General features: G+C 45.5%; 1 protein-coding gene across 1 annotated transcript; it reads right to left on the reverse strand.

The window, feature by feature from the left end:
• Positions 1-19613: 19613 nt before the first annotated feature.
• On the reverse strand, positions 19614-33960 carry LOC146802465 (glutamine amidotransferase-like class 1 domain-containing protein 3, mitochondrial). Its single transcript, XM_085622049.1, has 4 exons — positions 33807-33960; positions 23136-23307; positions 21852-22056; positions 19614-19848 (listed from the first exon to the last, which is right to left on the reverse strand). Exons 1-4 carry the CDS (start codon positions 33918-33920, stop codon positions 19656-19658), a joined length of 684 nt encoding a protein of 227 aa, XP_085478175.1. The 5' UTR covers positions 33921-33960; the 3' UTR covers positions 19614-19655.
• Between the last annotated feature and the right edge of the window lie 38129 nt (positions 33961-72089).

Here is a 72089-nt window from a genome sequence, read left to right on the forward strand (position 1 = left end):
GATCTGGGAAGGGAATGTAAACCATGTGACAGAAATACCGCAACCCATCTTTTTTTACATGGTTCCTAGACTGTCAACCATTCTCTAGATCGGGGGTCTTCAATCTGTGTGGCAACCCCCCCAGGGCGGCCATGGGGTCATGGAAAGGATGTCACACATTCCTCAGCTGCACTTCTGCCTGGAACTGGAACCCAAAACGTGTGTTCTTCATTCTGGATTCCAAATAGTAGCATCTCTGGGGGCTCTCTGATTGAAGGAAATCGTAAAAGAATCCAACATCATCGATGACTGTCATCCAATCAGAGGCAGCAGGATGAATATCATGAAATGCCGGGAACTGGGGCCATAAATATGCCCCTGTGGAATGCTCCAGAGTGCTTCAACATTCAGTTTTGCACCGCTGCCTTGCACTTCGTCCTGTTGCCTTTCTCGGTCTTTGTCGGTGCTGCTGCGTTTTTTCACCTGGTGTCCTTTTCATGTCCTCATGGCTACCTCTATACTGGGATCTTCTCGCAGTTTCCTGGTTTCCAAGGCAATTAAAGCTTCGCAGAATTAGTAAGTAGGCTGCCACTTCCCCCCTCCTGCCTCATCCACCATTCCCTGTTTTTTCACCTCGCAAACATACACACACACAAATTCCTATCTGTAGGAATTTTCCTAAAGATATTGCCACAATACTTTCTTCCTCCTTAAAGATTTTGCTCATGTAAAAAAAATCAGCTTTCTACTGCTGATAAAACTGGTTATGTTATAATAGAAAAAAGTTCCACTAGCTGGCAAAAGTCAGCTGCATACATTTCTCACACCCTTGACATTTGTGTAACCAGGTCAGAGATTTTCATCCGTCATAAACACATTTTATTAAAAGGGTTGTGTGTGAGAGAAGATGAGTTGCAGACCTCCGCACCAGAAGGCCTTTTTGAACCTTAACTTCACATTTACAAGTTGTTTGATCGTGAGCAAATCACTTTATGTGCTAAATAAGAAAATTAAGGATTGCATATTTTGACTTTCTTTGTGACCTTTGAACTTCTTGTTATGGCGCTCAAAGTATACACAAACGGGGAGAATGTGTTGTTTCATCTCATGTTGAAGTTAAATGCATTGTATTTCGTTGAAACTTATTTTCTATGTACAATGTTTTAATTTTTTGCCATGAGCATAGTTTTATTTTTCTGAGTTTTGTTTCACTCATCCTTTCACCCACTCATTCCACCACATACTCATTCACCCACCCACTCATTCATCTACACTTTCTTCTTTTCTTTTCCCGCCCCAGGTCCTTTTGACGTCATAGCCACACCCCTTGGAAGGCAGGCTACTTATTGATGGCCGCTGCACGAACGCACTGTAGTGCTCGCTGGTAGGAGCATTCTATCTACCTACTTTCGAATTGTTTCAGTTTTCTTGTGCATTTATGTGCTATAAGCTTTTATTTCCTTATATGCGCAAGGAGTTGCCTGGCTCCGGTAGAGGGCTTGGTGGAATCTTTGTGAAAGCACCTTGACTCCTTTTAACTTCTTTCCCCTCACATTTATTATTTAACATGTTATTGTTTTAACTATTTTAATTTCACCAGTATTCATCTACCTGGAAGGGAAGCCTCCCAGATAGGTGTGGGGCTGCTGGGCTCTGGTTTCTTTTCTTTGCCCCTCCCAGGTCCTTCTGACATTATAGCCATGCCCCTTGGAAGGCAGGCTACTTATTCATGGCCGGTACACGGACACATGCATCGTCACGCCGCTGGCGCACCAAAGGCAAGCCCATTGCACCCATCTGAACCTGGACGGCGCCAGGATCCCTGCCTGCCTAGCCACCCCCCCCCCCCCCCCAATCACACTGTTTTCAGCCACAGAACTCTTTAGATTGATGCCCATCGTTACCGTGGATTCTCCCAATTCCCTGGATGTCTCTCTAATAACTAATGAGGAAACCATGAGGTGAAAATGGTGCAGTTTCAACTTATAAGGTTTGCCCTTTGCAACGCCCATAGACAAAATCACAGTCCGCCTACATCAGATGGCGCGCTGCTTGTCAATAAACTGCCGATCCTTACCCAAGCATAAAAATTTGATCTTTGAGTTCCTAACCGACAATCAGTCAGATGTACTCTTTCTGTCAGAGGCCTGGCTTGATGAGTTCTCTGCTCCTGAGATTTTTAGCTCAATACCTACAGGCTACCAAATAGTCAGGCAGGACCTCATGTTGCAAAGAAGGCGGGGGGATTCCAATCACTCTTTAGCAATCCGTTAGTTGTACCATAAATGATGCTGGAATTAGACTGCAAGCCATCTTCTTTACCCTCAATATTTCGAGCAACACTACACTAGCTGGCTTTCTAATCTATTGTCCACCTGGACCTGCTTTGAACTTCATTTAATTTTTAGCAAACATTCTGTCCTTCTATGCAGTGCACTACTCTAACCCGATAGACACGTGATTTGAACTTACATTTTGATGACCCAACTTGTCGGCCAGCTTCTGTCTTCATCAAGGATTTATCAATCCTTCAGCTGATCCTACTTGCGACTGCCCCTACTCACATTCATGGTCATTTGCTGGATCCAAATTTCTCCAACTCCACTTCACTTGTGGCTGAAGATCCAATTCCGGTCATTTGATAGGACCACTGTATTATCCCGTTCACCTTTCCCCTGGCTAGCCCCAATGTAATCAGTAAGGAGGGAGTTAAGTATAAATCCAGAAAATGGGCAACGGCCACTCCGAAGGCCCTCACCACTGCACTGCTGACTGAAGACCCTCAGCCTATCAATAATATTGATTCGGTCAACCAACACGTTGCAAACTGGATTACTGGGGCCTTGATAGGATTGCTCCTTTAAGGGAACATTGGTCCACTGGCTCCAACCCATCCACAGAATGGTTTAATGAGGAGCTTATGTTAAGGCAAAAAATCTTGTAAATGCCTTGAACGTATGTGGAGTAAGGAGTACAGTACCAATAGTAAAGCCACTTATTCCGTGGCCTTGAAGGAATACCATAAGCAATTACAATTTCAAAAGCTTTATTCGACAGCATGTCATAAAAGCAAGTACATCCTAACAGTTTCATAAATACTAGGCTAAAAAGTAATAAAAATACATTAAATCATAATGCTGGCGAATAACATCAGATAAAACGACATCAATGGATAAAAAATCTTAAAAAGATCGAATACTGAATAAAAAGTTAATTAGACATTTCTTGGTGATGAAACATTCATTGATCAATTTCAAGGGATTTCAGGGCACGAAGACGTAATATCCATGCCCACCCCAGAAATTTTGCAACAGCAATAGCCAAGCCAACCATAAGCTTATCCACCCCACGCTCAGCAGTTTTCATGCACATAAGATTGAATCCTCATCCAATTCCCCAAAAGAACTCTTCCAAATTGTGAAATCCCTATCCTCTTTGAAAGCGTATCTGCTCACACAGTTCCATCCTTACAGAGCTGCCAGCTGATTGCTCGTTTCTTAATCAACAAAGTCACAAAAATGATGACTACTTCCCTGAGACTAGAACAGAATTGCAGAATGGATTAACATGAGCTGCCTAAAGCTGGATGCAAATAAAACGGAAGTACTCCTTGTCAGGAAACAACCTTCAGTCTGGTCCTCAGCTTGGTGGCCAATGGAACTTGGCCCAACTCCAGACCCTAAGCTCAAAGTAAAAAAAAACGTAGGCTTTCTGTTAGACTCCAATCTTACTTTTGAGAGCCAAGTATTCTGTGTAGCTGGGAAGTGTTTTAGCACTTTCAAAACTCTGGCCCAAATCATGGCTAGTCTTCCTATGTTAACCAGAAAACTTGTTGATGCTCTACAGCAACATACTTCATTTTGGTGCCACTCAGAGAAGATTAGATAAATATCAGCGTGTGCAAAATGCAGCAGCACGTCTCCTGCTGATACTCCTGAGGCGGGCCCTGCCCTGGATAATCTTCACCAGTTGCCTTTGAGGACAAGATTTTCCTTTAAAGCCATGTGCTTCTGCCATAGGATCCTTAATGGCAAAGACCCATGCTATCGTTTCCCACTTTTTAAATCCTACCAACACAGTAGACCACTCAGATCACCAGATGCCGAACTAGCAACAGTGCCCATCATAAAAATATCATCTGGGTGATTCTTCCTTTGGCTTTCGGGCATCAAACCTGTGGAACTCTCTACCTCTCCATCTGAGGCAAGAACCCATTTAGAAAACCTTTAAGAAGAAACTTAAAACATGGCTGTTGAAGCTTGCCTCATCGTCTGACTTTACCCGTTTTATTTTGTATTAACCTTACCTTTCTGGTCAGGCACTGGCTCTCACCTTCTCATTTTATCACTCCTATATCTGGTTAGGGCAATCCTAGTGTGGGGACTCTCAATTGGGAGCAACCAGTGCGGATTAAAAATTAACATCCTTTCTTTCTATATTCCTTTTTTTGTGTGTCAACAATATGGCTGACAACTTGATGTGCAAAAAGAAATAATACGCTTGAAGAAAATTCCATTCCTATCCATTTAACTTATTGAACCATGTCAGAGGGGTTGAGACAGTGGCTCCAGACAGAGTGCTTTGGTATAGTTTGAAGATATTAGGATTATGGTAACAATTTTGCTTTCTAGTTAAAGACCAGAATGTATGAGGCTAAACCCCTGATTATCAGTTAGTGAGATGAGCTGGAAGTTGTACACTTTGTGACTTACAGCTGGCAAGTTCTTAATATCCACTTGTTAATGAGAAAATACATGCACTAATAATTTGCTTTGAAAATCCTTTACATTTTAATGAAGCTAAAGAATAAGTCAGTTCATGAGGAAGCATCCACCAGTTGTCTTTACTTTAATTACACGTTCCCATGAGAAAGTGGGGAGTAAAGTCTGCAGCTGTAAATTCTTTTGCTGTACAATAGGCTATAAAACTCCATTCCTCTGTTGTTGCTGTGGGTGAAGGAGTATGTGGGTGGATGAAAAGATGAGTGAATGGATGGACAGGTGAAAGAATGGCAAACAAAGGGTATTGGTGGATGAATTAATGTGTTTTGGGCATGTAAAATGATGGCAGAGTAAAGGAATGAACGAGTGAATTGATATGTGGATTACTGAGTGAAAGGATGGCAGAGTAAAGGGATGAGTGGATAGACAGGCAAAAGGATGGCAGAGTTAAGGGATGGATGGGTAGTTGGATAGACAGGTGAGAGGGTGGCAGAGTAAAGAGATGGGCGAGTGAAAAGGTGAGTGAGTGGATGTCCAAGTGGATGGATGGATAGCAGAGTGTGGTCAAATATATGTTTTGTTTGGGTAAAATAAAGTACCATTGCACATTTTTGGGCAATTCTTTTTGGAGACTTTGAACTGTGTAGTAAGCCTCTGACTATAAACCACAATCACCCACAAACCTCTGGTTTTCTAAACACTATTTCATAAATCCCCACCGTAAAAATGATTTGCTGTGGAAAATGGGGGGTGTTTATGGTTGTCGATAATGAGGAGTACCAAGTTCTAGACATTTTTCAGGAGGAGGGTCCTTTCAACTGAAAATTTTGATGGTGGGGGGTGTATCGGCATCCAAAAGTTTTGAAGACCTCTGCTCTACATTGTACGGTTTCTAGATCATGCAAAATGTTTAGTCATTGGAGCAATTCCCTGGTCATGGCTGCTTAGTGGTGCAGCCTGTTCTTTAATGAGGGGAGGGTCACTTCATGGGCTTTCTTCTGGAAATCTAGAGGACCGGGAGAATGCATCCGCCTTACAATTTTGGGTTCCTGGCCAATAAGAGACTGTAAAATCAAATTCGCAGAAGCACCAGTGTAGCTGGGGTGGAGTAAGAACTTAGGCAGATTTCACGAATAGATTCCTATGGTCAAGTCAAGTCAAATTCCACTTTATTCGATTAATTAAAATCATAAAAGCATTCTACAGCAAATATCAAAAGTTCATCTATTAATACAGTATTAAACAGTTGATAAATTTAAAAAGCAGGTTAAAAGGGCGATAATTGCATAAAATACATTAAAAAAAAAAAAAAAAAGCACTCAAATGAGCAATATAGATGGATCCAAATTTCTATTGCTCTTCCAATCTTAGCCTTACTCTCTTGCATCTCACAGATGCGGCTAAAAAACTAGCAGTGCAGTACATAATTAGAGGAGAGAGCAACATCTGTAAGTATAACAATGCAGGCTTATACTGGATAAAGCCCAAGTCCTTCAAAATAGATTTTAAATATCTAGTGCGAGGTTCATGATAGAAGGAACAAAAAAACAAAAAATGGGCATTATCCTGAATAGAGAAACCATCACATTTGCATGGGGCCGATTCCTCCAGCTTGCACCAGTCTCTCATCCCACAGCACCGTATACATTTGGTTAAACCGAAATTTGGATAAAAGCCATCTATGAAAAGGGTTGGTTACCGTTATTAAATAAGGAGCCAGCACACAGGATGGAGATATCAGAACATGAGCCCTCACAGAGGGTTTACATAAATCGTGGGCTTCGCGCTCGGCCATGCGAATTCTCAGAAAATTTGTTTTCACCCACGGCAGGTCAGCTCTACACAGGGCTTCAGGTCTACTAAAAATTTCAGGGCGTCCCAAAAGTGCTGTCATAGTTTCAATGTAAGACAGCCACTGAATGTCCCTTCTGTGATCAAGTTGGAGACAATCTTTGATGATCCGATGATTAAGGCTAAGGTTTGGGTTAAGCCAAAGCTTTATCCACATCAATAGTGGAGCTAGATTTATTATGTCTAGGATGTAACCCATTCCCAACTCTAGGTGTACTGAGTAGGTAGCAGTTGACTGGGGTAAACCCAGCAATGAGCGAAAAAATTTGTTTTCCTCAGTCTGGATATCTTTAGAATTAACGTAACCCCAGACTGCTGCACCATATCTAGCAATTGCAATTGTCTTGGCTTTATAAATGGCCATAATAGCCTCCATAGGTTTCCCCCCCAATCTCTTAGCAAAACCCAGAATTGCAGCATATGAGCTTCTAACCGCATTCATTTTAGATGTTAGCTGCGGTGTCCAGGTTCCCCTCTGATCAAAAATCACACCCAAGTAGGTAAAGACCTTGACACTAGTAATCACCTCTCCGTCACAGAAAAAAGATTTTTCTTTACGCATACCACATCCTACTGACATGGTATGTGATTTACTTTTGTTGATCACCAGGTCGAGACTAGTCATAAAGTTACAAAAGGCATCAAGTAACTTTTGTAGGGCAACTGGGGTCCTAGCTATGAGTACCGCGTCATCGGCATAGAGGAGCACCGGAATTGGTGCACCCCCCATGCTCGGGAAATCTTTTGTGGCAGACGTTAGGTAACCCTCCAAAGAGTTCACATAGAGCGTGAACAACATTGGCGCCAGGATGCATCCCTGGCGGACCCCTCTAGTGGATCTAAAACTCTCGGTACACTTTCCGTCGGTGGTCATTCTAATACGGGCCCTCAGATCTTTGTGGAGCTCCGCCAGAAAGTGTACCAAGGAACTGTCGAGGCCCATCTCCAGCAACATTGCCCACAGCTTAGATCTATTAACAAGATCAAAAGCTGTGGACAGGTCCATAAAACCAAGGAATAAGCTGCCCCCTTTTGCTCTGGTGTATTTGGACAGTGTGAGGTGGAGGTTGAGGCATTGGTCCTCAGTACTCCTCCCTGACCTAAAGCCAAATTGTGCCTCGGATAGAATGTTATTTCCCTTGGCCCACGCAGAGATCCTCGCCAGGACAACCTTGCCTAAAATTTTTACCGAGGAGTCCAGAAGCGATATAGGTCGATAGCATTTTGGATCTCCTCTCTGCCCTTTTTTAAATATTGGGACGATTGTAGCTAGAGACCAGGACTCAGGGAAACCCACTATTGTGGCAGCGTTAAAAACTCTGGTTAAAATGTTTGCCCAAAACAGTGGATTTGCCCTGTACATGTCCGCTGGCACTCCATCGGGGCCAGGGGCCTTGCGCCCTGCTGTCTCCTCTATGGCTCTAAGTACCTCACAGGTTTCAAAACTCACAGACTCCATGGGGCTACCATTTACGGGGATTATAAAAGGGTCCGGCTCCCTGTGACTGTCATAAATTTTTTCAAAATGGGATAGCCAATCGGCCTCTGAGATATTTAATTCCTGTGCTGAGTTTTGAGCGCCTGTAAGAAATGGAGAATTTATTATTGTCCAAAACTCAGCACTATTTTTTAGAGTAGCTTTATCCCTTAAGTCCTCCCAAGCTTTGCTTTTTAATTCATTTTTACGCAGAGTGGTGGCCGTGTTATAATCCTTTCTTAATCGCGCCACAATCTCCTTATCCCTTGGGCGGGTGTTGAGGGCTTTTTTAAGGCGGTTATGAGCTTTACTGCAATTTTTATCAAACCAGCCTTTCGCCGGGTATTGTTTAGCCCCCTGCCCTTTGGCTAAAAGACTGCTAGACACAAACCGGCAAATATCTTCAAAGGAAGATATGATATCATTGTGCCCAGCTGATGGGGTGGCACACACCATTAACTCTTCCGCGACTGAATTGGATAAAGTTATAAAAAAAAATTCCGGTACAACCGACTCCCATTTAAGTCTTCTCCCCTGATCCTTTTCCTTTACAGGCAATATAGTCCGCTGGAGAACAACAGATTTTGACAAGAATGCACTATTTGTTAACACCAAACCAACCGGATTATGATCACTCATGGGCATAGCAATTGCATTATATGTAATCACATAATTAAGAAAATATCTCGAGATAAAAATTAAGTCAATTATCGAATCGCTAGCCCTTCCCGTGTAGGTGGCAACCCGTGTAGTATTATCATAAAATTCAGGTTCAAATAACTCATTTTCCTGCAGTACGTGTTCAAGTGCTCGACCCTTCTGTGTGTGTTCTAAATGAGGGGGTGACACGCTGCCTGGCCCCTCCAATTCCACCATAACACATTTTGAACACAAATGAACATTAAAATCACCCATTAAAATGAATCGATACAGAGTGGATTGCTTGTCTCCGTAGAGAATTAAAAAATCTAATAACCAATTAAAATGCAAGGATTCTGGATTACTATTGGGAGCATTGTAACAGTTAACCAACAATAATTTACCACCATCCTCTAAGGTTAACTCCAGAATGATAAAGTTATTGGAAGGGCAGTCTAACATAATCAATTTGCCTTTTAAATTCACCGAAACCAGCATCATGAGGCCGCCTTTGTTCCGTCCAGCTGGGGGAGGCAAGGCAGGGACAAAGAAGGATGTGAAGCCATCTATCCAGTAGTCACACTCCAAGTCCCAAGTCTCTTGCAGGGCAATAACGTCATAACTCTTTACAAAGTTTTCCCAATTGGGGTCTCCCTTCTTAGCCCGCAACCCAGCAATGTTCCAAGATAACAGCCTAACCGTGTCCCCATTGTCACTAGTAGTAATCTCTGGTGAGCTGTTCTTGACCGCCTCAGAAGAAGGTACGTGGACCACTGATGTTGGGGCCACTACAGCGGCGTCCTCTGTACCCTCTCCCTCACCCCGTCAATCACAGAGGTCGAGGCCTGAGAGCACATTAAACCTGTTATACGTTGTAATAGGGGGACCAAATGAACTAGAGTTATCACGGCCCTGCAAAGAACATTGCTGAGCCCGACTGGGCCCCACCGGGGTAAATGGATAAGGTCTTGGTCTGGACAAGGAGGGAAAATTGGCCTTGTTGTAGAAATACCCAAGTGGACGAACTCGGATACTATTACTGTCCTCCAACAGGGATGCTGCCCGTAGGAGGACAGTGGCCACATGTTGTGGGTATTTAAAATTCACAACCACGCAATCCCCTCTACAAGATTTCCTTGATGGGCCAATCCAATTCACTCTCCTCGTCGTAATAATATCTCCAGCATGTTTGGAAGGGAAACCGCATTTAGCGCCTAACCAGGCCACCACTTTGTTTTCAAGAGAATCATGCGCTTCCACTTCCTATGGTCAGTTTACCTAGTCCCCATGCGACAGAGGGACACCACCTCAAACGCTCACTTGTTAGCCAGTAACTGCTCATCAGAAATAATGTAATTCATTTTCCAAGGTGTACATTTTTGTGATCAGTACGCCACAGGATGAAGCAGGCCTGTTTCCGGGTGTCTGAGATAAGACTACACCCAAGGCTAAACTGGAAGCATTCACTTACAGAATAAATGCAAAGTAATGTCTAAATGACATAATATTTGGGGTTTTATAAACTGAGGAGCAGATTTACAAGCCCCCTGCACCACCAGTACGTCACTTTTTGTGATGTACTGGTGGCCTATCTTACTGCTCCATATTTACAAGGCCAGCAAAAGCCACCCTGCACTTTCCGTGAAAGGGGCATTCCATGGGTGTTGCTGTGGGTCATTTCCAGATTTACAAGGAATTGTAAATCTGGAAATGCATGTGAATGCTACACCTCCCCAGAGGTTTTAATTTCTCCTCGTTTTTCCTCTTTCAATGTGTGCTGCGTTGAAAGAGGAAAATGCCTGTAGTGATTGGTTTTGTTGCAGGAAGAGGCACCTTCCTGCACAAAAACAATCTCCCCTCAACGCAGGCATCCTTGCACCATGGTGCAAGGGTGCCTGCACCAGCACATGGCTGCAGTTTGTGCCCAACGCAGGAGGAAGCACAGAGATGCGATATATTATTGTAAATATGTTGCATCCCTGTGCTTTGAAAGTGACTCAGTGCGGCACAGCCAAATGGCTTGCGGAATGCACGGAGTCACTTTCATTTTAAATCTGCCCATGAGTTTTTTAGTCAGTAAAGGCCTGGGCACTTTCAGAGAGCAATTGGAAGGGTACTCACTTGTGAAGCAATTTGGTTAGCAGATGGACCACCGAAGAAAAATTATTGATAATCTACTTACAGAAATTTCTGTAACCCCAAAAAGCTTTGCAAGCTTTTAACATTTCCAGGTGCTGGCCACTGCAGAACTGCCTTGACCTTGCGTTCATCCATTTGGATTCCCTCTGGACAGATCACAACATAGAAAGTCAATCTTGGTAGCGTGAAATAAACACCTCGAGTTTAGCAAACAATTGATATTGTTGCAAACAAGCTAAAACTGCTTTCACAAGCTCAATGTGGTCTTGGAGAGTGTTTGAATAGGAGATTATAGTCTATGTAGACTATACAGAAGGCAGCGAGATAACTCCTTAACACATCACCCAAGTACTGAAAGCCTGCTGGGACGTTGCAGAGACCAAAGGGCATGACCTGGCACTTAAAAAGTCCTCACCTGGTCTTAAACACAGTCTTCCATTCATCACCCTGCCAGTCTTTGACTAGATGGTACATGCCCCAGAGATCGAATTTGGTGGAGATTACCGCCTTCTCCATTTGATCTTGGAGAACCAGAGTTAACAGTAAAGGATACCAAATGTATACCATGGTTTTGTTTATGGCTCAGTGGTCAATACATGGCTGTAGCTCCTGCCCTTTCTTAGGAGTGAAGAAAAGTGGAGAAGCAGCCGGAGATTGAAAGGGTGGAGGGAGGAGAAATGAGTAAACCCAGATGCCAAATGTTCCACTATATAACTTTAATGTTTTTTTTTTTTTACTGGTTCCCTCAACATGTATATCGGTCTACAAGGGATTGATTCCCCGGGCAGCAAATCTATGTGGCAGTTGTAGTCTCTATACAACGCAAGTTGGGAAGCCTTCTTTTTGTCAAACCCAGTCTTATAAGCAGTGTAATGTTCGGGTAATGTGTTGTTAAGCAACAAACCTGGGGATTTACACATCTGTGCAAAAGAAGTTCGGCAGGACCATTCTCAATGGGTAATGAACCGGGCTTAGTCAGGCAGCAGTATTAGAGACAGTAACTAGAGATTAATTCAATGGAACACGTGGTCCAATGTACCAGCAGATCGTGGAGGGTGAACCACAGCATTCCAAGTAATAAAATGAACTTAGGACCATCTATGAGATCGAATTGAACTGTTTCGACGTAAGTTGCACCAAGCTGCATGGTTAACTCCTTGGTCTGATAACCTATTGGACCTGAAGTTAGAGCTGACCCATCCACATTTGTTTTTTATTTTTTTTATTGATATTTGAATAGCAAACACATTAATAAGACAGGCTACATTACAGTCATATGTGTGCACAATTAGTGTCTGTTACATGTTGTCATATGTGACAGTACAATCAATTCTGGACTAACAGTTACAATTGTAGCATTTTCAAACCCCTATGCCAGCTTGTCACCCCCAAACATTGCTTGACATCTCTTCCTTTATGATAGGTTATACAGTTCAATTCTGTTCCATAGATATAATTTGTCCCTCTGGCTCTCCAGTTTCTTTACCCACTAGGTATTGTTGGTACAGACCCCAAAAGTTCTTAGGGCAGCTCGGTGAGGGAAGTAATTTGTTGTATGTATCAGATCGACTGTTGCAATATAGCATATCTGTACTCCATTCTTTAAGGATAAGGAGCGGTCCTTTAGCCTAGCGCATAGCAACTTGACGCTTGGCAAGTAATAATCCTATTGCTATTAGTTTCCTGACACTTTTGTCTTTCTTAGCTACAAAGCCCAGCAAGGCAGTGAGTGGATCTGGTGTGATAAGGATCCCTGTGCGTGACCCCCCCCCAAATTGCATGAAAGAGCTTTTTCCAAAACTCAAGTAGGTCCCGCTGCATGCAGAAATCCAGCGTTCTGTTCAGTACAGCCATTAAACTTTGCTTTATTACAGAGTCCGTATCGGAGTCTCTCAGGAGTAAAGTTTACCCTATTAATGAATTTCAAATGGATTAAACTGGGTCTACTGTTCAAAAAGACCAGTCTAGTCATTTCACAGCATGCCTGCCAACATTTATCATCTAGCGCTGGTCAGAGGTCACGATGCCACTCCAGCCTGGCTTTTATCAGTTGGGGTCTTCAGGATTCTTGTGTAGCCCTATACCTTCTAGCAACCAACTTATCTGGCACAGTGTTACAAATTATATAGGTGAGCTCAGGTAAGTCCTGGGGTTCCTGCAAATCTTCTCCACCCCCCCACCCCCCAAAACAAAAGAGCCCATAACTCATGTCTAGCCCTATAATAGTGAAATTGGCTTACTGTGGAGATCTCAGGGTACTCAACTGATAATTCATTCCAGTCCTGCACCCTGCCTTCATGGAAAAAGTCACCCATTTGGTTAATGCCTATTTTTTGTAATGATCACATGACATCCCTGTTATTCCCCGCACTGAACCAAGTGCACCACTCTAGTGGAGCATGTGGAGAGTACAGCAATGCTCCCGATTGTTTCTCTAGAAATGTTTTCCACGAATGCGTTGTGGAGTTTAGTGAGTCAAGATTAGTGTCTCCGGCTGGGATTCCTGAATAGCACCAGAGGTAGAGTCCCAGGTCTAGCCGCATCTCTCTCCATATAGAGGTGTGGTAACTCTTCCGGGCCGTGAAACCAATAAGGAGCATGCACTCTCTGTGCAGCTCTGTAGTAAAGCTCTAGGTCAGGTGCACCAAGTCCTCCCATACTGTAGGGAAGTGTCAGAGTATCCCACTTTACTCTTGGTAGTTTCACTGCCCAGGCCAAGTGGATCATATGAGAGCACAACTCGGCAAATATGGCTCTCAGTAGAACCATTGTGATGTGAAGAAAGAGGAATACAAATCCGGAAGTACCACCTTTTTCCTGATGGAAATACAACCTGCCAGAGAAATGGGCAGTCTAATCCAGCACGAAATATCTTCATCTGGTTTGTGAATTACCTTACCATAGTTTTCCATTATTATTTTGTCTGGGTCTGTATGTAGTCTAATACCTATAGCGGAAAGCATCGGTGGTCCATTGCAATGAGTAATCCAATTTCACTGGGAGCATGGTTGGCGTAAGGGGGAATATGATGGATTTCTCCCAATTTATTCTTAGTCTAGACAGGTCACCATAATTAATTACCTCATTCACTACTGGGGATGGATTTACGTTCGAATTATGGATATAAAGCAATGTATCCTCAGCATACTTTTCAACAATGAGGCGGTATCCTGGGAAGCGTATTCCTTAGGGCACATGCCAGAGGTTCCGCCACTAAGGCATAAAGAAGTGGGGAATGTGGACAACCCGGTCTGGTCCCTCTGGAAACCCTAATGGGGGAGGTGACTATTACCAATTTGAATCCTGGCTGTGGGGGTATTATGCAATACCAAGAGAATGAAGATCTCACCTGCTCCCACCGGTCTGAGAACTGCCCTCATGAATGCCAACTCAGCCGAAAGCCTTTTCGGCAACCAGGAAAACAGCAGCTGCCCTGACTTCCGTCTCTATCCTGTGCAGGACCCCAAAAGCAGTCCTCAGGTTGTAGGATATATAGCGATCCGGAACAAATCCTGCCTGTTCAGGGCAGACCAAAAAAGGTATCAAGGGAGAAAGTTGATTAGCCAACACCTTGGCAAAAAAGCTTAGAGTCCACATCTAACAGGGACAGCAACCTAAAGGCAACACACCAGTCAGATGGTTTACCAGGTTTCAAGACAGCGGCAATCAGCACTTCTCGCATTTAGAGGAGGGGGGGGCATTTCTTCTGCCTCCACCATTTTTTCAAATAGTGTAGTCAGATAGGGTACCAACTCTTGATACACCTTGTAGAAGGCAATCATGAGCCCATGCAGACTTGGAGCACTCCCCACTCATGGTCTTGAGGGCTGCAATAATCTCTCTGGGTTCCAAAGGTGCTATCAGATGCTCTGTACTCATTAGTGAGCCATGTCATTTTGATGTGTTCTAGATATTCCGATAGGTTCCTCGTCTGGGGAATAGCTTGATTTATATAGTTGCGCATAGTATGTATTTAACCGATCCGCAATGAGGTCTGAATTATTCAATGGGATCTAATTTTTATCCTGGATCTGTTCTATAATTCCATTGTCCATCCTAGGCTAGAGTTGCTCCTTGGCACTCCCTCTCCCCAGATGCTCTAGCAATAGGAAACTTGCCAAGGTGCTTTACTTCACTATCCGCCATGTCATTGTATTCATCAAGAGCCTTTTTAATGGCTATTACAGTAGGATTTTGGTGTCTGCTTTCTAAGTGAGCGATTTCCTTTTCTAGTTCTGTCTATCCCTCAGTGATCTAAGTACGCCTACGTGTTTGGAGACAACCACACCTCTGATGTAAACTTTAAATGTTTCCCACATGGTTAAACAATAAAAGCTGCTGATGGAGCCTAGATTATTTGTACAAAAAAATCCTTCTATTGCCATTGCCAATCCAGCCTTAAAGACCAGGCCCAAGAGTATTGGGGGGGACCTCTATAGACGTGGCTGGGGTTTTCAGGAGAGTAATTCCATTTTGAAAAGAATTGGGGAGGGATCTGAATATGTCCTAGGGAGCGGGTCAGAATCCAACACCCCTGGTGCTAAGTTTGTGGCTATTAACCAGTAGTCTATTCAGGTGTGGATATCATGGGCAGCAGAATAATGCATGATGCCCAAAAGGCCAGGGTAGCAATGTCTCCAGACGTCAAGGAGATTTAACTGATCTGCCATTTTAATAATTTCACTTGCTGCTGTGGAGGGGCAGTGTGTAGTGCCTTTTGAGCAGTCAAGCTCTAGATTCAGGACACAATTAAAGTCCGCTCCCCTAACTTGTGACAAGTCCACGTATCGATCTAGGCAGTCACACAGCTGAGAGTAGAATTGTGGATCACGATTAGGGCCGAAGACATGATCAGTAGCACCTCCAGTCCCTGGTTTTGGCATCTAGTAATCACATATCCACCATTCTTATCCATATCCATATCTATCCCCTGTGGTGGGATACCTGATTTAGGGTTAACCCAAGTTTTTACCCAACATACGTGTGTGGTGAAGCCCGTTACGTAAGACTGTCCTTGTAATGCTTTTGGTGTCAGTATATTGCTTGTGGGTGGTAAATGTGTTTTGTATTATTGCAAAATTATCTTTTGCCTATTAAGGAATGTTACAACCTTACAGACGTTGGTGATAGTTTAAGCCTCGCACATTCAACGTCCTAAACCTCTTCGGATTGCAGCTAGTCATCCATGCAGTCTACAGTGTAGCAATGTGGATCCGTGCACAACTAACCTAACAATCCCTTCTTTAGGATAACGTTTGTTAAGGTATACTTTCCCCACTAGTCCTTACCCTCCCAACTAGAGCATAGTCAAAATATTACCCTCCCAAGTCCCACCCAACAAACCGTGACAAAAAGAAAATCAGCAAATTACCAATCCACCATTTCTGTAGTGCACACATGGGGGTGGATGTTACACCCTCTGATAGCCAGTCGTTTGAGGTCCAACATTATACTTATCAGTAGATTAGTGGGGCTGCCAGACTTGGTGGTATAGTCCATGTCCGCAACAGAAAGGCAGCTTTTCCATGTCCGCAACAGAAGGGCAGCTTTTCCTCTCTTTTCTCCTTATGGGAGAACCTTGCAACTTCTAAAGTGAGCCCCAGCTCTTTTTGTAACGCTTGGCTCTCCAACCTAGATGCTTGAAGTGCCCCCCCTGAAGAACTGAGATAGTATCCAAAATAGTTCCAAAGACCTTACCAATATCAATCCATCAGGCAGAACAATGTGGGCTTGGCAATCTCAAGTCTACAAACTAAATTCTAATCTAATGTTTTTACACTAACCTTAATCTGTTATACACACAAGGAGCAGTGTTTGGCTGAGTAGAGCCACCAATGGTGAACTGCACTGACCCTGGCGAACATTCCAAAAGCTCACCAGTAGGCAGCAGAGGGGAAAAGAAAAAAAATGAAAGGGGAAGAGAATCTGCTCCGATGGTCCATTTCATGTTCCCCCCCACGAGGATGTTCGCTAGTACACCATACCTGAACCCCTGGATGTGCGGCATGCACCCTGTATTCAGCTGCAATCCTAGGAACATTAATCCCATTACAAACTGTTTTGTACCCATGTGGATTATGCCAATGTTGATTGGGCGTGGTGTTATGTAGAAACTAGATATCTGGTTTGTGATTTCTTATGCCCTAGATTGGGATTTGGAGGCTAAACTTTAGACTGAACTTCTTTCGTGGCCCTTGGTTGATTTAGGGCAACAAGAAATGCTGTAAACTCAAGCTCAGATATATGTGGCTGGAAACGCGATGCAACTAATTTGGTTTACTACTCTTGCACACGATCACTTTCTCACACTATGGGTATGTTAACAAAAAAACTCAGCCACTCAGTATGCTGGCTAATTCTCACCCAATATTGTTTGGCTTAGGTGCGGGTTTGTTAAGTCCACTCTCTCCAATGGGCACTGAGGGAAGAGGCACTCCAACACACCTGGTGTTGAATGGAAACTATCTCCCACTAGTATTGCGATAAATCAAATCTTCACAGTCATTATCAACTGACACTGGATTAGTCAGTGTCTTGGTAGCCTTACTTTATTGTCCATCTAAATTGCATGAGTGCAAGCCTAAACACTCACATACTTTGTGAAGTGTACTTAGCTTGGTTTCTTTCTTTTCTATATTAACAGGTTGCAGAAGACAGGGCAATACTGGAGGTCTGGGAACTGCTGGTAGTGCTGTAACAGACAGTCGTGGAAAATGTCATATCTGGAAACCAGGGCAAAGTTCACGTAAGGATGCCAACTGGTCTCATGAAAGCCGGACAGCCAAGCAAGGACACGACACCGGGTGTGGCCATTCATAGTGCAGGCCCCCCAACATGGCTGCTGAGACTTCAAACTCATGTGACCTCAGGGAGCCAGTCAGGTGAGTCAGAAGTTGAGCCAGCCAGACAGTCATCCCAACATGCGTCTTCCCCTAGCATGAGGCAGTTGTAAGGCCCCCCCCCTCAGCATGTGAGGTGTTGGTAGTGTGGGTGTGCATGTTTTTACGTCTGACGCCTAGCCCTCAATGCTTGCGTCCAAAGGCACCCCCTCTGAATGATGCTTATGGTGGAGGTGAAGTGAGGCCCGACAACATGATCGCTATCTGCTAAACTTTATTTTCAAAAGCCTTATCCCAAAGCAGGATTTTTCTGAAAGTGAAAAAATGTCCCTCGTCATGGGAGCCATTTCCCACGGCGAGAGGGGGTAGTGAACACCATGTAATGCCCAGTTGAGTGAGTAAGGGACCAATGGAGTATGGGATGGTGGGGGGGGCGGGTGGAAGAACAGCACTGTTGGGGGTTGAGTCCTACGAGTATAGAGTGATGGCATGTGTATCTATTACCTTGACTATCTGCCTTCTACCTACACTATGTCCTTGTGAAAGCACGCCTAGCCCATGCTTTTTCTACCTGTTCATGTCGGTCTCCTTCAAAGACCCGACTTATCAGTGAATTTGCCAAGTGCGCCTATAATGCCTTCAATTGAACGCTACCTGAAGCTCAAGAAAACATGATCTCAAAGTTAGGGCGGACTGCTAAGTGCCAAACTACCAAGGGGATGAGCACAGGTTAATTTGGAGTTTGCTTGTGCCTTAAACAGGCAAGGATTGCAGTTGCTGCTTCGCCAGGGTTTACATCCCAGTCAGTCAACACCACAAATTTGTTTTCAAATCTGATGCCGCTAGAAATCTGGTTCACACCCCTCTTCTGTATATCTGGGTGTAAAAAACTGCACAACTTGCATGTGGTGCAGCCCTCACTGTTGCTTTACCCATGATACCACACTTTACTTACACCCCAAATGTATTACCTAGTTCTGGACGGAGTTGGTTGCTCTGCCCTGCACAGTTTTAGATTTTTTTCACTAGGGAGGGGCAGCTGCTCACACCTTCACATCCTGAGTAGGGAGAAAATTGCAGGGGGGGGGGGGGGCGGGGGAAACAGCTGTTACTTCAAGCACCTGCACCGCTGTCACTCCTGCTACCATAGCATAGCTTATGGTGGCCACAAGTCCATTACGGACTATAACATTAAGGAAAGGAGCTTTCACACAGCACCCAAGCATTACTCTGTTCGCTTATCTAAAGAGAAGGAATACTCAACGTCCATGCTGCAAGAAACTACAGCCCAGGAGGCCATTTAGCACCAAAGGACGGGGCTTGGCCTATTCCACCAGGTGAGTATTAATGTGGATCAGAGCAGGTACCCATTCCTGGTTGAAGCATTGATAAAGTGGTAGACATCCTTTTACATGGGCACTTAGATGGTCACCCCCCCCACCACCATTGTCGTTACCTGTGTTTATGCCCCCTCATATGGACCAAAACTCATACTGGGCCTCCCTAGCCTAACGGATGGCACAATGGGCCAATTCACCAGGGGCTGTGGGTGGGGACTAACTGTATTAGACATCATACTTTACAGTACCCCTTTAGTGGTGGCAGAACCCCACACATAACCACCATTGAATGCAGACTTCAATTCCACAAGACTTGAAGTTTAGTGGTAGCCCAGTCTCCCATCTCCCTCCCCCCCCCCCCCACCCCCCATAGCTAGCTAATCCAATTTGTTGGGCTGAAAACTAACTATAATGATGTATGCATTTGGTCAACTGCTTACTTGCACAGCTATTCATCTGCCCTTTTCCAACATAAGAACCATGTGACCGCATGACTGGAACTAGCATACATAACTATAGCAGATTGTTTCACTCAAGTACACAGACCAAGTTTACATTTAACTGAAACTATATAGTTACCCAAGTTCTTCCAACTCTAACCCCATCCTACATAAGCTCACAAAAACAGGCAATTTGAGTGTATTTTATTTGCCTTTTACACAAACCCAGTTTAGGCAATCTTCAAGAGTTCATCCACTAGTGTTCCAATGCCATCGAAAATCTCATGCAGAGGGGCCTTGCACATAAAGGCACATGTAGTAACTATTCGGTTTGCTTCATCCACATGGCATTCATGAACATCTTTACTAATGTGTTTGGCTCCAATTTCTTCGATTGCTAAAGCAGTTGCAGCATCAGGAAATCTGAAAAACAAAATTAACAGTAAGAAATGTCCCAGACTGTCATTGCACTTCCATGAAATTATAAATCAGGTAAAAAGCTTTCTAAAGGAAGCCACTTCCAGTTCAAATATTCATTTTATTAGGCAGATGGGGAAGCAGCATTTAAAAAGATTAGACGGATTTCGGAATGTGGGCAGATAAGGAAATAATCTATTTCCAGCTCATAAGGTCAATTGCTTCAATGTATGCAACATCCAAATTGTCCTGGGGTACGAAACAGGGATGCTCATGTGTGCTGTTGAGCCACCAGATTGGCAAGATTGGATAGGTGGGTGGAAGGAGGTTTATGGAACAAAAAAATAAAATGCATCTGATAACTTAAGAGGGAAACAATTGGAAACACTGGCAGAGGCAATGGGTGGTGCAAGCTGCAGTGGCCTGACGTGTGCCCTGGCACTTTTACTCAAACAGAGTACTGCTATAGAGGCAAGGGTATGAAAACCCCCATATGATGGAGTGTTAGAGAGAATAAGCTGGAGGACATGTGGTCTGTCAAAATATTTACCTTTAAACCATCAGTCTGTAGTAGGTAAGTAGAAGCCCTATAAATACTGCTACAAGCAGCCCAATTGAAAAGTAAACAGAACTCTAGACCGGCCGTTTCATCCATTGTGAAGACAATTCTCTTTTGTATTAAAATGGCACAAACAAACTACTAGCAAATGTGAGTACCAATTTGGGGGCTTAAGGTGGTGCCCCTTAGGATTGATGTTCCTCAATCCCAGTTTAGGGAAGGGGTTATCGGAGATTTCCTTTTCTCCAGAGCTAAATGTCACCGGGTCAGGGAATGCCAAGAAGGGTTTTTAAGCCACTCGGGAGAAGGTGTGCTACAGAACATACCAAAATTGTCAAGCAAGCCCAATATGTTAAATGTTCCCAAAACTCAAACAGGCTTCATATTTTAGCCCACAACCAGCTGTAGCAAAAGGAAGTCAAGTGACCACAACATAGGACACCACAAAGCAACATCCAAGAACCTAAATCTATTAAAACATTCTAGAAAATAAAAAAGGCTGTTATTAGCATCAAAATCATTCAACATGCAGGAGATTTCTAAAGGTTATAAACTGGGGGGCAGTTGGGCATGGTAGTAGGCAACTTGGTGTAAAAACCACAAGAAATATTTGTAAAGAAGGCTAAAAACCAAATGCAAAGTGGGGATACAAATAACTAAAAACCACAATAACTTGCCTTCGCCAATACGTACAAGAGAAACAAATCATAGTAGAAGATATGCTGCAAGATGACAATTTATTGCAAGGCTCTACCAACTCCTGGGTGTTGGTGTAGAGCTAAGACAACTGACTCATTCTGCGAAACATTGACTGCTTGTACTCGATGGGTTGGGACTAGTGCATGCATTCTAGGATCGGAATGAACATTTCTCAACTAGAAAGTTTGATACTGTTGAACTCAAAATGGAGAGCATAATGTCAAAGTAGCCAGGAACACCAATTACTCCATCCAAATACGTGCACATTCTCGTGCAGCACTGAGTTCTGGAATTGGTCATCTTACTTGCCAATACTACTAGAGGTGAAAGCAGTACAGATGCACACCAGCAAGAGAGTTGCACAAGTTAAGGTGCAAAAACAAAAATCTATTTTATACAGACAGAATAAAGCAATCAGTCCAATTTGAGAGGCTTTGCTGCATGCCTAGCATATACAAAACGAATTATACCAACACTCTTTGTTGCAACAGGAAAAACAAAAATAGAAACAAATGCTACATGAACCATCTGAATAGCACACGGTTAAGTAACTAATTTGTGCAAAATACTACATTTGTAAATGCACAAGTGAAAACGGCATTAAACAATGAAGCTAGGAATGAAAAAATACCCTACTTTGTAGATCATAAGATCTTGAATATGTAGTTCCAACCCCGCTTTCCTACACGAGCTACTTTAATATTAGAATTTACTTTCAGTACAAAGTACTTTTTTTACAAGAGGATCTTACCGTCCATCAACATTCTCATTCTTGCCAATCGTCACTTCACAGCCTGGGAAGATCTTAGCCGCCAATACCGGAGAAATGCAGCACAGTCCAATGGGCTTCTTCGCTTTGTGGAAATTTTCCAGTGTTGACTTCACTTCGTCATTTACTGTGCATGCATTGCCCTCCACTGCCCAGGACGACAGGTTCTTTGCCACACCGAAGCCACCTGAAATTTAAAGGGGTGATGCCAATCTTAAAACATGGCTAAACAGAACAGATTAAGGTAGGCAACACTACAGTTGTGAGACAACTTTATGCAAGAGACACCCAATGTAGTTTTCCTGTACCTGCATTTAGAATTAGATAGCTCTGTACACATCACACCATTATAACTACTGCTACATACAAACCACGAGTGTCCCCTCAAGCTAGCCATTCTTTCCATAAGGCTCTCAAGCAGTAGTTATTGCATTTTGCACCCCAAGCAAAACAGGTTAGAAGACCAGCGGACACTAGTTTCAAAGCAAATCAATTGCATTCCCCAGGATAGAAAGTCGCTTTCAGTTCATTTTTGATCGTTTAAGCACACTTATGAAGTTACATTGGTTCAATAAATATTATTGAAAAGGTCCCACTGTGCATTCTCTGTATATTTGTGAATAAGTAAGCATGAGTGACTGAGCAAAAGGTTATGTACTGCTTCCACAATCCAAGGGGTCAGGGTTGTCATGTTTAGTGGTTGCCAGAAACTATTTGCTCCCTAGTAGGTTTGGGGTACTTATGGCGGCACTGGGAGCTGGCTGGTTTATAGGCCAACATATCCTGTGGGGCTGTCTGGAATCAGTCTTGACACCAAGCCCTTAGTTTGTTGTCTAAACAATGCGCAGATCCTATGGATTGGTAGGAACTAAACCGTTACAGCAGAAAGGGAAATTCATTTGGACCAATAGGTTTCACTACATACAGCTATGCAGACTTCAATATAAAAAGAAAAAGGTACAATACTGGTGTGAAGATCAATGGGAAGTTAGTGCAAATAAGTGAACTAGTTGAAACATTCTTCCCCAAAGTACAACCTTCAACATTAGGGTTCTCAACTAGGAAATTAAAAATCCTAGCTAGTCTCTACCTTTAAAAAGGGTAGAAAGCAAAGCATACCTGCATTTCCCATAAATGGTAAAAGATTAAACCCAAGCATTATCCAACAACGGTGCACGTAATACAGATCATTTCATAAAGCCAAGATACAATAGCTAATTGGGTTCAGAAAAGTACAAAGTTAACGTTTGCAGTGCACAGACTTACCAGGGAAAACGACAGCATCAAAGTCATCAATTTTAATGTCTGCTAAATCTTTAATATCACCACGTGCTAGTCTGGCACTTTCAACAAGGACGTTTCTCTTCTCTTCTGTAGGACTTCCTTTCAAATGATCGACTACATGCATCTGGACAATGTTTGGGGCAAATATTTTTACCTAAAAAAAATTAAAAAATTAAACCATTTAAGCCACATAGGCTTTTTAGCTTTTAAACACCAACTTCTCTCCAATTTACAAAAAATGTCTGACGCAGGCTATCTGAATCTCAGATTAGGTGTAGGAAGCTGGCTCTGTATATACTATACCAAAATAGGGTATAGAGGGCACAGAGTACAGTGGATCCTCAGAGCTATAGCAGAGGCTAAATTAGATAATCACTAACAGCTCTTTGTGGTAGTGGTAAAGCAGTTAGGCTTATCAAGAGGTCGTGTTAAATATTCACTCATGAAGACGGACAGCACACACCGACAGAATTCAGAACAATTAGGTAAGTATAACAAAGGTATATTTATACTTTATTTCTAGAACCAAGCAAGACCTGGCACAGGTAAGTGAAATGTGTTTTCAAATACTAAACTTTGCAAGGAAATATAGTTGAGAATGAATTTGCAATTGTTGCAGGTTTGTATTTGCTTTTAAAACAGTTTAGTATGCATAGAAATCACTTGAATTACACAACTACTCAAAGTGATATGCCTAGATATACTGTAGATCCTACAATACAAAGGAATGCAACACTTCGGTTTAGCCGCGTTGATGCAGTGCACATTTCCCCACTGTGCAGGCAAATTATACGCATGTGCAAATCGTACGGCCCCCAGCCGTCCAACGCACACGCCTACCATGAAGTCAAATGGCCGGGGGATGTTCGATGCACGGAATAGGTTAAAGCAGTTTCTTTCATACAAAAACAGTGCAGACATTTTTAGGGGAAAAACTCATAACATTGGTTCCTATGGGGAAAAGAGGGTTATTGGTTTGCAGGTAAGTAAACTACCTGCAAGAACATTTTTTGGGGGTTAGAACCAAGGTTCCCCCAAGGTTCGGTTTGGCACTCAAATTGCATTACTAGTGGCACTGGGGCAGCTGGGTTCAGGGGACTAATGTTAGCCAATGAGGGCCTTTAGTCAGGGGATGCTTACAAACCAGCCACTTGTGTGTGGGAGCAAGGCTCCTGGGATTAAGATCAGCCCTGCAGGGCCCAATGATCAGCACAGGAGCTGCACCACAAGCAGCATGGAGGCAGCTGGATACAGAGTGCCTAGAAGACGCTGGGAGCCCCATGTCTCGCAATGGAGATCTCTGGTTTGGAAAAGATGCTGGAGGTTCGATCAAGGAGGTTTCCTGAAGGAAACTACCTGCAGGAGAGGCAAGTTGGGTTCTTGGGGTATGTTTGCACACCATTGGTGAGCCGCCGAAGGGTGTTGGGTGCAGGGGTGATTTTTAGGTCTCGTATAGAGCAGCGCATGCGCTGCCTCTGCGAGGCATCAAGTAATCAGTAGGTTATGTGAAACTCTAGGTAATTTCTCAGGCTGCTTGCCATTGGTTTAACTCTGGCATTGCTCTTCTTATCCGGCTTTTTATTGGCCGTTGTTCCCATACTCACTTTCGGTTATTCCGGAAGCAGCACAGCCCAACTACAGTTTTTATCCGCTTTTGTGTGTTCATCTGTAGTTGGAGAGCACTATATTCTTTTAGGGTCTCCTAGTCTTCCTCTTCGGACTTCACCACAGACTCACTTGCGACCCCCACAGAAGTCGGTAATGAGGAAGGAAGTCCCGTGCTTTGTTCTGCTCTGGGTGCTCGCCTATATTATATAATTAAGCTGTTTGGGATGCCATTCACTTTAAAAGTTTATTTATTTTATTTAGTGTGGATAGAACATTTCCAGGATATTAAGCCTACTGCCCAGGCTCGGGCTCGAACATGGATCCCCAGCTCCGAAGCCTGCAGCTCTGACTGCTGAGCCACGGCTTCTCGCTCTGGGGAGACCTGCTGGAGTCGATAACTCTGGGCCGGGCACCTTTGGTCACGATCCCCATGGAGGCCCAGGGGAGATCCAGTGATGCCACTCTACACTGATTGCTGCCAAACTGCGCTGAGATCAGCGGGTCCCCCTAGAGACACCATTGCAGCAGAGCAGCGGTCCCTAGGCAGGCCACTCCGATCACTGTCCCAAGGAGCCCGGGGAAATCACTGAGCACCGCTCATGTTTTTTCCCATCTGCCTCCCACAGCAGCACAGGCTCGGTGCTTTGGCAGCGGCTTGAGTCGCAATCAGCTATTGGCACCGGGACGGGGGTCCAGTCCACGACCGAGCCCCGTCTGATGCCTAGCACCACTGCTTGCAGGCCCCAGAGGTCAGGAGATGCCTCATGTTAGCCTTTATTCACTGTGAAGGGAGGCGGCTGCCAGGCACCATCTGCAGCGGTCACCTTCTCCTGGTCGGGTACACCCGAGGGCTTCACTGAGCTGCTCAAGTCCTCCGCATAGCCTTCAGGATCATGTGGGGCGTTGATGGGGCTCAGGGTCGCCGGATCATGACAGGATTAAGTGAGGCCCAGATGGAGCTCCATGTGGGGACCAGAGGCGGCCGCGGCGCGGACCAGGGCAGGTAAGTTCAAGTTTTTTTACTTTATTTTTAACCCCCCGGCCCCCGCGTTCCCACCCCCCTCCCCCCCGCGAGTATCGTGAGCCGCGACTTTTGTGCCCTTCTCCGAAGCCTCGCCAAATTCCATGCGCGCTGCTCTCTCTCGTTTCGCTCACAGGCCTGAATACTGGAAAGTTAGCTCAGCCTTAAATCATTCTGTTCAGTCTGTTAAATTAGTACAATAGACTTGAATAGCAGCAGCAGTTATTTACAGCCCTGTGAAACTGTGAGACTATGTCAGCAAAACACTATTGAATAATTCTGCATTTTATTCTGTCCACGGAGGACATCATTCTGCCAAGCATTAAAACAAAATAAATGCTAAATGTACGGACGTTATTTTTCACGTAACTGTGAGACTATCTGCACCTCTACGAGTTCTCCCCTACTCCCAGACTCACATTTTCCTTGTCCCCACGTCCACTTTCTTTTTTTAGCCCGTACCACTCTTCAGTCCCCCGATTTCTTATCTTGCCCTTCTCTGCTTATTTTTTTCCGCTTCACATACCTCTTCTCCTTGTTTCACTCTTTTCTCCTTTTTTGACTATCTGTTGTAAATTCCTACTCTCTTTCAACTCTCATTCTCTGTTCTGGCTGGCATGTTGTACAATGTTTTCCTATGTTATGTTGTGATGTAAGAGAACGCACTAGAATTAAGACTTATTTGCTAGCGTTTCACCTCAAGCTCCACAGATTCAAATTCTCACTTGTGAATGATTTACTGTGCTCCCCGGAAGAGCAGTACTGGTGTCTGTACTAGAATAATGGTGTGTCACGTGAGCACTGGTCTTGAAGTCCTGGTGCTCCGCCGCAGCCATTCTAAGAGCAGTGTGATGCCTCACTGTGGACACCACAGCTGTGGTAAAGATGTCTCACTGGAACTTCTGGAAAAACAGTACTGGGTCCTCACTGCAACCTACAGAACGATATTTACTGTGACCACTGATAGAACAGTACTGGCACGTCACTGGAAGCACCGGAGTAGTGGCACTGGCATCACTGGGGACACAGTGCGGTTCGCTCATTAAGCCTACTGTAAGAGCAGGAGCGTACAGTACTGGCACCTCGGTGTAATGAACGGCAGAGCAGTACTGATACAGAACCAGATGGTGGTATTCGGGGCTCACTGGAGGAACAGCAGCGCTGCCTCGATGAGAGCCAGGGCTTTAACTGGGAAGGAAAAACTGTGTATGTGTGGGGGTGGGGTCTCTCAAAGGTACCTAGCCTATGTAATTTAGGGCGTGGCTTAAAAAACAAGTAAACTCAAACCCTTAGCATAGTGTGCCCCTGACTGGTATTTTGCTGTTTCTATCATTGCATTCAGATATATAATACCGCAAGTAACATTACAACTACAAGCCAGGACTGTTGGCGTTGTCAATGGTTGTTAGGTGCATAAGATAAAAAATAAACAACTATGGCTTCGTTGTCTAGAATATTGAAAATGCCACAGTTTTGAAATGATGAGACTGAAATAACTATAACCAGTTTCTTCGAAGTTACATCAAAGGCAGTGAAGGGTAGTGTTGATGCAGAGTTACCGTTTTTTTCACCCTGAGGGTGAGGGCAAACATGGACAGAACCCGTTTGGGCATCTGCTTTTTAGGTCTCGGCTAGGCAGCGCACATGCGCTGTCTCTCCGAGACTTCAAGTAATCTGTTTCAAGAAGACACACACACACACACGTGATGACAGGAGGTAATCTGAGACGACAAAGGCAAGCAGTCAGAATGGCAAGAGCACCAATCAATGTTTTTGGTTCATATAGAAAAGGATGCTTATGCATCACAGACAAGTGACAAAGGTCTGAGTGTTCGAACAGGATCACAATCAATCAAGGACATCTGAGCTAGCACAAGGGAGTGGAGCAGACCACATTTGTGCATGATAATGATATGAAAACAGAATTAGAACATTGAAGTGCCAACCGCAGCACTGGAAACCCTGGTCAAAGATTCATTGCAAAGGCAAGTGGAGCAAGACAGAGAGCTAAGGTGTATTGTATTGTAATTACATTTATATAGCGCTTACTACCCCTGACGAGGCGTCGAAGCGCTCGAGACAAGGAGGTTCCAACTACAGTTCAGTTACTCTACAGCGAGTGGGAAATTGATCTTTTTCACAATTCTCCTCCCTCATTTCCCTTTATTTATTCTTTACGTCTTGTCCATACCCCTCCCTTATTTCACTCAATCCCTCTTCTTCCTCTTCCTTGCTTCCCTTCTACTCTCTCTTCCCATTTTTTCTTCTTTACTCAATGTTTCTGTACACCTCCCCCTTTCCTATTTTCCATTTTACTCCCACTTCTTCCCCTCCTATCACTGCATACCCCTCATGTTCCTTTTCCTTTCCCCCGCCCTCTTTTCACTGGTATTTCTTTCTTTTCTATATACTTTCTCTTGTTCCCTTCTTTTACACACACCCTCCATCTTCTCCTTTCCCCCTTCTTTCTTTATCTCTGTCCCTTACCTTGTTTCATTGTTCACTTGTTCCATTTCTCTCTGCCCCATGGTTGTCATCTCTCCACGAGCTTGAAAAGGGTACAATTCCTCCTTCCACCAGGTCTTAGAGCCTCCTTAATTGGTGCAGTGGTTACCTACTTTCTAGTTCACACTAATGTTCTCTATTGGCACTTTGTTAGGAAAAGCCTCAAATCCTCAAAAAAGCCAACAGGCAGGAGTTTGCTGCGTCTATGGATCAGCTAAAACAGACCAGTTAGACAAGCTCTTCTATGGCACCCTGCAGGCACTAGAATTCAATTAAAGCGCTAGTGCGTGCTCTCTAAAAAGCTAAGAGGGAACCCATCCTCTTCACTGAATGAAAATGTGGGCGTACCTTCCTAGCAGAATGCTGCTTTCAGTTGGCAGCAATTTGCTATGCCAGAAGGGTTTAACTTTTTACTGTCAAAGGGCATAGACTAGGAAGTTTGGGGATTTGGTGGTGGAAAGTCCTGTTAGATAAGCTCTTACAGGAAAAGTTTTTATATCTTCAAGACAAGTCGTAAAGATAACCTGTTCTAACTCTGGTCCTCACAGGCTACATTATCAGTGTGAGGGCCTAGAAATAACTTTGTGTATAGTGTGCAATATCTATCTATCTATCCTCCTAGTCATTCTGCCACTCAGTCCCTCTCCTCAACTCTCGATTTCACTCTCCATCTCTTTCTATCCCTTTTCCCTCTGTCCTCCTCCCTCATTTTTAGTCTCATCCTACTTTCGCCCACTCACTCCTCAATTTTATTGCCTTCTATTATTTCCCTTTCATACTCCTCATCACTTATTTTCTTTCACCTTTGTTTTACATTTCTACCTTCTTACCCATATTTTCATTAGCTCGTCCACACTTCATTACTATTCCATTTCCCTTCCCACTTTTCTCTTACTCTCCCCTTGCCTTATTTCACTTTTCAGTTCCCAACTCCCTCTTGCAATATGTTAGCTTCTAGTTTAGGAATCGGCTCAAAATCCTGTGTTTTTGGGTGAATCACTTAATCGCCCCCCTGCCTATGAACAATGAATATCATCTTATCGTGTAATATAAGTAACAGTCGTGTAAAGTGCTCAAATACATTTGGGCCGAGTAAAAACTGCTGAAAAATCCACAAAGAGATTAAAACAAAGCCTTAACAAGACACCTTGGTGCCCATTTCCTGGCTGATTTGCACAAAGTTAAATTAGAAAACATGGATAAATTGCGGCTTTTCAGCTTAAATTGTGTGATCTTAGACAAATATTTTATTTCACTGAAACTATTTTTTTCTTCATTAACACTTATGAAAGCACTTTCAGATATTTGAGTTCAGAATGCCAGTTGTAAACAAGCATTTGCAATGCAATAGGTCTTGCATTTTAGAAACTTTGACCTATTGGTATTGTAAATGACAATGCCTTTTATTATTGCATGTTTTTTTAAACAAATAAATAGATTGCATTGCCATTTACAATGCCAATAGGTCAAAATCTTGCAATTACGATACCTATTGCATTGCAAATGCTAGTTGGTGTTAAATCTTACCAGCTCTGTACATGGTCAGAGGGAGGGGGTGTGTGGACCCCTTCAGGTTGAAGCTGCTTGTGTCTGCTTGAAGCATTCAAGGATCCAAGGTCAGGATCACTGGGGAGACCTCCTGATATTGGGACACAAACTCAGGCTGAGGGTGCAGAGTGGTGCAAAGCTGCCTGGATCCAGGTTCTGTGCTTGAAGTCTTTGTTGAGCATATCCGGTGCTCACAGGAGACATCCGTGACTAACGCAGGTCAGGTCCTCTGGGCTATGGGGGAGCTGCTGGACACCATATTTTCTGCTGTAGGCAGGTCTGAGTCGGGACAGGCCGGTAGGGCTGGGGACCAAATCAGTTGTGTCCTGCTTCGTGGGTCAGCACAGCTATTTGGTCCTTTCTTCCTCGAATCTGAGGCGTCAAGGTTCAGGCTCACCCCTCAATACTAAATATAGGGCTGTTAAAGAGGTGTGCAAGTCGGGACCAATGGGTACCTTCCTTGGGGTGAGTACACCCACTATTATGCCACCCTCCAGTGGGAGGGGGAACGAGCCTCTGCCTAGTTGGCTGTGCCCCCTCCTCTTCAAGATAGAGGGGACAGATGTGCGCTTCACCTTGCCTCCCCCACTTGAGGGGTGGGGTTAGCAAAGGTGGGCACATCTCTCCTAGCTTGGTTTTCCTGCTGATTCTCCCACCCAAAGCGGGGGCCAGAACCGATGCGAGTCAGTTGTTGGGGCAGCAACAGGCAGGCCTTTGAAGCTTGCCCTTTGTGGATCCAGACCATCCTGGGGGAGAAGGCATAACACCTGTCCAGGATGGGCTTGGTTTATGGACCCAGAGAGCAGAGGCCCTCTACCAAGGGGTCCAGAAACCTGTCTGGTGGTGCCAAGTGACAGGCAGCCATTCAGGAACCACATCAGGGCTGGTAGTTTCAGGGGAATCTCCAAGATGCCTTCTGCATGCATTTTGCATTAAATCCCACACCAACATCAGTGTAGGTTTAATGTACTGAGCAGTTTGCTACCAAACTTCCCAGGTTTCAGTAAAGCCATTTTGGAGCTGCGGAGTTCGTAATGACCCAGCTTCCACACCATACACTCATTATGGCTTTACTACACTTGCAATGTCTAAGAATGGACATGGACACTGTAGGGGTACAACCACGATGGAGCGTGGGGTTAGAGATTCAGTCCTAGATTAGTCTTGCTGAAGTTTTTCCTTCAAGTTTGTTCCAAGAGTCTAGCTCAGTTTGGAGAGGGTCACGGGAAGAAAGAGCATTGGGGGAATATTGTCAGCATGGTGTGTGAATAGGCCAGGTACCATGGACAGGCTGGAGCCTCACATTGGCAGTCCCCAGAGGCAGTTGTGCTGCATTTCAATGCGAGCAACGCAGTCTCCGTGCAAATGGGCCCTTTGTAGTCGCAAGAGACCAAAAGCTTAATTTAAGAGCCACACCATGGGCCCAGGACCTGAGAGGCACCACTTGGGCAGGCGAGGGTGTCATGAACTTGCTCTTATGTCCCCAGAGTCTCAGATCAGGAGGCCAGCAGACTAGCCCTTGGAGTCACTCTGGGGTCCTGGGCTCAAGATGAAGTTGGCTGTCCAGTTCTTAGCCAAGGCAAGAGGGCAGCAAAGCGGCAGTCCGTGTAGGAACATCGCTGTAATTCCTGGCAGAGTATCCACAGGTCTAGAATTGTACTGAAAAGTTGGTGCCCAAAATACTTTTTTCATACCCTGGTAGTGAAAAGATGTGAGAAGCTTCTAGACCGTGGCTTTTGAGTGCATGGAGTTTCCTGCCTCCCCTGTCCTGGCTCCAAGCTGGCTGAAGTGACAATGCAGGGTGGTTAGGCCCTTTGTGTGGAGGCAGAGCACAGGCTATTCAGGTGTAAGTGGGCCTTTACTCACCTCTGCCCCCTATCCTAACAGCAGATGGGGCACTTAGAGATACCTAATCCTATATTGTGCAACTGTTTGAGGAATTGATGAAGACTGTCAGCTATGCCCAGTCATGTGACCCAAGTAGGGCTACAAGCACAAAAGGGGCAAGAACAGGAAAATGCCAACTTTCTAAATGTACCATTAGAAATAGAAAAAAAACAGGTACCCCAATAAACCCTTGGGGCATCGGAACTAGTATAAGGTAATGGTGCCCACAAGGGATTTTTCCATAAGCAAAATTTGATAGTTCAACACAAATTAGAAGAGCCCTTATTATTGGCCTCTTATAAATAAGTGACAAGATGAATCAGAGCGATTCTAAAATGAACTTATCAGAAGATCAACCTTTTATTTACCAAACACAAGAGGGTCAGGGGAAATTATAGGACCTAGACATGCTTCCGTTCCCCCAAAGCTACTAAATACACCACACAAAGATAAAGTCTGTCATATAAAGCTGGAGATCAAAATGCTACAACTCAAGCAAAAACCCTGTAACTCAAGGAAATGATCAATTTAGTACTAAATATCTCATCCACCATTGAACATTAATACAATTGGTGTTAGGTACAACTTCCCTCCCAATCCTAAAGGCAGCAACTGAAGGAGCTCCTTGAGGCATTTTATATATAGTCAAATTGTGTCCCTTTGAGAGCTAGGTGGGGTGCAAAGTGGCTGTGAAAAACTAAGTTAAAACTGCCTTATGGTGGACCAATAACTTTATAAGCAGCCCCCAAACGATGGATTAAAACTCAAAGGGGAGTGAGACCTTCAACAGAATTTTTTTTTTTTTTTTAAATTAAAGAACCAGGTCGGCCTGCTTCTGCCCATTCATCCCCCCCCCCCCCCAAAAAAAGATAAAAGATCACGTCCAACCCCTGAAATCTTCTATTAAATCATCCAACCATGCTGAGTAATCTTATTTAAGAGAAATTTTCAATTCAGAATGGCTTTAAGCTGCCAGCCGATCACTTCATGTTGATTGAAATGTTTACTTGAAAACTGCATGCACAGTTCTTCCTGGTTACTTTGGTTGCAGTATGTTCACAGCCCTCAATTCCATTGGCCATGCCCCTAGTGATGAGGTGAGATTGTGCAGCTGCTGTATTTTTCGCATACTAGAGGTGTTGCATCATTTGCAAAAATAAAATATGAAGTGGTTCTAGCTCAAAGAGTTTAAATGTTACTGAAAACACAGCAACGTGTAGCTGCAGAGGTGAAGGATCTTTCCAAGCTTGAATGGTCACCTTTCCGTTGCTTATCGCCATATAGGTGTGTGTGTTAAACTAGCACTAATGAGGTGCAACCATTGCCCAGTGTCAACAAGTGAAAAATTGACAAAATAATGCAGCATCACCATCATAAAATGTGCTGAATATTTTGCCCTTTCTTGCTTCATAGTTAACTCGAGCCTGCCAAGATGAAAACACGCTTGGTGACCAACTGCACTTAAATCTATGTTTCCCCCAATGAAGTAATCCTTTGGCTAATCACACCCCATGAATACACCGCGCCGTCGCAGAAGGTAAAAGACCGCGCTGCGCGCACAGCTTGAAAATAAGCCAAAGGCCCAAGTACTCACTATAGTAAAATTGTTCGTTTGCTACTTTCCCATTAAATATATACATCCCTGCTCAGAAGGGCGCGTATCCTCCGATTAGGTAAAAAAAAAAAAAATGTAAATCGTATTTAACGCCCCAATACCACAACACACAGCCAACTACTTGAATAGCAAGTCTCCGCAGTTCGGTGCACCCCTCTCTTTTCTGTTCACAGCGATGTGAAACTATATACCCCCAGTCACGGTCTTCATCACTAATAGTGGGGGAAAAGTGACAAACACGCACTATGTGGAAGGAAACATTACAAAGTAGCGGCGAGTAACGCCGAAGGTTTCCGGAGCGAACATATTGGACTCCTAGAAATAATTAAGTCAGGCGCACTGGCTACATACAACCGTGCCCTCTACCACACATGTCAATCAGCGGTGTAAACAAGTGCACCCTCAGATTGACCGAATCGGGCGTAAGCAAAGTAGCCTTCCGCGGAAAAGGTCATTGGGGTGTACTTACCTCAGCCTCCTTGCGGCTGAGGTGCACGAGCACGGCCGACGTCTCATGGATTTCGCTGCCATCGAACACGCCGCAGCCGGCCAGCACCACAGCCACGCGCTTCTTCGCTGCCATATTACTGCCTGCACGAGAAAATAAAACTAAATAAGAGAACGGTAGCGCAGGGCGTGCTTAAATGCAAGATTGTATGTAGAGCTAGAAGACATACTATATCGCCACCACCACTTTATCGTGAAACTCGCCACGAGCACCATTGATTTGAGAATGAGACACCTGCATGGAATTTGGGATTAGGTTACCGCTGACTTGCAGCCCGGCAGCCCGGCCTGATTTTACATCTCAGAGCGTGCATCAATTTTGCCGCGTAAATTATGCACGTTAGTTTTTTCCCAAAGAGTTGCGTATTAGGGGGCATATTATCAAGCCAGGCGATAAAATTATCGCCGCTTTAGCGGCAGAAAACTGCCGCTAAAACGGCGATAATGGGCTTGATAATATGCTCTATGGAATTCCAATTGAAGCCCATGTTAGATGTCCTTCACATCTAACATGGGCTTCCATTGGAATTCCATAGAGCATATTATCAAGCCCATTATCGCCGTTTTAGCGGCAGTTTTCTGCCGTTAACGCGGCGATAATTTTATCGCCTGGCTTGATAATATGCCCCAAAGTGAATTAAATGCACGACACAGGGTGGAGAACAAATGAAGGCTCCTAGGGGCATATTATCAAGCCAGGCGATAAAATTATCGCCGCTTTTGCCGCAGAAATCTGTCGCTAAAACGGCGATAATGGGCTTGATAATATGCTCTATGGAATTCCAATTGAAGCCCATGTTAGATGTGAAGGACATCTAACATGGGCTTCAATTGGAATTCCATAGAGCATATTTTCAAGCCAATTATCGCCGTTTTAGCGGCAGTTTTCTGCGGCTAAAGCGGTGATAATTTTATCGCCTGGCTTGATAATATGCCCCTAGGAGCCTTCATTTGTTCTCCACCCTGTGTCGTGCATTTAATTCACTTTGGGGCATATTATCAAACCAGGCGATAAAATTATCGCCGCGTTAACGGCAGAAAACTGCCGCTAAAACGGCGATAATGGGCTTGATAATATGCTCTATGGAATTCCAATGGAAGCCCATGTTAGATGTGAAGGACATCTAACATGGGCTTCAATTGGAATTCCGCATAGAGCATATTATCAAGTCCATTATCGCCGTTTTAGCGGCAGTTTTCTGCTGCTAAAGCGGCGATAATTTTATCGCCTGGCTTGATAATATGCCCCCTTTTTTTTCTCTCCGAAAATATCACTCCTTTCAGTGCTTTTTCAGTTCAATTAATTTTATTGAAAAGAATTTGAAGTGACCAAACACAGTATGCAATATAAAAATTGTACATCTTATCATTCCAAGCTCATCACATACCGAACAAAAGAATCAGACCACTAGTGAGAGAAGGAAACAGAAAAATGCAAATTAGATGAAATACATATGTCAACTAGGTACATAGTAGAAACGTATGGAACTATTAGGGGGACTAGGGTGGTTTAAGAACCTCCTCTTGAGAGGGTTGTGGTAATGAACACTTTTTAGCACTGCTATCAATAAAGAGTGTAACAGGTGACCATAAATCAGCACGTTTGGCTGCCAAGGAAGGTGGGTATACAAAAGCAGTATCTAACCTGTGATTATGGCAAACAGTGTACCACCAAGCCCTATAAGAATTCTTCGACGAGTCTTTCCAATTGACAGTAATTTGTTGAATGGCAACCGCCAACAATAAGTCTATAATCCTGACATTAAGAAGGGTATCATCCCAGATGGGCAAATACTTCCCAAGAAGATGTGAGAGAAAGAGAAAGGAAACTTAGTGTCGTAAATTAAGTTAATTTGAGACCATACTTGTTTCCAAAAGCGGTGTACCTGGGAACAATTGAATAACATGTGAAAGAGGTCAGCATTGGGGGAAGAACATGACCAACATGTGTCTGGAATTGATGAAAAGCGTTTAGATAGAGTAGCTGGTGAAAGTAACAATCTATAATAGACAAAGAATAATGTTTGGGTAATATTCGCTGCTCTAGAGGCTTTACGTAATTTGGTCATACACCATTCCACATTGATAGTGGCCAACACGTAGCAAAATCCTGTTCCCAAGCTTCTTCCGTTCTCGTCTTCCGTCTTGTCCCCAATACTTTGGAGGTGCTTATAACTAACAGAGGCCTTGGGTGTAGTTAATAACACGGTCTGAAGACTGGCAGAGGAGTTCAATGTGTCAGAAGTGTTTGGGATAGCGGGAAAGAGATTGCTGTTTTGAGTAAATTATATTTATTGATAAAGGATGTAGGTAAATGGAATAACTGCTGGAGCTTATCAAAGGGTATATATTGTGATTCGGAAAATAATTGATAGATCCATATTAAGCCTCTTTGTCTCCAAGTCTTCCAGTAAAAGGGTTTGTTATGGAGTAATACATTTTTATTATGCCAAATCCTTGTGTGTAAGAAGGATTTTTTAGAGTCATAAGTAAGGTGAGAGGGTATCTTAGAAGTGTGTTTTATTATGGGAGAAGAAATGGATTGTGGCTTGTGTGAAAAAGAAAGGTACTCACAAAATGAGTAAGGAGTAAGAAAAAGGCGCTCCACTGATGTCCAAAGAGGACAATCATCCGTAGAGTCAAGCAACAATAAAGAAGCCTGAGGAAAATCTGAAAAGTTTACTCCACCTTCTGATTTAGGGCGAATTATTTTAACAGGGACATTCTAGGTTTTTTGTTACCCCACAAAAAAGAGGATAAAATGGAGTTGACTTTTTAAAATAATTTAGTTGTAATGGGGATCGGGATGTTCGAAATGGTGTATAAAACTATAGGTGCTAGCATCATCTTTATGGTGTCCAGACAACCCCACCAAGATAAGTAGAGAGGATGCCATCTGGCAGTCAAGTCTGAGATCTTTTGAATACACTCAACCATACATAAGACTACTGTTCCATGAAATTGAAGATATGAAGTGTAAACGTAAGTATTTAATCGCATTCGGACTCCATTTAAAGTGGGAGACCTGAAAGTCTGAGCTGAAGGTGTATTTCGTTAAAGGCAATATTTCACACTTGTCATTATTCAGCTTATATCCAGAGATAGAAGAGTAGGCTCTCACCTGCGCTAAAAAGGCAGGAATTGACTCTTCCGGTTTAGATAAGAAAAGCAAAATGTCATCTGCGTAAGCCGCAAATTTGATGTGAGCATTCGGTGTTTCAAAACCACATATATTGGGATTTTGGCGTAATTTGGAAAGGAACGGCTCAAGGGCTAAATTAAAAAGGAAAGGCGATAGAGGACAGCCTTGACGCACTCCTCTTCCTAGATTAAAAAAAGGGAGAGTAAGCCATTAGCACATATTGCTGCTCGTGGATTAGAGTAAAGAAGAGATAACAAATTTATAAAATTTGGACCAGATCCAAACCACTTTAGAGTATAAAATAAATATTTCCATTCTACTCTGTCAAAAGCATTTTCGGCATCCAGCGCTATTGCTGCTAAAGAATGATCAAGATGGGACGATTTGGATAAAATATTGAAATAGAGTCGAGTATTATCCGTAATGACGCGACACTTGACAAAGCCAGATTGTTCCTTCCCTAGCAAAATCGGTAAAAAGGAGTCAAGGTGGATGGCTAATGCTTTAGAATTTTTGTTATAGTCGATATTAACCAGCGAGATGGGTCTGTAGTTTTTGCAAAATTTTGAATCCCTACCCTCCTTAGGGATAAGGCAAATGTGGACTTCTGAGAAGGAACCGGAGGAACCATTGGAGGAAATAAAAAACATAATAAGTGAATGTAACCTAGGAAGTAAAAGCTTAGAAAAATGAGTATAAAACTCAACAGTAAAGCCATCCGGGCCAGGGGCTTTGTCCTTTTTAAGATTTTGGAGAGCAGTAAGTAATTCCTGCTGGGAAAGACCAGACTTCAAAGGAGATAAGTCGAGAGGTATCTGCTGAGACCGTTGAATGTCAGAGAAAAATTGTGTTAATAAGTGATCCGTAGGATCAGTTTCTGAGGAATATAGGGATTTATAAAAAAGAGCAAATTCATTAAGAATTTCGGCATCTTTAAACTTTAAGACTAACTGTTCGTCAAAGACGGAATCGATATTTAATTTGTTTTGGCGAATCTTTAAATAGTTAGCTAATATTTTCCCTCCCTGCTCTATTTTTACCCCCATAGAATTTCGCGTTGGATTTTAACAAGTAGAGGGAAGCATCTTCCGTTGCTTTTTTATTAAAGTCCAATTTGGCCTTAACAAGGGATTTCAAGCAATCCTCTGAATGAGATGTATAATATGAATGTTCAAGTGCTTTAATATCCCGAAGGAGATCCGTTGTAGTCTTACGAGTACATTTTCGCTTCTTTGCCACGAAATTAATAATGAAATCTCTTGCTGATGCTTTAAATGCATCCCAAATAGTTGCCAGTGACAACGAATCTGTATGATTCCTCTCAAAATATTCAGTGAAGAAAGAAGTAAATGACGCTGAGAATTTGGGGTCTAAGAGGAGAGCGTTATTGAAACGCCATCTTCTAGGAGCAGTGTTCCTGGGCAATATATCAAAACCAATGGAGATGGGAGCATGATCTAACAATAGAATGGGACCAATGTCTGCAAATGTGAGAGATTGTGAGATATTATGAGAGACAAACACGTAATCGATTCTGGATTGGGTATGATATGTTGAGGAGTTGAAGAACCAGAACCTTTTGGACCTGGCGGCGCAGGGTACGCCTTAATCTCCTGGCTTCTCCTGCTTAGCTACACAGAGGCACGGGGACACTCTGTCGGTGTAAAAGATCAGATTTATTAGCTGCAGCTAGTACAGTTGTCCCAGAAGTACACAAGGTAGGTTCTCAGGAGACTGCCACTTCACTCCGTGGCGCACAAACTTTTATAGCACATATGTAAAGTATACATTAACCAAATACACACCCAGAACATATAAGAAAGAGCCAATAAGAAAAGTTGGAAAACAGGACAGCACCAATAGGAAAGGTTTGAAAACAAAGTATCAGATGACTCGAAGAAGCCTCTCCTCCAACTGTGTTTGTCACCCCTCCCTCAAACTAATTCATTAACAGATCCACAACTAACTTGCAGGTGGTGAGATACGTTTGTGTGTGTTGGAGGACAGTTGTGAAACGAGAGAATGCTAGCAGAGGACAGCGAAGGCCAGACGATAAGATAAAGTCAGAGGCGAATAGTGTGAACCAACAGATAGTTGAGACGGGGATAAGAAAAACCAGACAGGGATTAGTGTACTCGAGTTCAGTGGCAAGATGGCGGCCAGCACTCTGGCCGAGTAAGCCGGTATCGGTACCCTCTCCGGATGACCTGCTAGAATTTACCGCGTTACAGTGTGGTTCATAAATCAGAACAGCAGTGGCTTTTTTGGAAATGATCCGGTGGCTTCATTTAAACAGAATACTGCATTGCTTATCATCGGTTCGAGGCTTACCGGGGGACAGCCTGTCATTGCTGGATCGGGATACTCAGCGTCTTCAACGGCTCCAGAATTTCCAGCGTTACAAACTTGCTTTCGGCTTCGGCTGCCGTAACGTTAAGATGCCTCCAAAAACAAAGAATCCCTCTTCTAAAACGACAGCGAAAAACACCGTGACAATGTCATCAGTACCCCCCGCATCTCTCGCTGCGAAGCAATTCTCCCCGCCAGCAACCGTGTTTTCAAAAGGCAAGCGATCGGAGGGTGCAGCAGCTAAACTTACGAAAGCGGGTTTGCCTCCAGTCCCCGCGATGTTTAAAATACGTCAAAATGCTTCCACTGCTTCTAATGAAACTTTGCAGAGCCCAGAAGCGGGGAGTTTCTCGGTAGTTACTACTGCAATTAATAACTCCGGCAAGGATCCAAATGCTCTCGATCCCGCTATGGCCCCTGTAATGACTGTACTCTCGTCTGCTAAGGGTGGCAGCAACAAGGGGGACCCCACAGACTTGTCGTTCCTGACAAAAGGTAGGACTGCTTCGGAGAACACAGGTGAGAAGCTTGCAAGTGCCCAAGCCACGCTTGGAACGGTTTCACAGACCAGCAGCATGCTGGGTAATGTAGTCTCTACAGGTGTATCTCCTAGCATGCAGCCAGTGGTTCAGCACTCTCGTTCTATGGATCCGCAGCAGGCTTCTATACCTTCTAAACCCTCAAATATGGACGCCGATATGGACGGCGATAATTTCTATTCCTTATCCGACCATACTGGATCTTCAGTTGCCGATGATGGATTGGATAAGGACTGGACTGATGACGAGGACACGGAATTGGGGGACTGGCGTCTCAATCAAGTTTTGAATCCCCCTGACACCAGAAGGGTTCCCACTACAGTACGTAAGGTGCCACAAGATTCAGGCAGCAACATAGACTCCCTGGCATGGGATTATTCATTCTCTGGACAGCCTACGGATCAATCTAAAACTCAGGATCTCGCTATTCAGGAATTAGCCTCTAATTCTAACTCTAACTCCAATCTATACCCTCCACCCGGTGAGATGTCTTTGGCAATAATTTACCAAACTATTATGGCACACCGGGAAGAAACTAGACAAGAGAGCGCGCGGGCGCAAGCAGCATGTCGTAGAGTCCAAAATTCGCTACGCAGAGTGATTAAATCATGTGCGGACATTGCATCAAGAGTCACTGAGGCCGAGACTCGGATTTCGTCAATGGAAGATGACTTAGTCACCCAAAAATCTACCTTAGAGGCGATCCAATCCCAACGGGACGATATCCATTGGAAATTGGTGGACATTGAAAACCGCGCCCGAAGAAATAACCTAAGAGTTCTGGGTATTCCCGAGGGTAAAGAAGGTACCGACACTCGTCAGTTCGTGATTGATCTATTTACCGAGGCGTTCCCGGAGGTCAAGGAGTGGGACTGGCGCGTAGAAATTCAACGCGCCCACCGTTTTCCTTTCAAGCCAAAGGCACGTTCAGGTCAAATAGCAGATAGACCCCGTGCTATTCTGATATGTTTACACAATTTCTTAGCCCGAGAGAGGATCTATGATCTAGCTAGGCCTGACAGACAAGATCAGCGAAGGGATGTCAATTCTTCGTCCGGCCTGACTTTTGTCCAGCCACAGTAGAACGGAGGTGGCAGCTCCGTCAGCTTATTGTCCCATTTCAGGCAAAAGGCGCACAGGTTTTTCTGCTTTTTCCTTCTAAACTTAAAGTTATTCACCAAGCTCAGACAAAGTATTTCGAGTCTGAAATTCTGGCTAGAACCTTTTTGGACTCAATCTAGAAAGTAATTATAATGGGACTTTAAAGTTACTAGCTGTGATCTACCTGTAACCGTATGATCCCTTTTTTTTTTTTTTAGGGGAGGCAATGCATCATATGGGGACTTACTATGTCTTGCTTATGTTTGTTTGCTTTGTTTATCACTTCCATTGCAATACCCCTGGGACAATGATGAAGATAGCAGTAGCATTCGGAGGGGGGGGCGTCACGGCCCATACCGGTTTCTCCATCACTTGGACTGCGGTCCTACTGCCTAGGAGGGGGGGTGCATCTGGGTGCAGGGAGGGTGTTTGCCAGGGGAGAAGGGGGGGTTGGGTTAAGGGCTGGGGCAGCACCTGGGGTGGGTGGGGGGGTGGGTTGGAGCCAAAAAAAAAAAGCAGCTTGGAAAGATATTGTGATTTTTTATTATGCCAATTGTTTCAGTACTACAGTCGTGATTCTGGTCTACATAGTTTTTTGTCGAAATGGCGGTGGCTAAAATACGAATAGCATCATGGAACATCTGTGGTCTCAACAATGGTAAGAAAAGAGCACTATTCTCAACCATTGTTCACAAACTACATTTAGAAGTGATATGTTTACAGGAAACTCACATACCCTGGAACAAACGCGATTCATTAAAAATTCCTGGTTTTGATTTGATTGGCTGCTCTCGACAATCTTCGACGACAAGAGGGGTGGCAATCTTATTAAGGCGAGGGGTGGGATCCTGCCCTAGAACATTACAAGATAATGGGGGGCGCTGGGTCATCGCTGAGCTTCTAATTGGCGGCACTTTATTCACCATCTGTTCAGTATATGGCTCTAATGTCGATGACCCGGTGGTCTTAAATTATTTAAACGTTGAGCTAGCTTTGTGGCCTCAGCCTCTATGTCTATGTGGCGACTTTAATATAAATTTTGCATCTGACTTCAATCTTAACGATAGCCAGGGATGCTACTTGGGTAAGAAACCGAGAGTATACAGGTCATTACATGCATTAGTTCAGGAACATTCTATGATCGACCTCTGGTACCACCATTTTAAATATTTGGATGGGTACACATTCTTTTCCACGCCACATAGGAAAATGGTGCGGTTGGACTATATTTTTTTCTCTGACCAATACGTAGACCTCACTTTAATTTCAATTCTACCCCGCATTATCTCTGACCATAATCCGCTGGTCATTACTCTTATTTTGAACCGAATTGTTAAACCTAGTAAATTATGGATTTTTGAGAGAAAGCTCTTGACAGAACAGCTGTATTTAGACCACATGAGGCCGTGGCTGTCTGAATTCCTAAACATTAATAGAGATTCAGCCTCTAGTAAAATTGTTTGGGATGCACTGAAAGCATCAATCCGTGGTGAAACTAAGAGTTTTTCATTTTTGAGGGAGGAGCCTAGCGCGCAACCAAGATGGCCGAGGTGCGAGGCTCCCGAGGACCTCCGCGACCTCCTACGTTTATCCTGTCTTCATCCTGAATCGGTTGAGGGGACTGTGTCGGTGAACCTGAGCCGAGGTGGTACCCGTTCTCCGTTTTTGAATCGGACCCCGGGTGCCGTGATGAGCATCGATTGAAGTTTGCGGCCTGCTCCTCTCCTGACCCCGGACTTTAGTTGGGGGGCGATTCAGTGGGGAAGTGAACAACAACGGCGGGACGAGCCTGGCGACTCGCGTACCCCACACTTTCACTTTCGCTTTTGAGTCTCCTTGCCGCCATCGCGAGTGGGATCACGGCGCTTCTTTGTGTGGTGGTTGCCTCGCTGGGGGATCCTGCCTGCCTGCGGGGACCTGCTCCGCCTTCCTGAGGTGACCTCCGGGGTCCTCGGCCTCGATTGCTCGTCTACCGCTGCATGACTCGTGGGGGTGCGAGATACAAGACGATGGCCACGAAGCAGGATGGAGATCGGCTGAAGGCCAAGTCGACCCGGCATGGCGCCGCACTTCAAGTCAACATTATGGATCGCTATACCCTACCGAAAGGTTCTCCCGGCGGGTCGCATAAGTCTTCCGAGTGCGCCGCGGATGCCCCGGATTTGCCGACGGATCTGACTTTGCAGGACGTCATGGGCGCCATAGCTGAGATGAAGACCTCGGTGGGTCAACAATTCGACACCCTGGCGCACAAACTCGACGCGGTCCTCATCGATGTCAACCTTGTTAGAGCAGATCTATCCAAGACAAATGACCGGGTTGACTCTTTGGCCCATACCGCGTCGGGCCTCACGACTGAGGTGGCGGCCCTCCAGGCGGAGGTACGCCGGCTCCGGCAGGCCAGTGCGCTCACGGATCGGCGACTGGAGGACTCCGAGAGCAGGGCCCGGAGGAACAACGTTCGCATTATCGGAGTGCCTGAGGGGCTTGAGGATTCGGCGGCGGATCTCTTTGTGGAGGATCTAATTTCTACTCATCTCCAGCCTCGAGGACTGAGTAAGTTCTTTGCGGTGGAGAGGGCCCATAGAGTTCCTGGCGGCAAGCCGAAGGTCGGAGCCCCCCCGCGGCCTCTTATTGCCCGTATCTTCAACTTTCGGGACAGGGATGCGATTTTTCAAGCTTCCAGACTGCGGAGGCCGCATAAGCTGGAGAACATGGAGGTGAACTTTTATCCTGATTTCACGCAGGCAGTCCAGAAGCAGACACTGGGTTTCATGGGCGTCAAGCGGCGGCTTCGAGATATGAACTTAAAATACGCAATGCTTTTCCCGGCCAGGCTGCGTGTGGAGTCTGATGGTCGCACTCACTTTTTTGACCGTCTTGAGATGGCCGGGGACTGGTTGGACACTTTGTCTGGGGGACATGATCGGGATGGGATGGGGGCAGCGGGAGGAGAGTGCCCACCGGACCGAGTATGAGGTATTGACACTGGGGCTCATTCCTGATGATGCCACTTTTCGGCCAAGCTCAGGGTTTCTTGACTGTTGTGTCTCGTTCCCCCTCCATTGGAGGTTGTGCTGTGTCTCGAGGGGGTTCTCTTTCCTCCTCTAGGGGGTCTTTGTAGTTTAGTTCACACAGGGGTGACAGGCACACTGCAAGTTGGGGGGGCTGTCTGGGCTCATGCAGGGGTGCAGGGAGGGGGGAGTTTTGTTTGGGATGTTGGGTTGGGGTTGGGTATTGTTTGTTTGTACCACAAGGCAGAAGTATTGTTGTGCTGTATCTAAAGTGCTCTCTGGGGGAGACTGATCGGTTTTGGCTGTGATGGGGGGTAGGGGACTGAGACTTTTGTCCTGGAATGTTAATGGACTGGGGGACAGGATAAAACGGGGGGTGGTCCTGCAGTTCTTAAAACGGATTTCACCTGATATTGTATTTCTGCAGGAAACACACCTTATTGGTAATTCCTTCCGTGCCATGAACAGGCGGGGCTATCGCCTTGTAGCTCATTCGGGCTTCACCTCTGGTTCGAGGGGTGTGGGCATTATGGTTAAAACTTCGCTCCCGCTGGAGGTTGATGAGGTGCTCCATGATGATAGGGGACGGTATACGGCTCTGGTGGGTAGATTGGAGGGTAAAGTGATTGTTTTGGTTTCTGTTTATGTCCCGCCGGGGTTGCAGACGACTACTTTCGCTGATCTGGGGCGCCTTCTTCTTGGACTGCCGGAGGGGACTTTAGTGGTTGGGGGGGATTTTAACGCTGTAATTTCCGGAACTGAGGATCGTCACCCGCCCAGGGATCTCCCCCGCGCCCAAGCTTGGTTGTCTGGCCTCTTGGATACCCTGGGACTGGTGGATTGTTGGCGGCTGAAACACCCTGCGCAGGTACAATACACCTTTCATTCCGGGGCTCATGGTAGTCTTTCGAGGCTTGACTATGTTCTGATGCCAGCAGCACAGGCGGGGAGGGTTGGGGAGGTGCGGTATCTGGCTCGGGGTATTTCAGACCACTCCCCGCTCTTGTTGCACTTCGATATTGTCCCGAGGGGGGAGGGGAGGGTGATCCCGATCAACCCCTGGTACCTGCGTGACCCCGCAATTCGCGCAGATTTGATTAAATCCCTTGAGCAATATTTTGGGGATAATGTGGGATCTGTGTCGTCTGCTGTTTCTCTGTGGGAGGCGTTCAAGACGGTAATCCGGGGGGAGGCCCTATCCCTCATTTCCCATTCCAGGAGGCGCGAGCGGGAGGAGGTGACCCGTATCGAATCTGAGATAACTGAGTTGGAGGGTGATCTGGATTGTGGTGTCACAGACGACAAACTGCATGCTCTCAGGCTCAAACAAGCGGACTACAAGGCCCTAGTCACAGAGGCGGCCAGGGGCCTGAGTAGGGAGCAACAGGGGCGACTGTATGATGTGGGTGATAAGGCTGGAAAACTGATTGTGTGGCTGGATAAAAAGGAGAGAGCGAGTCGAGTTGTCCCGTCGGTTGAGAGACTGGATGGTGTGTGTGTCACTGAGCCGGAGGAAATTGTTGATTGCTTCGCTGAGTATTTCCGCGGGGTGTATTCCCCGATATCTTCCCGCTCGGAAGAGGATTCCCACGACCTGCTTAAAGATATTGCGCTGCCTTCCCTTTCGGAGGAGGATAAATTGTTGATGGACGCGGCTCCGACATCTGAGGAGATTGCCCTCGCCATACGTTCGGTCGCCTCTGGCAAGGCCATGGGTCCTAATGGCCTCCCCATCGAATTGTACAAATTGCGGCCGGATACACTGGCTCCGCATCTCCGTGATATGTTCCTCGCGGCCTGTTCGGCGGGTTCCCTCCCGCTGGACCAGCGTCTTGCCACTATTGTGGTTATTCACAAGGAGGGGAGGCCGCGGGATCGGGTCACGTCTTACAGGCCCATTTCGCTGTTGAATGCGGAGCCGAAAATTCTGGCCAAGGTGCTGGCTAATCGGCTGGTCAGCGTGGTATGCGATCTGATCCATCAGGACCAGTCCGGCTTTATCCCTCATCGCAACACCGCGCTTAACCTGCGGCGTCTACATGGGGTGCTCTCGAGGGTCCCGTTCATACGTGAGCCAGCCATTTTGGCGTCCTTGGACGCCACTATGGCGTTCGACACGCTCGAGTGGCCGTATATCTGGGCGACGCTGGCGAAGTTTGGGTTTGGCCCGGGATTCATTGGCTGGGTGAAATTGTTGTACTCCGGACCAGTGGCGCAGGTGGTGGTGAATGGTAGAGTGTCGGCTCCTTTTGAATTGGGCAGGGGCACGCGGCAGGGCTGCCCACTGTCGCCGCTCCTCTTTGCGCTCGCCTTGGAGCCCCTGGCGGAGTGGCTGCGGTGGCACCCTTCGATTCGTGGTCTCCGATGGACTCCTGAGTATGAGGATCGCGTTTCCCTTTACGCGGACGATATTCTTTTGTACCTTGCTTCCCCGCGTGAATCGTTGATTGTGTTAGTGGATGTACTGTGTTCATTTGGCCGCAACTCCGGCCTAGTCATCAACTGGGCTAAATCCTGTGTATATGTCCTCTCAGGGGAGGCTCCTATCCTTCCGCGGGATTGTCCTATCCAGGTTGCTCCGCAGGGATTTAAGTATCTGGGTATCTTTATTACCCTGGACTCTGCGGCCCGATATAAACAGAACCTACTCCCCCCCCTCCAGCGCCTGAAGGAGGATGTGGCGCATTGGAGGCGCTTGCCGCTCTCGCCACTCGGCCGTGCGGCGCTGTTTAAAATGATGTCGTTGCCCCGTTTCTTATACGCTCTACAAAACACGATGGACGTCGTCCCGGCTCGCTACTTTTGGGAGGTGGAGGGTCTGCAGCGCCAACTGTTTTGGGATGGGAGGCCGCGTATCGCCCTCGCGAAGCTGACGCTCCCGTGGTATGACGGGGGGGTCGCCCTCCCAGACATCAAACGGTATTACTGGGCCTCCCAGCTGGCTGCGATAAACCACGGGCTTTATGGGCCCGCCCTCAACCCGGCTTTTGAAATGGACAAATTGTTGTTGCCGGGTGGCGACTACAATCGTGCGCTCTACTCTAGATCGCTCGACGCACGTTTGACGGGTCCTACACGGGTCGCGGTACGGGTGTGGCACGCGGCAAACTTGGCGATGGGGTGGAAGGATCGGTTGACCCGGGCGACGCCATTGTATGCATCTGAGCGATTGGGCTGCTTGTGGACTACGAAAGGCTTTGAGAAGTGGGATACGATTGGCATCAGCAGGGTGGGCGATCTCTGGACGAGGGGGGATTTAAAACGTTTGATGTGCTGCAGACGGAATTCCAGTTGCAGGACAGGGAGTACTTCCGGTATATACAGGTTCGTCACGCGCTGTGTTCTGTATTCCCGGATGTGGCGTCCATCCCGGAGTGCTCCCCTCTGGAAGATAGAGTGCTAGACGGGCATGTACCGGATGGCACTATCTCATTGATTTATAAAAAGCTCATCAACGATCGCTCGGGACTGCTGACTGGCCTTCGTGAGGCATGGGTTGCCGATGGATTGGAGCTGGATGACGAGGACTGGGTATCTGCTGTGGCCTCCCCGAAAGAGGTGGCCATACCGGCCCGCCTTCGTTTCGTCCAGCTCAAAATACTCCACAGGGTCTACGTTACGGGGCCGGGTCTGATGCGTATGGGATATGCCGTGGATGGGATGTGTAAGCGTGGGTGTGGTTTGTTAGGGACCTTCTTCCATACTTTGTGGGAATGTCAGGAGGTGGCGCGATTCTGGCGTGGTGTACATGCGGTGTTGCAAGCGGTCACGCATGTGACGCTGTTTCCCGAGGCTAGGAGAGGCCTGTTGAATGTGTGGGAACCGACTGACTACACGGTGTCGCAAACGTGGTGGGTGACACTGGGATATATGGTGGCCAAGCGTGACATAGCACAATTGTGGGGCTCCCAGAGGTCACCAACGGTTTCGGTATGGAAGGACAACATGGATTGGTGTATGTTTCGGGAAAAGGTAGTGTATGTGGCGAGAGGTAAGCCTGGGAAGTGGGTGAAAGTGTGGGGCCCCTGGAACTCCTATCGTGGCGGGATTTGTACCCCGCCACTGACGCCTGACTTGGCGGCGGCCCAGTCTCCCTAGTCTGCTTGTTCCCTTGATTCTGTGTCATCGTGCCCACTTTGTTTCTGTCCCTGCCTGTCCCCCCCCTATTCCTGTGGATCGGTAGGTTCCTCCCTAGGGGAGCACATAATGTTGCTTAGACTTTTGCTGCCTTGTGGGTTTGTTTGTAGTTTTTCATTAAAAAATGGAACCACCATTTGGGGGGTCTGGACGGTGTGGCCGCAAACGCTTCTTTCGACTTCTGGGTCCTTTACCACTTGCCGCTTGTGTTTTATAACTGTGTTTTATGATCTCACTGTTTGCTAGCGGCCGGCCTGGAGGTTGTAGGCCCATATTTGTATATCTATTGCATTCTGTAATAAAGGTTTCAAAAAAAAAAAAAAAAAAAGAGTTTTTCATTTTTTCATCGTAAGCAAATTCAAGATCAGATTAAGACCCGGCTTGAAGCCTTACGATGTGCAGAAATTCAGCTTACTGATGCGATCAGGGAAGGTCGGGATCTTTCGCATAGCCAAACCCAGGTAGCCAATATCAGAGCTTCGTTGCTTGAGTTCTTTGGTCAGGACCTTGCAGCTAAATATCTTCAGTACCGGTCCACGATGTTCGAGTTTGGTGAACAGTCAGGTAGGGTCCTGGCTAAACGACTACAGCAATAAGCTACAGCTAATCGTATTGCTAAGATTCAGGACACCCATGGGAATATTCAAGATACCCCAGAATCTGTCTTATCTGTTTTCCTCGAGTTTTATACATCCCTCTATACGGAAGAAATTAAGGATTCAACTACAGATTATAATATTAGTACCTTTCTAGCAGATCTTAACACTTCAAGAGTAACGGACCAACAGAACATTATTTTGGCAGCACCTATAGAATGGGATGAGGTGGAAACTGCATTGAATGCATTGGCGAATGGCAAAGCTGCATGCCCGGACGGAATTCCTTTGGAATTTTATAAAATATTCCGGTCAGAGATCCGCGAGGACTTTTTGAAGATACTTAGAGAGGCACAATTAGGTCAGATTCCTGACTCTTGGTGCTATACCACTATAATCCTTTTTAAGAAGAAGGATAAGCCAGAACTTGACCCTGCATCGTTCCATCCGATATCACTAATCAATACTGATAATAAAATATTTGCAAAAATTTTGGCAACAAGGCTAGCATTGGTGATATCACCATTGGTTTCTATCCGCCAGCATGGATTTATTCCAGGCAGGAACACGACGGACCATGTCCGCCGCGTTATTGCACTCTTAGACTGGGCCCAGGTCACGGCCTCCCCCCTTGGCGCAATCCTGCTGGACGCCGAAAAAGCGTTCGACAGGGTTGCCTGGGAGTTTCTCTGGCGGGTCCTGCATTGGAAGGGGATTTGTGTCAATTTTATCCATGCTTTGCAGTCATTATATATAACCCCTCGGGCAACCATATCTATATCTGGACAGACTTCAAGGTCTTTTCCAATCAGCAGGGGTACCCGACAAGGTTGCCCCTGCTCTCCCCTGCTGTTTGCTTTGTATATAGATCCATTTTTGAGTAAACTTGAACTATGCCCGAATATAGCTCCTGTTAAGATCAACACAGTCGAATTTAAAGTCCTTGCATATGCAGACGATATTATAGTGATAACCACAGATGTCTCCACTTCATTTTTAGCAATTAAAGAGGCAGCCAAACATTATGGTCAGTATTCGGGCTATAAGCTTAACGCCCAGAAAACACAGGTGGTCCAAACGGTTACGATGGGCCCTTCTACCGCGCCGGTGGTCCAGAGCGCACGTTATCTAGGGATAGTAATAACAGCGGCAATCGAAAGATTGCCTGATATGAACATCTTGCCTATTATAGATAAAGTTAATTTCACACTACGTAGATTAGATAATTTACATTTGTCTCTGTTTGGTAGACGCAATGTTTTAAAGATGTTGATACTTCCTAAATTTCTTTATGTATTTAGGACCATCCCACTGGAGTTTACTCAGTCCAGCCTTCTCCGTGCAGAGAGATGCTGTAATAGGTTTCTATGGGGCTACCGCCAACCACGTAGGGCTGCAAAGTGGATGCAGCTACCACTGGAAAGGGGAGGGTGGTCTGTACCTAACCTGTTGTTATACAGCTGGACTGCGTTGATCCAACATTTTTCTGTCCCGCTGTTTGGGGACAGAGCTAGTCTCCCGCCATGCAGGGCACCATCTATTTTTGAGATAGGCCTGGGGCAAGCAGCTAAGGGGGTATTAACGTCAGTACTTGAACCCAGCTATTACAAAAAGACTAAATTTAAAGTTATTACCTCCATGTATTCAATATGGCATAAGGTCCGTCGTAGATGGGCAATCCCAGGTATTAACTTTTATACCCCCTTGTCAGCAGCCAGCTTGCTTCCGTCTATCTTTCAAGACAATGTTACAATACGATGGCAGCTTCAAGGTATTAAGACAATAGGGGATTTGGCTTATGAGGGGAATATGGCTTCTTTTCTTTTTTTTAAAGATAAGTTTACACTAGATACCCATGACTTTTTCAAATATTTACAGGTTCGCAGTTATCTTTCTACACATTTGCATAATACTCCAACTTTATTTTGTAGGAATACACTCATGGATTTAATTTTTAAAAATTCACGAATTGGGGCAATTTATAGAAACTTACTCTCTGCATTACCTGACGATACACTGATATTTAAAGCCAAATGGGAAGATAAGTTTTGTAAGCCTGATATTGACATAGCTCAAGTGTTAGATCTCTCTGGTAAGGTCTTAATCTCCGGTAGCTTACGTTCTCAAAGTTATATGGCTTTGTATGACCTTTATTATACTCCAGCCAAAATTTACAGATGGGGTGGCAGGGGCGGTCATACCTGTCCCAGATGCGGCATAATAGCCGCTGACGACATTCACATGTTCTTTGCCTGCCCTAAGTTAGCCCTATTCCTTCAAGATATACAAACATTCATTAATAATAGCCTCAAAATTCCTCTGGTTATGTCAGCTGAATTCGTAATAATGGGCTGTGAAACTGACACTCCACTGAATAGAGCGAGTTACACTATTGCTTTAATATTCATTGCAATGTCACAAATAAGATTATGCATCACATCGGAATGGATAAACTCTGCTGCCCCAACTTTTGTGAACTGGAGGGCAAGGATCTTAGCCCTTTATAATCTTGAGTCAGCTGTGTTTAAAAGGGCGGGTAGAAGAAGACGGGAAAGGGGCACACAAATTTGGGCCCCATTCACACAATGGCTGGAAAGCTAAATGATACATAATTTGGATGTAGGTCAGCCAAAATGTTTTTTTTTTTTTTTTTTCTTTTCCTCTTCCTTCTTTTCAGGGGGGGGGGCGATGAGACCCAAGTGTCTATCTTAGTTTTGTTATGATTTAAAGACCCGATTGGATGCTATAAACGAGTCTACGACTGTAATCGATCCAAATGTTGTTAATGTTTTTTACAAAGGCTATTTGTACTGTTTGTGTTTCCAAGCTGAAATTAAAAAATTTAAAAAAAAAAAAGGGATTAGTGTACTCGGCCAATCCTAACACCAGCTTTGCAAATAGAGGCAGAAGACTTATTTTGACACGAAGCTGCAGAAAAAGCAGAAAAAGACTTCGATCGTCATGCTGCCTGAGTGAGGGCAACACAAAAAGGCGGCGGAGCACAAAATGGCGGGTCCATACGATCACAATCGAAAATCGAAGTTCCTCAGAGTAGAAGGAGTATTCCCTGGTGATTGGATTACAAAGGTGCCAAGCATCAAGTAATTTATGTTGAGAAATAGTGTCAGTAAAAGATTTGTGTATCTTATTGGGAATAAAAGGTACTTTTGAATTCCTGTCAACAAAAGGATCTAACACTTGATTGCAATCCCCAGCCATAATAAAATTCTCCTCAATGCAATTAGAAATACGAGTGGACAAAGCAGGCCAAAAGGAGGTATCCCCACCTGTAGGTGCATAAACATTAAGGAGAGAGACTGGAACATCTTTTAACAATAATTTAACAATAAGCCATCTTCCCTCAACATCGGTTTCTTGTGACACTAAGGTGACTGGGAGAGATTTGCGGCATAATATCGCAACTCCAATTCGTTTACCATCCCCGGGAGAAAAATAGACCTCACCCACCCAACCCCTTTTTAATTTCATAGACCCAACCCCATTTTTAATTTCATAGACTTGTAGGAAGACAATATTAGCATTTAACTTGGCTAAGTGTGTTAAAACCCTTTGCCTTTTAATGGGAGAATTTAATCCCCTAATGTTCAAAGACATAACAAATGTAACCGAAAAGCATATAGCAATTGAAAACTGTGGTCCAATTCAGTGCAATGGATAAAACAACAGTAAAAGAAGCCAAAATTATGATGTAGAAGTCCAAATCCAAATTCGTATAAAAGCAATGCAAATTGTGAGAAGGAAAATAAGAGACGACGGAGAATAGAATGAGCGTATAATACTGCAAGTCATAAAAGATATAAAAACTTAACCAAGGACGTACAGAAAGAAAAGTCACAGAAGAAGAAGTTTGTGCAAAAGTTAGATAATTAAGGAAAGAGATAAAAGGGTGAGTTACAAAACTTGAGACAAAAGTCACAACAAAAAACATACCAACAAAAAACATACCTACAAAAAGGAAAACTCAGAAAGAGACGTGAGGGGGGATGGAGCCACATGGAGTAGGCAGCACGTCTACGGCAGCTGAACGGGGGAAACCAGGAGAGACCACGTTACAGGCACGAAAAATCTGTGGCGGCGATGAATAATCAAGTTAGAAGGAGTATAAAGAAATACAATTAGGAAACATGCTAAGACAGACAACAAAAGAAACAACGACAGTGAGCTGATAAACTATGCAAAATCAACCATCGACATACAGTCTCGAAGATCCAAGAGCGGCAATTGACGAGAAAAATGATGAAATATGAGAAAAACAAAATTACAAGACAATAAAGAAAAAATAGCAACCATCAAATCAAACAAAATTCAGATCAGAGAACAAGTAGAGATCAAAGCCTGAGCAAGCTAAGGAAACAACTTATATGTACAGTTCCATACAGACAAAAAAAAACCTAAAATCAGAACAATTTGGAATATCACGTACATAACCAACGATGAATAAACATTAGAACATTGAGAACAACCAACATTATAACGGTACGGGATTAGGAGCTATTTAGCTTAAAAAAGTGAACAAAATCAGGCATTGAGCAATAGAGAAGAAGGCCGCTGAGTGTCCATAGCAGTCGGGTTGCATGAATTAATAAAACTCTGCAGTCGAACTAGATCTTCGTAAGTTGTTGTACTGTTATTATACGTAACCTTAAACAGGCAAGGGTGAAAGAGGCCATAGCGGGCACCTAGGGATCGGAGAGCAGGCCTTAGGTTGAGAAAAGCTTTGCGCCGAACAGCAGTCGCCTTGGCATAGTCCTGAGCGAAGAACAAAGTTGAGCCGGACCAAGTAATACGTTGAGACGATTTGACCGCAGAAAGCACCAACAACAGGTCTGTATATTCCAGAAAGTATATGAGTACTCCTCTCGATCTTTGTGAGGGCAATGCATTGGAAGTGGGACGGCCTAACCTGTGAGCTTTTTGGATGTTGAGCGAAGTGCCCTCCGCCAAATGAAGCACCGTGGGAAGAAAAGAGGTAAAGAAGGTGAGGGGGTCGGACCCCTCAACTCCTTCCGCCAAACCATAAATGCGTAGATTATTTCTCCTGCTTCGATTTTCAAGGTCCTCGATCTGTTTCTGGAGCGTCGATACTTGAGATTGAAGCTGGGAGACATTTGCACAAGTATCATTAAAGGTGGAAATACTTTGTTCAACAGCAGTGACTCTAGTGTCGAGTTGAGACCAGTTGTCCGTAAGGACTTGAAGCTTAGAGTTAGTTTCCTCCATAAAGGGGCGGAGGGCTCTTATCTCATCCAACAGCATCTCCATGGAAACTGGAGATGCTGATTTAGGAGGAGATGGGGGATTGTTCTTTAGGCGTTTGGTAATAGTCTTCCCGGATGGAGTGGGTAAGGGATCCATGTCGGCCTCCAACGAACTTGGTATCGGCCCTTGAGAGTCTTCCAGCCTGAAAAAGGCGGTAAATATCCTGGAATTTTTAATAAAAATGTGTTTCTGTTGTGGTTTCGTTGATAAAGCACCCTTCGTTCTTCCCATAGAGATGCTAGCGCAGCCACCAAACAAAAATAGGCGCAAAAGTCAAGAGAATGAGGAGGGTTGTGTGAAGAGCCTCCGAAGGCGTAGAAATGACATTCAAGTCAGGTTGAAAGTATCCAAGGAGGCTTAGGCAGGGCTGCAAAACATCAAAAAAGCTGATCAAAAGCAATGAAAAAAGTTAACCTGGCCCATACAATGAAGATTGGTGCGTCATATGGATGGGAAAAATGATAAAAAGTTCACTTCTTTGATACAATTATGCCAGAAAGATATGAGGAAATGCACAAAATGGCTGCCAAAAAACACCTTTCAGTCAAGGAGGCTGAGTAGAATGCACTAGTTCTCAAATGCCTCAGAACAACTACTTGAGGATGGCTGCAATTGAATTATGCCCCAAGGAAAAAAAACGAAAAAAAACCCCATGAAAGTAATTGTGAGCAGCAAATGGGCAATAGCACGCTCAGATAAAAGGAAATTGCCGGATGTGAGCGTCACAAAATGGCGGCCGCTACTTCGCGGTAGCGCTCAGGGAACTCACTTGGAAAATAAAGGCATTTTCTCCCAGCATGAAGGAGCGCTATTGAGCGCACGGCAGCCAGCGCGTCTTCGAACGTCCAGTGCGGGTCACAATTTCGCCCGACAACATCTTCAGACGCGGAAACTCTCGGTCCCGCCGGAGCGCCTCACCTGGACGCCACCATTCACCGCGGGCGCCAAGTCACGCCCCCCCTCCTTTCAATGCTGATCGGTGGGCGAACAGCATTTTTAGATTTTTTTCAAAACCTCTTTGATGGTTTGCAACTGTTGCCCAGTAGGATAAAGTGTGACATCTTGAACCAAATCCTAGATTTTTAGACTAAAGTTTGTTGCATTGTGATAGGTGATGGTTAAGCTATATTTATTTGAGCATGGATTTAAAAACACTTCAAGGGTCCAGGGCTTGTTGGCCACCATTTGAGGGTTCAGGACTCACTCCAGGCAGAGACAAGGTGCAGGGTTCAAGGTCTGAGGTTCCGTGTGAGACGGGACGGCATTTTTGGGTGGTGACGAATATGGACGAGTGTGGTATCTATGAACCGCAAATGACGAGTACAGTGGGTGTGCGAAGTTTCGCTATGCAGCCTTGTACGGTTCGTCTCATTTTTGTGTTCGTTCATTCGAACCCTCGGGTTCCATTTTAGATACAGCATCCATTTTGTTTTCTTGCCCTCAAGTAGCCAGCGAACGGGCTTTTTGTCCGTTTCGTGACCCTGGGACTGTCAAGATAGTATGAAGGACACGTGTTTCTTTGAGGTGACTTTTATGACGAGGGGAATGACACGAGTAAGGCAGATGGCCCCGCTCGAGGCTCATCTTGCCGCTCCGGTCTATTGTTTCAGTCACGCATACATTAGACATGAGGTCTTTGATCCCTCTCTCGAGTTTCCTTTATTGCCTCTAGCATTCTCTTCTAACCTGTTGTGCATCCTCATCCTTTCCTCACATCCTGTTTTCTGTCCTTCCTCTTAATGTGTTTATTGCGGAGGGGATATGTTTTTACAGTTGGGAACCGGCAAGACTGTTGTAATTATGTTCCGGCCTCCTGAAACATGAACGCGACCCTTTTGAAGTTTATTGTGGGAACTGAGTTGTAACCTTTGTTCGCCATACTGCGCTATGGCAAAAGAGTGTATAAAAGGAGCGACCCACTTCTATGAATTTGAAGCAGTCTCCGAGAACCTACACGCTGTGTACTTCTTGTGACTTCTGTATCCCTGCAGTAAATAAACGCTGATCTCTGACGTCACTGGAAGTGTCCCGTGTCTCTGTGTCTTGTACGCCAGAACAGGTAACCTACGAAGGTTTCAGGTGTTGTCCCCTGGCACCGCTGGGTCTTAAGAAAACCCAGGCCTTCAGTTGGCGCCCAACGTGGGGCGACATCAACGGTACCGGTCCAAAGCCCGACGATCGTGAGGAACTTCGTGTGAAATCTCCGAGGGAAGGTGCACCCCGCTTCATCGATCCAGTTGTCGAAATAAGTGGCCCGACGTCCTTTCCGCGAAGATCCCCGCCTCCTGACGGCTGCGACGGACCGATGCCCTGACTGTCGACCTGTTTGGTGCCTGGCGTAGTCCTTTGTACGGCGAGACGATAGACGGGCCTTCCTGGTGACGCCATTGCTCTTTCTCAGTTAAGTCTTTGTGGGTCGCTCCCAGTGTTGCTTTGTTGGTTGCATGGTTCCATTGCATTTGTGGTTCTTAGTTGTTGGTTCTTAGTTGTTGGGTTTATTTGACGATTGCAATTGCCAAAAACCGAGGGTCTTGCATTTTTGCGAGGACATCGTAATTCGATAGCCCTTGAAGTTTGTATACTCGGTTAGTGTGCACGATGCCTGGCCGTAGTACTTTGTTTGGGTTTCTCAAATGTTGCAGCATGGATTCCCGGCTGGAGGATTCCTGCCCGATACCTCCGGTTGGAACTCCGCTTTATGAGCTCTATAGTCGCCATGGCGTGGGTCCTATCGTATATAATGAATATTGGGTTCGTTATACTAAAAAGGATGGTGTCCTTAGTTGGCCACCTCATGGCAGTTTTGAGACTGCCATTTTAGATAATTTGGAAGCGAAATTGTTTAAAAAGAAAGCTAGGCCGGCCATGTTTGATTCCTTCCGGTTATGGCGGAAAGAGGCCAAGCAGAAAGAAATCAAACAGAACAAGAAAAATAAACGAGAAGGTGTCATTACGGTGATGCGCAATGCAGAACGGTATCAGTTAGACAGAAACGAGAAGGAACAAGAAGTTAGTGCTCGGCTTCACCATATGTCGGTGGACAAATGTTACCCGACGCTACCTTCTACGATTGATAAGACAGGAGAAGAATCGGTGGAAGATTCGCTTTTGTCTTATCTGATGAAATCGCCACCTCCTTATGCTCCTGATGTTCTGGGTCTTGTTAATCCCCCTCTTCCTCAACCTGCTGTTTTGGCGGCTGCTGGTCAGCCCGCCGTTCCTCCTGTACTCCCGAATACCCTTGGGCCACAGATCGTACATCCCCTTGGTCCGGTTTCTCTCCCTATTGCGCCTTTCCCAGTCCCTCCTCAGTCTGTTGTTCCCGCTACTCCTGCTGCTCCATCTACCTCTACTGTTTCTGCCCCTATGGCTGCTACACCTTCGTCTTCTTCCTCCTCCCCTTCTGTTCGTAGCCGTCTCTTGACTGCTGTTGCTTCTCTTTATTCTCCGTTCTTTGGGCCGATACTTGGCTCGACTCTTTCGGATGTTGCTCAAAGACGTAGTCAGCTTCCTGATGATCGGGAGCGTGAATCATTGGTAAAAACGGCGCGCAGATGGATTCGCAACCCTGTTAGATACACCCCACGTGTGGTGTTCGAAACATTTTCTCAGTTCAATGCGCCCACGCAACGATTTGTGTTCGAAGAATTGTGTAAGTCATTAAAGGAGGAGTGGGATGATGATATGGCTGATGATATGCCACCTGAGGTTTCCGAGCTACAGCTCCGGTTTGCCACGGGTGTCATTGTAGGTGATAAAGTCCGCGAGGCTTTAGAACGCTTGCTCTCCTTTCGATGTACCGTGCAACCACGCGCACTGTTTAAGGACGCGACCACGGAATGGATGGCACAACCTGGTCAGTATCCAATGCGAGAAGTTCCCCAGTATGGATGCCAGGCGATGCTGCTGCTAACCCTCCTGTTCAACCGCACTTCCAGAGAGTGTGGATACACCTCCCTTGGAAGCGGTCGGAAGTTTTGCAAGTGAAGCAATCACTACCTGATCCTCGTAAGAACCCTGCGGGTTATTATAAGGAGCTGTCCCAATTGGTGGATGCTACAGTTATGAACCTAGCCGATATTGATATGTTGTTCGGTAATGTGGTGCCTCAGCCGGTCTGGGCGAAAATCCGTCATGAGAATCATGTAGCCGAGTTAGGCGGTGACTGGGCTGCCCTTACAGCGGCAGATGCCCGGCAGGTTGGTGGGGCTAAACCTGAACAGGTCATTGCGGCTTTGCCCCAGAGGATTATTACCCTCATGAAGACGCTTATGCCGGCGATGCGCGTCAATTGGGACAAACTATCAGCATGCAGGCAAAAGAAGGATGAAAGTGTGTCCGACTTCTTTACTAGGTTCGAAGAGGCGTTCCTTGATCATAGTGGTCAGGATATGGGTTCTGAGGGTGGTCAACGGTTGTTCGTTGACAAATTTGTATCGAATTTGTTGCCCGATTTGAGCAACAAGTTGAAGAATTCTGAGAGTGCGTGGGCTGTTTCTACCACTGCCCAAATATTGGCTACGGCCCAATATTATGAGAATAGAGAAAAAGAGGAAAGTGAGCGTGCAGAAAAGAAAACTAAGGATCTCAAAACTAAGGTCTTGTTGCAGCAAGCTTATCCTCCGCGTTCGAATTTTAGTGATGTGCAGCAGCCAATTAGATCGCAATCACAGTTTTCTAAACCACCGCAGCGCAATGCTTCGCCTGCGCCCCGCACTGTGCTGAGATATAATCAGTGCGCATATTGTCGTGGGGAAGGTCATTTTAAGTTCGATTGTCCGGTTTTACGTGATAGGGCTAATGGTGTGTCGGCTCGGGGAGGACGTGGTGGTCCTCAACAGACTTCTCGTGGTAGAGGTCGCGGAGTTACCCAGAACCAGACCGAACGCTTTGCGACGTTTTCGGATTCGCAGAATTGTTTCGATCGACGCGAATCATCGTCTGATCGGTCTGCACAGTATCATGTGGACGATCATTATGTTGAGTGTGATGTTGATGCGGATGGTATCTACTAGGACAGCCGTAGACAAAGGAGGGGAGAAGTATCAGTTCCGGTTGATCAGAAAGGGCCCTATGTTGCAGTAGCCACTTTGGGCGTTGTTGAGCCTTTTCTGTTGGACACTGGTGCAGCGAAAAGTTCCATCATGCATTCTAAACTCCCTGGCGCGCCTTTGTCTGGCTTAACGAATGTCTCCGTTGGATTTTCTGGCGCCCCTGTTAGCAATCCGGTCTCCAGCCCTTTGCCCCTTACAATTGGGTCTCATGAGCTGGAAGCTCCTTTGATTTTGACTACTGGTTGTGGTGAGAACCTTTTGGGCTTAGATCTGTTGAAGAGGCTACATGCGACTCTGTACTGTTCTCCTACGGGTGTGGAGCTTACGTTGGGTAAGAGCGTGATTTCCCCTATGTATTTGTCGATCGACAAACTCCCCCCGGAATTGAGGTCTCTTCCAGATTCCTTGTGGGCAACAGGTCCCAATGATGTGGGCCTGTTGGATATACCACCTTATGTTGTCCAACTAAAAGTGGGTGCGCGTTTGCCACGTATACCTCAGTATCGTATCTCCCTTGATGGCGAACGGGCACTGTTAGCGATCATTTACGATCCGATCGGCAAAGATGTTATTGAGGAGACACGAGGTAATGTGTGCAATAGTCCCGTGTTGCCTATTCTGAAGCGAACGGATCCCTCCAAGCCTCCCGTGTATCGTTTAGTTATCGATTTGCGAGAGGTAAACAAAGTTGTTGTTCCACAGTTTCCTGTGGTACCAGACATTACAGCTTTACTGACTCTGATTCCAGCCACTGCATCATGGTTCTCGGTCATCGATCTGAAGAATGCGTTCTTCAGTATTCCGATTGCTGTAGAGAGCAGAGATTTGTTTGGTTTCTCATTAGGTGGGCGTAGCTTCAGATTCAAACGCGCTCCACAGGGCTACTGTGAGAGTCCATCAATCTACAGCCAAGCTCTTAAGAGTCAACTTGATGCGTTTGTGTTACCGGCTGGTGCAGCCTTGATTCAGTACGTTGATGATCTGTTAATTGCTGCTGACACTGAACAGCTCTGTAAAGTCGCTACAGTGTCTTTGTTACATCACCTTTGCGACTTGCATCATAAAGTGTCGCCTTCCAAACTACAATATTGTTGTCAAGAAGTAACCTACCTCGGTCACTTATTGTCAAAGGCGGGAAGAAGGTTGACCCCTGAAAGAATTGCAGCAATTGCTCGAATGACTGTGCCGACAACTCAGAGAGATGTGCGTGCCTTTTTAGGTATCACGTCGTACTGCAGACAGTGGATCCCGAACTTTTCACTGTTAGCGAAACCATTGGTAGCTCTCACGTGTAAGGACGTTTCGACTCCTTTGCCTTGGACGGAGGAATGTCAGAAAAGTTTTTCTGAACTACGTGATGCACTGTGTTCGGCTCCTGTGTTAGGTACTCCTGATTACAGTAAGCCTTTCACATTATACGTCCATGAGAGAGATGGTTGTGCGTTGAGTGTCCTAACGCAACAATTTGGTGATAAGCAGCGTCCGTGTGCATATTTTTCCTCGACCTTAGACCCGGTAGCTAGAGCGTTGCCAAGTTGCTTGAGGGCAACGGCGGCAGCTGCGGCGTCTATTCGACAATCCGCAGGTTTGGTCATGGACAATATGCTCATAGTAATGGTTCCGCATGCAGTCGATACGCTCTTGAATCGGACAAAGACTCAACATCTAACGAGTGCACGGTTGTCTGGGTATGAGCTTACCCTTTTGGCAAGTCATATTCAGATTAAGCGCTGTAACGTACTGAATCCGGCGACATTGTTGCCGATTAATATGGAAGCAGATAATGTGCTGCCCCATGATTGTTATTTACGAACTGAGGAAGAAACAAAAGGTCGTGTGGACCTGAAAAACACTCCCTTGTCGGATCCCGATGGTACTTTGTATGTGGATGGCTCTTGTTTCAAGTTGCCGAATGGCGATGTGACGACTGCGTATGCTGTGGTGACATTGAGCATGGTTGTGGAAACTGCGAGATTGAACCAGAATTCAGCACAAGCGGCAGAATTAATTGCATTAACGAGAGCGTGTGTTCTGTCGAAAGGAAAGCGTGTGAATGTGTTTACCGACAGCCAGTATGCGTTTGGCGTTGCGCACAACTTTGGAAGATTGTGGAGAGAGAGAGGATTTATGACATCGCATGGTACGAAGATTCAACACGGACAACTAGTGAATGATCTTTTGGATGCACTTACGTTGCCTAAACAAGTGGCGATCGTCAAATGTAGTGCGCACCGGAAAGTGACGGATGATGTTGGTCGTGGTAATGCATTTGCGGATGAGATTGCTAAAGAAACGGCTAAGAATCTTGCGACTCGAATGTACGTTACTAGTTCAGTAAGATGGCCGGAAGAGACTGGTATGTGTGAAAATACTGTCGAGAGTGTGAAAGAAATTCAGAATGGAGCTACTGAAGCTGAAAAGACCAAGTGGAAAGAAAGTGCAGGGAAATTGGATATGCATGGATGTTGGGTTGATCTGACGGAATGTCAGAGATGGATGCTTCCAGATGCATACGTGTTAGCTGTTGTGACGATGGCTCATGGTTTGTCACATATCAGTGCGAAAGGAATATGCAAGTTCTTGTCCCCTGTGTGGAGGAATGATGGTATTGCTAAGTGTGCCGAACGAGTGGTTAAGAATTGTATGGTGTGTTTGATGCACAATCCTGGAAAAGGCACCCCCACTCCACCTGGTCATTTCGCTCCTCCTACCTGTCCCTTTGAGGTTATCCAGTTGGACTTCATCCATATGGAGAGATGCAATAACTTGAAGTATGTTTTGGTTGTGGTTTGCGCGTTCTCCAGATGGATCGAGGCCTATCCTCTTAAGGATAATACTGCCATGTCCACAGCGAAAATTTTGCTGAAGGAATACTTCCCTAGGTATGGAATGCCGCGGATTGTGTGGTCGGATAATGGAAGTGAGTTTGTGGGAAGTGTAATGCAGAGTGTGTGTAAGGGCCTTGGAATAAAGCAGAAATTCCACAGTGCCAACCATCCTCAGGCAGCGGGTTTGGTTGAAGGGTACAATGGTACCCTGAAGCTGAGACTCGCTAAGATCCAGGCTTCGACTGGTCTGTCGTGGCCTGACGCCTTGCCTCTGGCTCTCCTATCGACCAGAGCGACGGTACACTCTCGAGTAGGGCTCAGCCCATATGAGATTGTGTTCGGTCGCCCTGCAAATATTTGGGGAGTCCCGAGACCTAGGGCTTTTGATAGTCTTGAATATCCAATGTTGATCGATTATTTGTATGATTTGACCACTAAACTACGATTAATTCATCAACAGGTCTTTGAAGCTCTACCGGCGCAGACAGAGGGTCCTGGACATCAGCTCCGGCCAGGTGACTGGGTAGTCACCCGAAATTTCGGTCGGAAGCGTAATTTGGAGCCAAGATTTGTTGGACCCCACTTAGTCTTGTTGACGACGAGGACAGCGGTTCGACTGGAGGGCCGGAAGAATTGGGTCCACGCCAGTCATACAAAGAAGGTACCGATCCCTTTACCAACTGACGGTTGGGTGAGAACTGGGATTCCGGCCGAAGAGACTGAGACTCCCTCGCGTTTCGTGCCGTTCAGCGACGCTCAACTTGTGGAGGATTCGTCATTGCCCTATCCACAAGTGGAGTCATCAGTAGCAGAAAACCCAAGGTCCGACTCGTCATCTGTTTCATTGAACACTGCTGCGCCATCTGAACAATTGTTCGTAGAACAAACTCAACCTGGAAAAAGTCGATACTTTCTTCGTTCAAGGACTTCAAAGACTAATAAAAATTGATAGTATAGTGGTTTTGACAGAATGAATGTTATGAACAATTACATCCTTTCTTTTTAAGTTTTTTCGTGTTTTTCCACTGCTAAAAGACTTGTGATAAATTTGAACCCCTCCATCCGGGTTACCGTAGGGCCGTGCGGGTACTTCTTTCTGTTTAGCAGGTTTCTGACGCTAGGTTGGTTACTTTTGTCGATTCCTGGGAACTCCTGGGAATTGATAATCGCTGCTCAGAACAAAGTGCGTCAAGAACGTCACGGACGGTTTGTAGAGGATGGCATTCTTTAAGCTGGTGGAAGAAGAAAGGGTGTTGGCACAGAGATCGGAATTAAGGAGGGTCGTGCGAACAAAATGTTTTCTGTTTCAGGTGTTTTTGTTATTCTTAACTATATCTATGTTATTGGTGGGCGGAGTGTATTTTGGGGTATCGAAATTCTTGCCTTCTGTTTCGCCTACCTTTTCTCCTAACCTAAGTTCTCGCACTACTGTTTCCCCACATTCTTTTCATCCTTTGCCTCAACACGAACAGATTAGACGTGCGGAATTCAGGAATAATTCTTTTGTCCAACTCCTACATCAGCATCAGTTAGTGGTGAATACTACAAATTGTTGGGTATGTGGGTTAATGCCACACACCATGGATAGGGGTATTCCGTACTTGGTCCTTCCATACAGTTCCCAGGGTTCAGCTCGAGCATTCCAAACCATGTTTCGCAGTGCACTAGACTCTTACCCTAGTCGAGAGCCACGGTCTGTCAAGTCCGGTCCTGGTCCGTACCACAAGCCTCTGGCGATAGCCATAGCAGATCTGGACAGAGATATTTTTGATGCATCACTCATTCCAGACGAAGAAGTACAGGCTTATAAGGATCTGAGTGAGGCTGAGTATGGTACGTCAGTGGGGGATAGACAGTTGAAGAGCTCGTCCCCTATATGGATTGTACCGCACCTTGGTAATTTCTGTTTGCAAGGTTTGGGTCGAAATCCGAGAGCACAACTTGGGAACAGTGCTTGCACTGAAACGTATGTCCTACCGATGCTCTCTTCCCCTGTTTTTCTGACCGCCAAGGGCACCTATTTTGTGTGTTATGAGCGCGCATATACATGGTTACCCCGCGACTTCTCGGGTACCTGTTATATTGCGAATCTCTTACCTCCGACCTTCACAGTTGCTTCTGACTATCACAAAACCAGAGTCGTGAGAGGCGTAATCAGCAAAGAGGATACTGCTGGTCAAGAAGCAGGAGACTTCTTTAAGGGTTTCCTGCCGTTTTGGGGACCTATGGTTAATAGTAGGAACCTAAGACAGTTGACCCGTGTGGTGGAATCGACCGCTAATATTACTGCAAACGCCCTTGGTAATCTAACAGCGGAACTACAGGCGGATAGACTCATGACGTTGCAGAACCGTATGGTTCTAGACGTTGTTCTTGCAGATCGAGGGGGTGTGTGTAAAATTATCCATTCGAGTTGTTGCATTTTCATCCCTGACAATGCTCCGACTGTATATCAAGCCATCTCGCAGTTGCATAAGATTTCCGAGTCCATACACGTGGACGAAGGTAATTGGACGCTTCTAGGATGGTTTTGGGGCCTGATGTCAACTTGGGGTTGGAGTATTCTGATGATCGTAGGGGCTGTTGTAGCGTTTCTGTTCACGTGTTGTCTTTGTGTTCAGTGTGGTCCTGCCTTATGTGGCCAATGTGCTGCGACGTGTATAAGGCGGCCATCTGTTACCAAGGAGACATTGATGGATAGAATGATGTTTCAGCAGCATCTGAACGATCTGATGAATATCGATATAGATTCTGATCTAGACTAGTGCTTGCCTACATGAGGGCAAAAGGAGCGTCTGAGGTTCCGTGTGAGACGGGACGGCATTTTTGGGTGGTGACGAATATGGACGAGTGTGGTATCTATGAACCGCAAATGACGAGTACAGTGGGTGTGCGAAGTTTCGCTATGCAGCCTTGTACGGTTCGTCTCATTTTTGTGTTCGTTCATTCGAACCCTCGGGTTCCATTTTAGATACAGCATCCATTTTGTTTTCTTGCCCTCAAGTAGCCAGCGAACGGGCTTTTTGTCCGTTTCGTGACCCTGGGACTGTCAAGATAGTATGAAGGACACGTGTTTCTTTGAGGTGACTTTTATGACGAGGGGAATGACACGAGTAAGGCAGATGGCCCCGCTCGAGGCTCATCTTGCCGCTCCGGTCTATTGTTTCAGTCACGCATACATTAGACATGAGGTCTTTGATCCCTCTCTCGAGTTTCCTTTATTGCCTCTAGCATTCTCTTCTAACCTGTTGTGCATCCTCATCCTTTCCTCACATCCTGTTTTCTGTCCTTCCTCTTAATGTGTTTATTGCGGAGGGGATATGTTTTTACAGTTGGGAACCGGCAAGACTGTTGTAATTATGTTCCGGCCTCCTGAAACATGAACGCGACCCTTTTGAAGTTTATTGTGGGAACTGAGTTGTAACCTTTGTTCGCCATACTGCGCTATGGCAAAAGAGTGTATAAAAGGAGCGACCCACTTCTATGAATTTGAAGCAGTCTCCGAGAACCTACACGCTGTGTACTTCTTGTGACTTCTGTATCCCTGCAGTAAATAAACGCTGATCTCTGACGTCACTGGAAGTGTCCCGTGTCTCTGTGTCTTGTACGCCAGAACAGGTAACCTACGAAGGTTTCAGGTGTTGTCCCCTGGCACCGCTGGGTCTTAAGAAAACCCAGTCCTTCAGGTCTCTGGAGCTTGGTATGACCCTTGGAGTCCCTCTGGTAGTTCTGGGATTAAGAAACAAGGCAGGCTGAGCTCAGGGCAATCTTCTGAGGGTACAAGAGAAGCTTCAAGCGGCAGAGCAGACCTCTGAAGTATAAACCAGTCCTTCTGGGTGTCTGACGAGAGTTGGTCTGAGAGTCCAATATTTATACTTGGTGCCAGCCTGTGAAGTGGGGGAAAGTTCTAGACTACTCCCACATCTGTTTCTGGAAAGTTCATTTATTTCCCTGCCCAGGTTCCAAGAGGTCTACGGTGACATAAGACTGTTCTCAAGTTACTTTCTGAGGGTGCTGAAGGCAGGCCTTTGAAATGTAAGTGGGGTAGGTAACGTCTTCACCCCTTTCGTCCTGGCAGTTCCCCTTTGTCTCACTGTTTGGAAGGAATACACAAAGGCCAACTGCCAACTATTCATAGTCATGTGACACAGAATACAGACTGCAGGCACCAAATGGTTAGGACAAGTAAATGCCAACTTTCTAAAAGTGGAATTTTCACAATTATATCTTAAAACCCTACTTTGCCATTAAAGAGGATTTTAAATTACAATTCATTTGAGTCCAAACATGATTTTTCTATCTGTTCCCAATTGAAAGTTAGTACTTATTAAATGTATTAAAATAAACCAATGTTATCATGTGTGTTAGACCTTTCATCTTTAGGATGGTCTTCCCCACATTTCTTTCCTGCTTACCTCCTCTTTTGCTGATTCTTTTTGTTAGCCTTAGGACTCTGAGTACATTACCACTGCTGACGAGGGCAAAAGTGCATGTGCTTCTCCCCTAAACATGGTACCATCGTTGTATACACAATTGGCTTCTTTAGTTTATGTGTAAGTCTCTTGTAAAGTGGTATAGTATTTTCCCAGGTCCTACAAATTGAAAAGCTACTAGTGGTCCTGCAGCTTTGGTTCTGCAACCCACACAGGTAGCCTTTCAAACCTTTCTCAGGCCTGCCATTTCAGGGTGTGTGTGTGCAGTTTACTGTCACTTCGACTTGGCTTTTAAAACCGTTGGCAAACCCTTAAACTCTGCTTTTATTACACATAATTCACACTTAAGGTAGGCCCTATGTAGCTCATAGGACAGTGTGCTGTGTAAGTAAAAGGTAGGAAAGGTACTGGTGAGTTTTACGTGTCCTGGTAATGACTAATTCCTAAATTTGTTTTTCACTACAGTGAGGCCTACTCCGCTCATAGGTTAGCATTGAGCATTCATTAATACACTTTTAAGATTCAATTCCTGATTAGAAGGAGTAGTTGCATCATGTTTTATATCTTTGGAATGGTAATGATGCATCCTCTTTACTGGTAAAGTTGCATTTAACATTACTGTTTTAGAAATGCCACTTTCAGAAAGTGGCCATTTCTCTGCTCTTACTGCTCTCTGTGCCTGCAGCCTGTCTCCAATACACGTCTGGGGTGGGTGACTGCTGCACTTTGTGCATTCCCTCTAGACAGCCACAAATACAGGAAGGGTAGGTGTGCCAGAGAACTCATCTGCATTCATCGGCATTCTGCTAGCTCTTCCTGGACAGGAAGAGAGGGGGAGCTGACACTTACACCTCAATAGGCAGTTTCCTGGTTTCCACACATAAGTCTGATTACCTCCTACTGATAGTCTGGAACCAGGGTTGGGGAGAAAGGGCCGGTGCGCATTTCAAAGAGACTTCTTTGCAGTCACCCCCACTTTATAGGTACAACTGGGTATAAGTACTGGGGATCTGACCCTACCAAGACATGACACTAGTGGACGTGTGAAGAACTGTGCCTGGAGTAAAGACTGCTGTGCTACATGGCTTGTCACTCTGATTGGCTGCTGCTCTGTAACAATGGTTTTTCTGCTTTGCTGTGCTTCCTTGGAGCCTGCTGATCTCTACCCTGCTGAGGACAAGGACTGGACCCATCCCACATGAATCCAGAGTGACTCCAACAGCTTTCTGGCTTGCCCCCTTGTTCTGAAGTCTCAGGCCATCAACTACTTGCTTCAACCCTGCAGAAGCACCCAAACTCTGCCATCTATGAGTCCTGCCCTGCCAAGTGGTGCCAATACAGTCCTGGGCCCTTGAAAGGGGACTTTTGCTGTACAGAACCATCAAAATAGATGCTGTGATGACTTTGTGCCAAAAGGAACCAACGCATTGCCCTTGGATGCAGACGCAGGAGCTGATAGACATCTCTTTGACAGATTGCGCTGCTCGACGATGACGAACAACACGCCTCAACAATGACGCAGTGCATGCCTTGTAAAGGAGTTTGTAAATTAAGCCTTCATCTCCTACGTGGGTTGGAACAGACGCATTGAGTCTTCGACATTAATGCTTTCTCCATCCAAGGTACATTTTCAGTAGGACCTGCATGCAGAGACGAATCAAGACATGGGCAAAGTGGGCTCTGGCCCAGGGCCCATCCTTCCAGGGGACCCCTTGTAGAGCCAGCTCTGTTCTGCAGAAGCTTGCCCTGTTGACTTTGAATAATATTTCAACACATTATTTTAAATACTGTTGATCTTTACTTTATTTTTGATGTGAGTGATGTGTGAAAGTCTAATACAGACATTTTGCAGCAAGATGGTGTGTTTATGTTTGATGCAACATCCATAAATAACATTTCTTTTAGATCAAAACAGGACCTCATATACGAAAAATGGGAGGGTGTCAAAGAGAATATTGGTAGCAATATTAGTGAGCTGGTGCTGTGTTACAATATTGAAAACATGCATCACAATCTATGAATATTAGATGTAACAACTTTAGAATTTGGACTAGTGTGCCTGTGCACTGTCCGTGACCTGGCCAAAGAGGGCACGAAGGAGCTGAAACTGGGTCGTAAATTCAAAACTGTTCCAAAAAGGGGCCCCCAAAATACAATTGGTCCCAGGCCCCCAAATTCTTGAGACTGCCTGCATGAGTCCTGTATCCGGCCTGCCCTCCATCACGGTCAGCCTGAACTTTGGATTTACCACAGTCCAGCACGTCCTCAAATTACCCTTAAGTGCTCTTTGCTTCTAAGCATTACTTTTTGATTTATTCTTTAAAAATTCATAACTCCAGTTCTACATATTGAATGTTTATCGTTTTGGTCTTGTTTTATTCATATAAATATAAACTAGTTTACTAACCATGTGTGGAGTATTTATCTGGTGTTTTACAATGTGTTACTGTGTTGCACAAATAGTTTACACATTGCATCTTTAGATAAGACTGCCTGTTCCAAGCTACCAGAGGGTGAGCACAGGTTATCTTTTAGTGTGTATCTACCTTACCCTGACTAGAGTGGTGGTTCCAGCCTACACAGAGTGCAAACTCTGACAAGCAGAAACCCCTTTTCTAACAAAGTAAAAGAGGCAGGCCTCAAAGTAGTGAAAAATAAATTCAGTATTTCACTACCGGGACGTGAAAATGTAAAACTACATGTCCAACCTTTTAAATACACTACACCCTGCCCTATTAGCGGTGACATGTATGTATGTATTATAAAGGAAGGCTTAGGCCTGGCAAAAGGTTTATTTTGGCAGATTGAATTGGCAGTTTAAAAATGCAGACAGGCTGCAATAGCAGCCCTGAGACATGTTGGAAACGGGTACTGCAGTGGGTGGCACAAAAAGTGCAGCAAACTCACTAGTAGAACATTTTAATTTATAGGCCATGGGTACCCACTTTACTAGGGACATATAAGTGAATTAAATGTGTCAATCAGAAGTAGGCCAATTTTACCATGTTTTAGGGAGAGAGTACAAGTATTTTAGCACTAGCAAACAGTGGTAAAGTACTTAGAGTCCTAAAAGCCAACAAAAATGGGTTCAGAAAACAGGAGAGTTGAAGGCAGAAAGTTTGGGGTGGCCCTGTAGCCGCCCTACAGGGCCAGGTCCAACAACCCCAAAAGAATCGATGTCTACCCCTGTCATGGTCATTATACTTTTAACCCACCAGCAAAGAGTAGTAGAAGATATAGGAATAACTGGCTTGCGCAAAGCTATCAAAGTTGCAGATCAGAAGTTTTCAAGCTCTGTTATGTATACTTACTACTTGAGGCATCTGACCAAACACAGCTTATGTTCTAGAGGAAAGGCAAGCAACTCAATGATAATAGAGGAATTCTTGGACATCTTGATATTATAATTTACAAACCAGCTAGTACTGCAAAAGCGGTTTCCCTCCAACTTTCTGAAACCCTACTGACATAGCTGATCTCCACTCATTAATAGTCCTATAAGACTTCTGTTTCACTGCTAACAATGCCAGAAAATGTAGCACACTTGTGACGTCAAAGAAAACAGGATCAATATCTCTTACCACACATCACCTACTCTTGGTATCCCATGCTTACTTATATGTCCTTGTTATACCTTAATGGCGGCAGGAGAGCTATTGGCGTGCCAAAGTCAAGCCCATCTGAGTCCCGCCCACAACCAGCGCCAGGGACCCTCGTTCTCCGACCTCCCACCACTATGACTCAGCTGCCCTCTCCGCACTCAACCCCGGAAGAAACAACTGCCAGCTATCGATGCCAAACGCCACCCATGGCCAGTTCTCCTGCCAACACTGCTGCCGCACCCTCACCCAACTCCGGACCCCCACAGCTACCGCCCACCCACGGGACACCAGTGCACCAAAACCCCTGCGCTGCATCCTCCTCAACGTACGCTCCCTGTACAGACACAGAGTAGAAATCTGGGATCTCCTCGACACCGTTGCCTTCATCACTTAAACTTGGACCAACGCTACCTCCGCCCCGACCTCGCCATTGCCATCCGCGACGGATGCAAGATTCAGAGGAAGGACTGCCGCAACCACCCGGACGGAGCACTTGCCATCGCACACAAGAACACTCTCCAACTCACCACATCCAGCACAAACGATTCCTTGGCCTCTGCGGAACAACTCCAGTTTCAGATCCAGACCAACCCCAGAATGAAGCTACGCGGCACTTTGCCTATAGACCTCCCTGACCGTGAACCATGTTTGCCGCAACCATCACTGACCTCATCGCCTCCATGGACTACATGCTGCTCGGAGACCTGAACTTCCACCTCGACAACCTAAGTGACCCCAACTCCACTGCCCTCCTGGACAACTTCGCCAACATCGGACTAAAGCAGCTCTTCACCACCCCCACCCACAAGGCATGACACACCCTCGACCCCATCTTCACATGAGGGAACAACATCCACTTCAGCCACACCACGCAACCCCTCTGGAAGGACCACCACTGCATACACTTCTCCTTCTCTAAACCCACTACACACAAACCTACACCACGCTCCCGTGCAGGAATTGGAGTAAGGTCACCGAAGAGCACCTCAACTCCACCCTCAGCCACGTACCCCCTCCCGCCATGACCAACGTCAACTCTGCAGCCCACAAACTCCACAGATGGATCACCGACTGCGCAGACAAGCTCGCCCCCCTCCGTAACTCTGACAAACAGCGCCCCACAAAAGCCACCTGGTTCACCACTGACGTCTGAGAATTCAGATGCACATGCAGACGTCTCGAGAAACTTGGAGAAACAGCAAAACCCAGGAAGCATGGACCAGCTACAAGAAAGCTATGACAGAATACCACCAACGCATCAGATCCACCAAAAAGAACTTCATCCAGGATAAGATTCTCGCCAACTCCAGCAACCCCAAGGAGATCTTCAGCATCATACAGGAATTCGCCAAACCCCCAGCGAAGCCTCAGACATCACGCTCTCCCAGGACCTCTGCAACAAACTTGGCCCCTACTTCCATCTTAAGATTAAGTCCCTCTATGACAACTTCAACAAACAGATACCTCACCTATTTCCAGCAACGGCAGCCAGCCTACCATCTCCACCTGGACCCCGGTCACTACAGAAGACACCGCCATAACCATGAAAAGCATTCACTCGGGAGCCCCCACAGACCCCTGCCTACAGCACACCTTCCACAGAGCCACTGCCATCATAGCACCTGAACTACGGCGCACCATCAACCGGCATGCTCCCCGACGACTGGAAATTCACAGAAGTTAAGCCCCTCCTCAAGAAGTCCTCTGCCGACCCGACGGACCTCAAAAACTACAGACTCATCTCTCTCCTCCCCTTTGCAGCTAAAGTAACTGAGAAGATCGTCAACCTCCAGCTCACGAGCTTCATCAAAGCTAACTCCATCCTCCTTGTCATATCATTCACCTCAGAATTTCCTGTATCAGTGGCCACACTTCTAAATGATGAAGAGATCACTTTATGAATGGAATTAGGAATTGAATTGTCAGAATACTTACAAAGGTTTTTCTTAAAAACCCCATACTCTGAGTCAGGAGAGACAGGAGCAACAGAAAGACTATCACAAGCAAGCGGAGGAGAGTAAACACGCCCATATTACAAATGAACACTGACACTGGTGGACTGGCTAAATTCAAATGCATACCGCTCTGCAAGGCCGGACTCAGAATTCTATCACCGAATGTTTGACACTGTGACGGACTACTCTCTGAAGACGGTTATGGGATCACAAGA

This window comes from Triturus cristatus, chromosome 8, assembly GCF_964204655.1.
Source record: "Triturus cristatus chromosome 8, aTriCri1.1, whole genome shotgun sequence".
NCBI lineage: Eukaryota > Metazoa > Chordata > Amphibia > Caudata > Salamandridae > Triturus > Triturus cristatus.

Excerpts from the sequence above, each read along its gene's own strand:
- LOC146802465 (XM_085622049.1), bottom strand. The coding sequence starts at position 33,920 with ATGGCAGCGAAGAAGCGCGTGGCTGTGGTGCTGGCCGGCTGCGGCGTG. Across the intron at positions 23,308-33,806 it reads TCAGCCGCAAGGAGGCTGAG|GTAAAAATATTTGCCCCAAA; the intron begins GTAAGTACACCC and ends AATTTTTTTTAG. Across the intron at positions 19,849-21,851 it reads AATGAGAATGTTGATGGACG|ATTTCCTGATGCTGCAACTG; the intron begins GTAAGATCCTCT and ends TTTGTTTTTCAG.